This window comes from Gasterosteus aculeatus, chromosome 1 (assembly GCF_964276395.1).
Source record: "Gasterosteus aculeatus chromosome 1, fGasAcu3.hap1.1, whole genome shotgun sequence".
NCBI classification, from domain to species: Eukaryota; Metazoa; Chordata; class Actinopteri; order Perciformes; family Gasterosteidae; genus Gasterosteus; species Gasterosteus aculeatus.
Genome location: NC_135688.1, coordinates 20,098,717 through 20,170,805, shown reverse-complemented (window position 1 = coordinate 20,170,805; position 72,089 = coordinate 20,098,717). Strand labels below are relative to the sequence as shown.

At 42.0% G+C, this 72,089-nt stretch overlaps 1 protein-coding gene and 3 long non-coding RNA genes across 4 annotated transcripts; 1 reads left to right on the top strand and 3 right to left on the bottom strand.

Annotated features, from left to right (window-relative positions):
• Positions 1–13,757: 13,757 nt before the first annotated feature.
• On the bottom strand, positions 13,758–14,366 carry LOC144405448 (uncharacterized). Its single transcript, XR_013467041.1, has 2 exons — positions 14,226–14,366; positions 13,758–14,134 (listed from the first exon to the last, which is right to left on the bottom strand). It is a non-coding gene; the product is annotated as an uncharacterized LOC144405448 (long non-coding RNA).
• A 9,113-nt stretch (positions 14,367–23,479) lies between these two features.
• LOC144405447 (uncharacterized) lies at positions 23,480–25,090 on the bottom strand. The gene is made up of 2 exons (XR_013467040.1): positions 23,810–25,090; positions 23,480–23,666 (listed from the first exon to the last, which is right to left on the bottom strand). It is a non-coding gene; the product is annotated as an uncharacterized LOC144405447 (long non-coding RNA).
• Positions 25,091–43,258: 18,168 nt separating this feature from the next.
• Positions 43,259–46,111, bottom strand: LOC144405446 (uncharacterized). The gene is made up of 2 exons (XR_013467039.1): positions 45,931–46,111; positions 43,259–43,756 (listed from the first exon to the last, which is right to left on the bottom strand). It is a non-coding gene; the product is annotated as an uncharacterized LOC144405446 (long non-coding RNA).
• lhx1a (LIM homeobox 1a) lies at positions 45,924–53,793 on the top strand. The gene is made up of 5 exons (XM_040181741.2): positions 45,924–47,165; positions 48,550–48,773; positions 49,322–49,605; positions 51,294–51,459; positions 52,402–53,793. Exons 1-5 carry the CDS (start codon positions 46,996–46,998, stop codon positions 52,779–52,781), a joined length of 1,224 nt encoding a protein of 407 aa, XP_040037675.1. The 5' UTR covers positions 45,924–46,995; the 3' UTR covers positions 52,782–53,793.
• Positions 53,794–72,089: the final 18,296 nt, after the last annotated feature.

Genomic DNA, 72,089 nt, shown 5'->3' with positions numbered 1-72,089 from the left:
ATGTCTACCAAGGCAGTGTCAACGGAATACGAGCCAAATCTGAACTTGGAATGTCAGGTGATGTTGTGATGAAACTTGCTTCCAGAAAGTCAGAACTACAAAATCTATGCAGACAACTACTTCACCTATGTTCCATTATTAGTAAAGCTCCTTGAACGGGGAATTCATTATGTGGGAACAGCCAGGCAGGTGCTCTTACCCATCTTTAACCTTGAAGACGAGAAGAGTTTGAAGAAAAAAGGGAGAGGAAGCTATGATGTCAGAGTGGAGGGGAATCACAACATCTGTGCTGTCAAATGGTATGACAACAGGGCTGTCACACTTGTGTCATCGTTTGCAGGACCTGAACCTGTGCAGAAGATTCAACGCTGGGACAAAGTCAACCGAGCCTACATTGAAGTTGAGAGGCCTTACATTGGTGCCTACAACAAGTACATGGGAGGTGTGGATTTTGGACTCATTTACAGCCAAATATAATTTCCCCATCAAATCCCGTCGCTGGTACATGTACATCTTCTGGCACACCATCATCCTCGCTGTGGCCAATGCCTGGCTCCTCTACAAGCGGGACAAGCGGGACTGCAAAGCTCTCAAGATGTCTCAGGGATTTTTTTTGTAGATCCTTTGAAGCATCTCTTGTAACCCAAATCTCTCCTAAAATCCTAATTCCAAAGACAACATTTCTCCTGGTTCTGACTTCAGCTAAGAGAGTGAGGGGCCGATGCTTTCTCTCAGTCAAATTATGTTACCTTACCTTACCACTGAGAATGACCTTGCTGCCAAATCCATCATTAACATCTAAAATCTAAACCTACTTGTTATTGACAATCATTTGTGTGGGTTTGTGAGCTTTTCTTTGATTATTAGGGGTACTCTGTAGGTGTGGCTCTGGCAAAACAGTGGGACAGACGCAGGAGTGCATCTGAGTGCACACCTTGAGCGCTTAGCTGCTAGCTGTGATGTTCATGTTAAATACTGAACCAATTTTAATAACCGCTTTCATCCTTGGTGTCTTGTCAATGTCTTGGTTCATTTGTTCTTATTAGGATCCTCGCAACGACTAGTCGTAGAGGAACCTATTGTATTTCAAAGAATTATTATTATTATTATTAGGGTCCTCGCAACGACTAGTCGTAGAGGAACCCATTGTATTTCAAGGTATTATTCTATTTCTTTTCTACAAGGAATTTTCTCTTTTTGAGGCCCATATTCAAAAAGTTGTTAAATTTGGCACGCATATCAGAACTGGTGAAAAATTTGGGTACAAAGAAATGTGTCCATAGCGCCCCCTATAGGGCCACACTAGGCCAGTTTTTTCCCCCGATGTCCGATTGACTAGAAATTTGGCAACATCAAAGTCAAATGCGCCTAACTAGATTTTCCGCCACTTTGAATTTTATGAAAAACACGTTTTTGGCCATTTCTCCTAAATTCTATGTCCGATTGTCACGAAATTATCTGTGGATCATTATTGTATTAATTTACCCCTGCCCTATCAATATTGTGTTGATATCTTCTTGTTTTGAGAAGATATGGGCTAATGAACTTCGTAAGGGGTGTGGCTTAATCTTGAAAGTCACAATAATTTCCAAATAATTTGGCCTGCCCTCACCAAACACATGTGAACATTGAACCCCTGAACACACCCTGATTTTTTGAGAATATTTGAAGAATAGGGGGCGCTGCAATTAATCGTTGAAAATCTGCCTTTTTGGCCTATTTTCGTGATTTCCTAGAGTTGTAAAAGACCGAATTTCTCCCAGGGATTAAACCTGATTCTTTTCAAATTCGCGCAGTGTGATCTCGAAGACCTAGGCTCTAAGAATTGCAATTTGCCGGAAGAAATTCCAAACTATGTGTGCAGGGAGCATTTTTGAAAAACCACCATTTGGCATGAAAATTGAAGTTGTTTTAACTTGACCATACTTTATCTAATCCGCTCCATATTTCTCATATATCATGAACTTCTCACCCTGTACACATCCATATGATCATTTTTAACCTTAGTCATAGCGCCACCTGGGGAAAACAGGAAGTTGAATGTTTTTTTTTTACACCCTCACAGGTTATGCTCCTCAAAGGTTAATCTGATCCCTCTCAAAATGTCTTAGCAGAAAGTTAAGACCTTAATAAGCGTTCACTGTCAATATTATAAGTATCCGATAATCGGTGGTGAGATGGTGCATCTGCAAATTTGATCGTTCTCCAAGAACAACTAAACTGTTGTAACTCTACTGGACATCATCGAATTCTTTCCAAGTTACACAAGTTTGATGACATTGGGCCTGAAGAGATGTAAAGTTAAATCATGTCATAGTGCCACCTAATGGTAACAGAAAGTCAAATTTTCTAGTATCCAGTAAAATACAACGGTGGCATTTCGAGAGGCTTTAATTTCGAGAATGGTACATCAGAATGTCCTGGTTATCACACCTTGGGGATGTGTACTCTATGCCTGAAGTGGAAATACTGTGTAACTATTGATTTTTCCCTTTTAAATATAATCTGAAAATGACCACATGTAGTCTTGTGATTGCAGCCTGATCTCCAAAACCTGTTCATAAAAATGTATACGAAAATCTTGAACATAGAAATTCGTAGTGATACATACGAAATAAATACGGACTGCAACTGATGACGTCATCTTATTCAAAGTGAATGGGGACCTGCACCCTGTAAACACACTTCAGTCTAACAATGTAAAATAAACGTGTTATTATTGCATTTTTAACGAGAAATCAATGTTAACTTGTAAGAATAGAATACTAACCCTAACACCCTCAAAAAATCCAACATGGCGGACGTTCACTCAAGAATCCGCCATGGTCCGCCATGTTGTTCACTCAAGGGCCGTGGTTAACCCCCGCAGTTCGTATGTATTGTATGAATTTGTATGTAACTATTGATAGTTTCCTTTTAATTCTAACCTAAAATTGACTACAGACTTGACAACAGAGGTTGGCTGGGGAGTTTCCTAAGACCTTAATAATGTTTGATTAAAGATGAAATTTGCGAAGCAGGATTCTTAGCGTCGCTCCACGCGGTTAACGACGACTGACTCTTGGACGCTCTGTCCGACAGCCGCAGGGGTTCTTGGCTGCGTATCTAGCCGTCCGGCCGGTGCCCCGACGTGCGGAGTTGCGAGGACCCGTCCAACGCTGCTCGCAGCTTTAATTTTGCTGTTATTTTTCATGTACCAGGTATATGTGGCGGTCAGGGTGGGGTTGGTGGAGGGGGATTAATAATTACCAGTGGTATTGAAAAGTAATAACAGCATGGATTAATGTGGGTGGAGTGGAGCACATCGTCGAGTGAGACAAATCCAATGCTGGGAATTGGCAGACAAAGCAAGAGACAGTCAATAGCGATTATATGGGCTAAGCTGTCCCACTTTGGCTGTGGGTCTGGAGGGTGGGGGGGCAGGCATTTATGGCAAAGGTGGCAGCTTGTGGATGGCATCCATACAAACTCATGCAAGTCAGTTTGGCATTGCCACTGCCTCAGCAGACATTATACATGCTCTCTGGTAAAGAGTGATTGGTACAGGGATGGAGAAGGTGCAGAGGTGGTAGCGAGGGGGGCTGACCGGCATTGCTCCCTCTATTTAACTCTCATAACTCCTCCCGCCCCCCAACACACACAGCCGTAAGTGAGGCCTCAGATCCCCCTTCCCCCCATGGGAGGTGGTGCATTGGCAGGGTCAGAGTCTGTGCCAGCTGGGCAAACACTTGAGTCGTTGACAGAATAAACACCTTGCAGATAGAATCCGAGATGACACCGCCTCAGACACAGCAAGCAGGACGACTGCATTAGCTGGTCTGCTTTTTGCTACTTCACCATACGAGAGGCGCAACTAAGGGTTAGACCACATTGCCTGTTTTTTTAAATACCAGCCCGTCTCAGTCTTCTTCTTTAATACATGATCTGTCATGCAGACAGAGAGAATGGTCTGTATACTACAGTACCAGTTTAAAGCCTGGAAACACCTTCTGATTAATTTCAATGAGAAGGTTTTCAAACTTCAAACTTTTGATTCTGTGCGTGTATATCATATATTTACATGTGTATAATATATATAGTCCATTCATTTGTTCTTCTGCATAAAAACTAACCTGTTCTGATGACAAAAATCCCTAACTCATTGGTTATTTGTTAATTGTTCCAATACTGGGTGTCCCGAGTCCCAACACTACCAAATATATAAAAACAAAAATAATTCACAATGTGTAATAACTCAACAATAATTTGACTGTATCTACATGTAAAAAAAAATTAATATATGTACAGTGTATGGTAACTGACTCGTGTTGTTTTGTGGTTATATATACATTGGTGAGAACGAGACGATTTTGTCTGTAATTTTTTAACATTGGTACTCTTCACTCTTGAGTGACTAAATCTAAATCCGAATCTAAAACAAATCCAGAAAATCACATTGTATGATTTAAAAAAATATATTTTGCAGTTTATTGCATAACCCGTACATCAGAAAAGCCGAACTTAATATTTGGTACAGAAACCTTTGTTTGCAATTACAGATGCCATACGTTTCCTGTGGTTCTTGACCAGGTTTGCACACACTGCAGCAGGGATTTTGGCCCACTCCTCAATACAGACCTTCTCCAGATACATATGATAAAAATGCTCCTACACTCGTTGTAAGTGGGAAAACCTGAAAAATCTCCAGTACTTCCTCCTGCATGGCATGTGGTCAGAATGTACCTTGACCTCCGTAAGGGGTCAAATTTGGACCTGCAAAACAGATAAAAAACAAAATTGCAAATAGAGACAATGCAACATCTCAAGGTTTGCTGTATCACTTAACGCACTCCCTACCACCCTGTCCAATTACTTTTTTGTAGTCTAATTTGTAAGCATGAGTTTATTTGTAAGCATGTTTGTCAAACAAAAACAAAAATCTATAATATAGCAACAGCCCTTTTTTTTCTCAGCAAAACGAGAAGATGGTTTGGAGATTTCTTAATTTTTTATTTATTTATTCATTCGTTCATTCATTTGGTCCCCATTTTCTCTGCATACAATTCTTTGTAGAGTTTTTTTGCTTATTGGCGTGGTGGCCGGGTTTTGATGACATATCTCTAGTGGAGATTTTAGGATGGCTTTGCCTGCCCATCCACAAATAGCTGTGAAATTCAACAAAATAATAGAAGAGAGGTGGTAGCGGTAGAGGGGGGCAGGGGGGGTGGATTTGCAGCAGCTGAGGCTTTGCATTTGAATGGCACTGTCTGACTGGAGTGAGGGGACCCCCCGCCCCTGCCCCCATTCAATCACTACTACCACAACACCCGAGAGAGAGGGAGAGAGGTGTTATCGGGTCCTTGCAGCCAGAGCCTCGACTTGTTCTTGAATACAAAATGTGGCAGAGGACCAGAAAAGTGAGTTGTCTTTGTTTTGTCAAGTGTGCCATGACAAAATTCTGGGGAGAAGAAAAAAATGACCCCTCCTCCTTCCCGCCCCTAACCCCCTTGCACGTACGCAGGTGAACTAGCTCAACAGGGGGACCTGCTTGTTTGACCTGCTAATCATCTTTGCATGAATACAAAGGCATACATACACAGAATGGATAGGGGTTTGAGAGGTGAGGTTGGGGGGGTCCTCACAGGTACGCTAGATGTCTAGTACCTAAAGCACCACTGTTACCATGGAGATAGCTGTCGCCAAGACCAGCACATTCCCATGAATCCATAAAAGGGTTGATACATATGAAGACATGCATAGATAACAATTTGAGAAACATGTTTTAGCATGCACACACCTAAAAACACAAACTTGCACACAGAAAAGGCATATACACGAGCCACACATGCATGGGAAATGAGTTTGAACATATGCACACACACACACACACACACACAGAGCTAACCTCAATCATCACTCCAACAAGTCTTGCTAAATATTCATGAAGCCTAGCAACAACAGTGCCCTCTCTCTCCCTGCCTGCCTCACGCTGTCCCTCACTCTCTCTCTAGTGGTCTTTGTCTTATAGTCTCTCATGCATGCGGCTGCTGTGTGTCTGTGTGTGACATCAGACGGCCTTTGAAGGTTTTATTATTAAGGAACTGTCCTCATCCTCTGATAGTCACTCGGCCAGTGACTTGAAGCATCATTTATGCACTCTCTCACCAACACACACAGATGAAAAATATATTATATAATTTATATATATAATTTATATATATATATATATATATATATATATATATATATAATATTCTGTATGTGTACACATAGGGCAGAGAGAATGGTCCTATCCATATTCACAAAGTTTAGCAGATACTTCATCAATACACCTATAAATGCATTCTCCGTGTGGAGAGAGTAGTGTTTTGATCAAAGGTAACAGCACACTCAATTGTATTGTTGTGCATCTTAAAAGGCACGTCCCACAACTGGTTAAAGGTTTGCTTACCTTCAAGTTTCCCAACATGAAACTGACATTTTTTGTTATTTCTCAACTTATGAGAAACAGGTTATAGCTACATTAGTCATCGGCAAAGTCAGCATCATCTCTAGCAGTTCTACATTCAAGAACCAATGGGTTGACCTGATGTTTGCAGTAAACTCTCTGTTAGTCCACGGTTGAAGAGGTTAACCCAGCACACACACAGGAACACACACACACATGCAAGCACACAGTGTAAACAGGCTGCATGTGCTGTCTGCATGTGCTCATGGGCATAGTGGCCGAAGTGTGAATTTGTGTCAGATGGTTTGGTGGGCAGCCTGGCAGCAGACAACGTGGCGGTGCCCACACCTACAGGGAGTGGAACACACAAATGATTCCTCTACCCCCCATCTTCAGTTCCCTTAAGCCTCCAACCTTCAAACACATACACAGACACACACACAGCTTGCTCGACCTGCAAATTATCATTGCATGGTAAACACTCACATGGTGTATCACTCCTACCCTCGTACACATACAAGAGTTAAGACTGATACACATGTTTGCCTGATAAGGTGTTTCTGATCTGACTGATTATATTCTGTCATTTAAATGTGAGATGATGAAATTTATATTTTAGCTGACTGCAGGTTCATAGTAGACTTGTGGAAATCCATGGAAAGCATTCCACCGAAATTTAACTAGGGCACAGGATGTTAAGAATGTGGTCACCAGTAGTGCCCCTGCCAAGTGAGAAGCAGATCGGTAAAACTATGAACAGTGCTCGAGATATGTGAAGGAAACTGTGGATCAGTGATAGAGCGGAGTTGTCGGTTCAATCCCTGGCACCTTGTATGGTAGTTCTTATTAGTGTATGAATGAATGCGAGTGGATGGGTAAATGACATGTAGTGTTAATGCTCTTTGAGTGGTCGGAGGACAAGGAAAGCTCTAGAAGTTAGTCTATTAACCATTCCGTTAACGTATACGCATATAAGTACATAGAGTGATGCCTTGCATTCGGGAGGATGATACCTTTTTTTAAATTAAACTTATGGTCGCCATTCTTTGGCCAGAGCATGGTAGCTCATGCGCGAGAATTCCCAAGTTCATCAGGGGGACAGTTACTTTTCTTCAAATGAGACATGATGTTTCATCTGATTTTCTGCCAAGAAATCTTTTAGAGCTGGAAGTAAGGATTGTTTTCATTATCAGATAATTTGAATAACATTTACTTTGTTTTTGGTCTGAGACTATAGTAAAATACACTCAAGTAATTATTTGTAATTATGGGAGACTAGAGAAAATAGGAGCGAATATATCTTTTAAGCTAGACACAGTAAACCTTGCAGTTCGCGGCGCACCCTCTCTACCCCTGCGCCACGTTTCCTCCATGCAGACAGAACATTTAACATTTACATTTAACATCTACATTTATATTTAACATTTATATATAACATTTACCTGTATATTTAATATTTAACATTTAGATGAAATATTTATCTTATTTTGTGTTACTGCCAAACATTATCCTTGGAAAATTTATTGCATGAATTTACAGACCCATACTATTGTGACCTCTCGCACTGCCTTCACCTAATATATGTTCATGATGCTTCACTCCCTAATTGTCATTCCACCCTTGCCTTCTCCATAATTCTCGCCCTCTTTCCGTCTCACTCCATCTCTCTATCTCCCCCCTTTCCCTCCTCCCGGTCTCTCTGCTCCCTCTCTCAGCGGTAAGCCCTCTAATCTCTCTTGTTCAATCGCCTGGCAGATACATGCCCTCTGTCTGCAGAACCAGCAGGGATGTTTCCTGTGCAGGTGTACCAGAGAGCTCGCACAATAGTAACTGTGAGCAAGGTGAGCACAGCAGCTTTGGTATGGCAAGCAGGCCGGGTCAGATTTGGCACGATAAGTATGTTGAGTATGCTGAAGGGTAGGGCATGTCAGATTACTATAGCTGGTAGTGGATGCAGCAGGTATGGGGAACACGGGGTTCAGCGTGGGGGGTTTGGTCGTTATCGGTAAGCTGGGCAGGGTGTGCACGGACACCGTGGAGGGTACGGCAAGCGTGGTGGGAACAGTGGGACTAGCAGATGGTGAGCACAGTGAGTATGATCCATGGCAGACACTGTGTACAGTGAGCATGGCGGGAATTATAGCCATGTTAGTGGTCACAGCATGAGTCCATGCAGGGTGATGGGACCAGGGGCCAAGAATGCTAGTGGAGCCTGGACTCACACCTCTGCTCGCTGACATCCAATGTGACGTTTCCTCTCTCCCCTCTTGCTGAGTCATTAGTAAGGTTTGATAGTTGGTAGCCCCCCCCCCCCTTGTTGCTGGCATATCTTAATCAATGTTAATTGGCTTGCAATTAGCATATGTTAATTAGTGATATTTACTTCAAATTAAAGGTATGAGTGATCCCAGAGGGTTTCTTGTTCATCTAATTAGAACCAATTAGCTGCAATTAACACGTGTAAATGAGACGCCACTGAGTCCAAAACAAACAGTGTGCCTATGCAGGCAGCTGCCCAGCTTCCCTTTTGTTGCCGAACATGCACTGGGCGCTTTCTTTGGTAGGTTTGTGTATATGTGATGTGTGTGTACACATTGAATGGATAATAGTCAGGTGTGCTATAACAAGCCAGAAGAAACAAAGACTTATTCCAGCTCAAACAAATAATCATTCAGGACCGTTGTGCTCCAAGTTTTCCCACTCACATCAGCATCTCTCCTATTTTTAGAGCGTGCTGCCAAACTAATTTGTTTTACAGACCTTCCTATCAAGTGAAGAAAATCCCGGAGGTATATTAACTGAAATGCAGTCAACAGCACATCTTGTTTTGGTCTAAGAAACCACCAGCCGTGGTGAGTGTGGAGAGTAATCTCACGCAGGGAAAATTGCCAGGAAATGAGAAGATGTAAACAAGGGAGAAGGTAGAAAATAAACAGAAGTCATTCAGGCATCAATGGCATCTCACCATACTCTATTAAAAGGATGCCCGCCTATTTTTGTTTTTGATTTGAGCAGATACTATTATTTGTTAAGAAATTTGCATTTTTAAAGACTAGAATAATTAAAATAATCAATTTTACAGGGAAACACTTTTGTTATTTATTTTATTAAATTATTATTATTGAAAGGAAGGGAGAATTCAGTTATAGGCTTCAGAATGAGTGGGTAGTCCGTGTTTAATTAACAGCCGAGATGGCGGAATTACAAGAATATACCATGAACACAATTATTCTTTGAAGGAGCTACCAACATATGTTATATTATCTGTGGTACTAGGATAATGATGTTGGTCCTTGCATGTAAATTATGAATCAGAGTCAGTGTATGTCACGGTCTCCTTCAGCCAAATTATCAAACAGTTCCCGTTGAGAGCATATACAGTTTGTCCATTTAACAGTGACTTAACTGTCACAGGACTTCTTGTTGATGATACGAATTGTTGGAATGCTGCTTCTGCAATGCAACAATTATGGTTAGCAATTATTATCATTAGTTGATTGTGTCGTGATATTTTTCAGCGTTGAATTATCTGCTTGAGGCGTTAAACCGTCTAGCAATTTTTTGTTCAATTTGAATAGTTGCTTAAATGTTGTTTAGTGTCAACGTTAGTTCTATTAGCATTAGCTAACGTTACATTAGCTTAGCAGCTAACCTAGTAATGTCTTCCCTCCCTACCTCTCCTGCTCTTTCTTGTTTGGTGTGTCACATGTTTAGCTACTCCTCAGCTATGCCTTACGGATATTTGTACATGTAAGAAGTGTAGTATACTTGATAGGTTGGAGGCGAGGCTTAGTGAGTTAGAAGCACCGCTCTGCAGTCATTAGCTACCGTAGTTAGCCAGCCATCACTTGTAGCCGGTGCGGGCCACATAGACGTAGCGTTAGCTCCTGCTAGCGGTCCCCCGGCAACCCCCGAGCAGCCGAGAGGCTGGGTGACTGTCCGGAGCAAATCGAAGTCAAAGCACACGGTTTACCACCAACTACTTCACGTTTCAAACCGCTTCTCCCCACTCAGCAACACACCTGCTGAGAAACCAACACTGGTGACAGGTAGCTCCAGGGCTGTAGTGGAGGGTAAACGCACGTAAACGCCGTTTACCCACCTCTGGAATTTTGGAAATAGCGTTTACGCACTTCTAAATAGCGTTTACCCACCTCTAAGTGGCGTTTACGCACCTCAAAGTTCCCTGCGCCTTGTATTCTTCCGTTGGAATAATCCGACATAAATTTGGTGTAATTTTAAAACAGCTAAGACTATGTTTCCTATTGTTGAACATATAAACGCCATAGTCTGAATCATTTTCATCTGCGCTGTATTATGGTCTGTGACCATCCAATCAGTGCCTTGCGGCTGCAGCAGCGACACCAATCAGGATCCAGAAGGTATGTAAACACATAAACGTTGTGGATTTGCCTGCCTGCCTACCGCGGAATGGATTACCGCCGGTAATTAGCAATGGATATCAGGCGATATTTGAAGAGACCATCGAGTGCTCCCACTCCCACAGATGCCCGCAAAAGGCCTCAAGTACAAAATAAGACTGAAGAAGATCAATTCACGTTTTTAAACGTTTTGGTTCGCACAACATCGCATTAAGACAGGGACAAACGCTATTAATAACGTGCTTTCAAATACGATGATGCAGGTAACAAGCCAGCCTTCCCGGTCCCATCTAAATAGGCCTAATAAAAAGAGTAATTATCCTCACGCATATTGCTGCAGATTAGACTAATTCATTGAAAAATTGTCGACAGATTATGTGCAACCTAGTTAGACATAGCTAAGTGAAATGTTCTGGTTTAGCTATAGAATATTCCATTTTTGCGGTCAAGGTCAAATATATTAGTTTTTTACTTTCATGATGACAGGTGAGGCTCTGCCTCCACTGACCGCATGTCCTGCTCTCGCATAGCAAACGTGAGTGGGGAGCAAAGCTGTTGCTTCACTGAATAGGCCTATATGCTTAATCAATTATTTGAAGTCATGAAAGTTGTAGAGTAGCCTGTAAGCGAAATACACTGTAAACATAGATTTTTTTGAAAACAAGTCAGTTCTCAATGTGAAAAAAACATGCTGTATAGGCTATTTATGATGACATAGGTAGTACATGAGTGTTTCTTTAACTTATGTTGTTAGTGTAATTGACAGGCTGCTTAACTGGTGTTCTCAGCACCACAACTCTTAAATTCAACATATCTTTTCGGGCAGTGATAGGACAGGCAATGATGCAGAGAGCACAGGGAGAGGAGAAACACCAGGTCGAATAGAGATAGGAGAAGCACAGAGGAGCCATGAAGTGACGTGGAGGACAAGGAGGCCCTCTGGGCAGTACTGTAAAAAGGAGACTCCATATGTAGATAGTTCTTAATCTAGCAATTGTCTTGTGTTGACATACTTTTCTTTACTGATTTCCAAAATGTAATAAACTACAAACAACTAACACATTTATTAATTGTCATTGATTGTATATGACTTTTACTGATAACATAATGCAATATAGCCAGGACAGCCTTACAGAGTCGCGGCGCTTTGTGTTGCGTTGCTTCGCATCGCGTTGAGGTCTGTATGATCACAAAATTCAGAGTTTACCCACCTCTAATTTTACCACTACAGCACTGGGTAGCTCCATTCTGAGGAACGTGAAGTTAGCTTAACCAGGGACCATACTTACATGTGCACCCTGGGCCGGAGCCGGCGACATTGAGTCTTATCTTAAACTGCTGGCTAAGGATAAACGTATTTACAGTAAGATTGTAATTCACGTCGGCGGTAATGACTCCTGATTACGCCACTCGGAAGTCACTCACAAGTTAATGTGGAATCGGTGTGTACATACGATAAAACAATGTCAGACAACGTAGTTTTCTCTGACCCCCTCCCAAACTTGATCAGCGACGACATGTCGTCATTCCGCCGCTGGTTGTTGAGGTGGTGCCCAATAAATAATGTGGGCTTTGTTGAAGATGGAAGACGTTTTGGAGAGCTAAAGCTGTTTTAGTAAATTAACTAATATCAGATCACTGTGTTGATATATTATGTCCTCAAATGGCGAATATTTCAGTTTAAATGAAGCGTCTCCTCCAAGTCATGTTAATACTGTTAATATTCCTTAAGGCACAGGCCGAGGGGGTGGAGTGGCAGCTATTTATGACTCCTGCCTTTTAATAAACCGTAAACCTAAGCTGGATTATAAGTCATTTGAAAGCCTGATTCTCAGTCTTTCGCAACCAACATGGAAAATAATACAGCTGGTTATCTTTATAATAGTGTACAGGGCCCCAGGTCTTTATTCAGAATTTCTATCTGAATTTTCACAGTTCTCAACGAGTTTGGTCCATAAAACGGACAAGGTAAGTATAGTGGGTGATTTTAACATTCATGTGGATGTCGATACCGACAGCCATGGTACACATTTCTTTCATTGTTTCAATTGGTTTCTGTCAGACTCAACTCATTGTTTTAACCACACCCTCGACTTGGTTCTTGTGTATGGTACTGGGATAGAACATTTAAAATCTTTCCACAGAACCCTCTCTTGTCGGACCATTGTCTGATAACCTTTGAATTTCTACTACCGGAATCTCCTCCTCTTAAACCCTTCTAAACCTTGTTTTAAAAAGTAGGATGGGAGCCAGAGCCTTCAGTTATCAAGCTCCTTTTTTGTGGAACCAGCTTCCACTTTCAGTCCGGGGGGCAGATTCGGTCAGCTCATTTAAATAAGGCTTAAAACCTTCCTCTTTGATATCACTTATAGTTAGGGCTGGCTCAGGTTAGCCTGGACCAGCCCTTAGTTAAGCTGCTATAGGCCTAGACTGCTGGGGGGCTTCTTAGGACACATATATCCCTTTTCCACCAACAAGAACCACGTCCTGGTTCGGAGCCAGAGCTAGAGCCGGTTCGAAGTTGGTTCAACTGACGAGCCTCTAAAGAACCGGTTTGCTTTTCCACAGGCTAAAGAGCCAGCGCAGAGCCAAGTCCTATGTCACAGTTACGTCTCATCTTTCCCAGCAACGTTAGCGCGGCGGCGCCAAACACAAACACATCATCAACAATTGATGTTCATGGCTACATTGACATCCAAACACGGCGGATCAAACATGTTCGCGCGGCTTGCCTTTATTCGTACAGACGGACATTTATTTTTAACAATAAGATGCCGACTTTAGCCTGAGATTTATATGTGACCTAATGGACACTTAAAATACTTTGGGAATAGTATCCAGACGTGACAACGCCACTCTCTTTGGAGGGGAGAGACCCTGAATTCAATTATCTTATTGGCCGAAACCCCATACGAGGTAGATCATAGACAGACAGAGGCTTCTGCGTGTACAATGCAATATCACTTTTATTTAAACAATAACTTTATAAAACCACATCCAAATAATTTATACCAGTAGTGATTGACCGGGGGCACAATGACACTTCCAACAATAAAAACACTGCACACTGTTAAGAAAGGCTAAAATAAGCAACATTACAAACCAACACACTCAAATACGATTACTGATCCTGGTTAAAAGACACAACACAATAGAAGTGGGGAAGGGGGAAGCAACGGTCATCAAAAGGGCACAATATCAGTGTGTTATTTCTATAAATAGAGGGAGCAAGATGGAGGCACTCAAGCATAATCTAAACTAAAACTATGGTCTGAGAAAAAGAGCAGTGGCTGTCCTGCTGACCACTGCGTGTCACCAGTTCAGCCTGAAATGCACAAAACAGCCATTAATCACCAAGTACCCATCATCCTTCTCATTACAAAACGCATAATGTGCTTGCAAGCCCAACTTCCTACCTCCTTGGCCCAATGCACCTGTGCACCAGCAGGTAGGACCCTGGGCTCACCAGGTCTGGTTCAGGTCTGACCTTCTCCTTAGTACAGTTTGCTCACCCGCACGGTACTGGCGAGCAACAAACAAAGCAACCCAGACTTCAGCACATGCCGGACAACGAGAATAAACGTGAGTTCCTCAACTCTCACGGGATCTCCTTTATATGGAGAGGCTCTCCTTGAGTTTTAGCCTCCCGCTCTATGCTGAGGCTCCCAGGTCCTAAGGTCCCACCCCTCACATATATTTAGCCTTAGCATGTTGCTAACCTCCTAACATTGACTTTGCTGATAATACATTTTTTTTAACTGCAATGCGATCGATTAAGCATTGGTTGATCACAAAGTTTCTCTCGTCTTGTTGGTCACGGTAACATGCACTCGGGATCAGATTGATTTGTGAATCTAAATTGCCTGTAGGTGTTTGAGTGTGAATGGTGAATGTGAATGTCTCTGTGTTTGCCCTGGCGACCAGTCCAGGGCGTATGCCGTCTCTCGCCCGAAGTTGGCTGGGATAGACTCCAGCCACCCCACGACCCTCTGTGCAGGATAAGCGGTTTGACGATAGATATTTATGGGGCCGGTTAGAGTGAATACTGAAGAGCTAAAAAGGGGAGAGCACTGTCAGAATGTGGTTAAAAATATTAACCTAACCAACCGAAAAAATATTTCTAGTTTGTTCTCATTGCCGACAAGGGCGGCTGTGGAGCACTGTCGCCCTCCAATCAAATGCTTGGTGGTTCGATCCCAGGCCCAGCTAACCTGCATGTCAATGTGTCCTTGGGCAAGACACTTAACCCAATATTGCTCCTGTGTGAATGTTAGTTATCGATGGGCAGGTGGCACTGTGTATGGTTCTCCTGTTATCAGTGGGTGAATGGGTGAGTGATGTCATGTCATGTAGTGTTAAAGCACGTTGAGTGGTGGTCGGGAGACTAGAAAAGCGCTGTAGAGTTAATTTACCATTGCCACAATATTCACTCTTCATACATCATTTTTGGATAAAACAATGGATGCCTGTGCTAGTCGTAGTCATGTGGCTATGGAATCCCACAGATGTTTGCTTTGAGCCACAGAACAACAAGAAAAACAATGTCCAAATATTGGTCCGTAGAGACCAATGCAAATCTTCTGACATATTTCTCAAAGTAAGCAAAGGGTGTACATTTTTTAAACTCTTTTGAAATTTATTTGAACTTTTCTCATTTCCAAATCTTCAGCAGTTTTTAAAAATTAATTCCAGCTTTTTTATTTCTGTATTTTCAGCAATATATAAAAATAAATTTCAATTTTTCTAATTTATGCATTTTCCGCAATTTTTGATTATCTTTTTTATATCTGCATTTGACTGTTTAAATTAATCTCCCCACGGGGATTAATAAAGCATACATAGGTGAACTATAAATTAAATTGGGTTAATGCTCAAAATGGCAAACAGAAAATCAGAAAACAGAAAATTTGTTAAATAATTATTCAAAATGAGTAAAATACACTTAAGCGTCACCCGGTAACATTTATATTATTTATTATACAACAGGTTTAAATGTATTTCTACAAACGTTTTTTATTTGCTTTTTTCACATGGATATACGCATACAGTCCACTAATTTCCAAGACTTTTTCGGCTATGAATCACTCACCGTCTTTTGTCGATCTTTACCGGCTTACATTTATAACTATATTCCGAGATACATTCAAAATATTGAAGGTTTATGATCTGACAAGATGCTGGTACACACAGGAAAATACCATGTGAACTTGTGCAAGCGGCGTCTGATGGCCACAGAAATGCATGGCAGCGGGCTAGCGGGCCCGACAACTTCTGCTTAAAGCCTAGTTTATGCTTTACGGAAGAGCCCCTTGCGTGTCCCTTGCGTGCCTTTTCACACCTCTTTGCGTGCTTGCGTGCGTTGACCCATTTTTTTAGGCTTGCGTCGAAAGCGATGCAAGCCGCCCGCAGCGCACAAGGCTGCCATTGGTCTGCTAACTACATCCTTTACGGAGTCTCACATTTCCGTTTTCATAGCCCAATACCGCCATTATTAAAACGAAGAATGTTTACGAGAGAACGGATCAGATTGAAGAACTTTTGTCGGAAGAACAATGAAGGGAGATTTCCCTTCAAACGTCTGTTTGCCGGTCGAGGGGAACAAAGTTGTGGAGGAAAATACGGGACAAATGTGTCCGCGATGAAAAGCAGCAGTGGCGATGCACGGGGCAATAAAGTCTATGAACGACTTCCACACACTAAGACCTGACGCTCTAGGTCGTCTTCAACAAAAACAAGACTTTAGAACCATGAATTGAAACGAGTGCGTTGACGCAACAACGCAGAAGCATGCGCCAGCCTTTAAGCTTTAATTTTGTATTATTTATTTTTCCCCTGGGCTTTTTCACCAGCAACAATTATGTTTTCAATGTATTGCATTGTGGGGGAGTAGTATCCATCAAGAGCACACAATTTCTTTGTCTGCATGCTGACATCAAGTTTGTTGTCCTTATTTTCTGGTTTGAACACACTTGTTCTTAAACTCTGCTTACATTTACCATGTAAGTTCATGACATACCTGTTGACAAGTGGTGTCACTGCCTTCCTCTTTCTCGAGGACCAACTCACTATTTTGAGTACTTCTACCACTATATTGTTTTGACAGGGCGTTGAACACTATTGTCAGAAATACAGTTGAAAAAGACAAAGAACTTGTGTCCTTTGTAAACAGCTCAAGCTGAATCGGAGCAGAGCAAATGTCTATCCTCTCCCCAACACACAGCGTTGCATGCTTCACTCTTCTGGTTGAAGATGACATTCGTGCATGCCCACAAATCATGCATAGTGTGCACATTAGTCAGATCCTCTATGTCTGTGTACGGCTTCCTTTGAACCCCTTGTGCTTCTGTCGGTTCACTCACCAAGCAAACTACTAGCCCCTCTACAACTAATGTATAGCAGAATGACGGTCAGCCTTCAACAGTATCTGTAAATTGTGTGAACTTACTTATACTGTGAAAACGGTTCTTAGCCCAAGTTGACTGCACTGTTTGTTTCTGACATCAAATAGGTGCTTTCTCCTTTATCATATCTCTTGTATCTGCATTGCATGTCTGTCTGTATGAGTGAAGTCGGGAAAAAAACAGCAAAATACCATTGTCTAATGTGTGTGCTCAGCTCCTAAAGAGACCGTAAGCACAGTGTTTTGGCATACAGAACACATCCTTTCATTCCACCTGGGTATTATAACTTTCCCCTCTTCGCATCCCTTTTGAAAAACCCCAGACTTCAATTATCCATCCAGCATTGGCAAGGTGTCAATGATGTACCCAGCGGTGACATCCATTACTTTCCACGCACTTCTTTAAAAGATGAATACATGCATTATTACGCACTTTTCATTTTGCGCTTTCTTTCACGCTGCCACCCTCACCTAACCCCTCCAGCCCTTATTAAGCTAAAAGAAGGTGCATGTTGAAATCCTTAACAGCTCGGAGCGAGGCCTAATCTTGAGTCAGTGGTTGTGTTGATGCCGTCTCTCTTTCACTCTCTCAACTTATGTGTGCATAGCTTTTGGCAGTCTCCCCTCTTAGTCTCCAGGTTTGCAGCAGTAAACAGTTTGATGGTTCAGTATATATACCACTATAACAATCAGCAGTGGTGGGTGTGGGGGTAACATTGCAGGAGGTTTTGCCGCTGAAAATACAGCATTTGCTGCCTTTGTTGGGCAATAAAGGAAAGGTGGAGGGCGGTGGTGCAGTTGGGGTACATACACACAAGGAGCGATATTGGGAGCTAAAGAAATTTGAGAACGGCATTATGGGTTGGTAAACACGGGTGCCGTAAGAGGCTGTGGGATTTGCCGTTTTCCCATTTTCTTTTTTCCGGAGGGCTAGAGTGTGAGGGACAATGACGAGACGGAGGTTATGTGAATAGAGAGATGGAATGAGACAGACAAAATAAAAGGGTAGGAAAAGAAAGAAAGGCAGAAAGGAGATAAAGAAGTAACAAGGTAGAATAGGACAGGGGAAGTGAAGTGTGAAGAAAAATGCATGAGACAAGAATATACAAAGAAATAGCTGAGAGGTGCAAGTTCATAATGAAAGACGAATTTAGTACTCCTCATTACCCTTTTGTTCACCTCCAGACCCACATGTGAATCCTCAGTGGATTTGACTCATCTTGCTTAAAGGTTTGGCTTCTGGTTGCAGCGAATTGTCTGAAAGTTATTTTAATAATCCTGAACTAATTCCAAAAGGTAAATGCCTACATACCTGTTATTTTGATGAAATACACACATCAAGCTTTCATCAGCCAAAAAACATGGGTGTATGTGAATGATCAGCTATCGCCTGATCAACTGACAATCTAACAGCTGAATCATCTGAGTGGCAGGGAACTGTCTCTGGCTCATACACAGGTGGTGAATCACAGAACTGCTTGTTTTCAGTTTTTTTGGTTGTAGTTAATGAGATGTTGTTACATTTTGGGGGTGTTTGTTTTGGTTTGTGTCCTGTCTCTCCAGGATCTCTGCATGCAAGATGGCTGCCCTTCACCCAAGGTTCACTGCCGATTGGACAACGACCTACCTGGACTCCTCCCCCTTTTCATTATTGGATGCAGCTGGTGAGAGAGAGAGAGAGATCTCTCTCTCTTTGGTTTAGCATGTATGTTACATTTTTTGTTTACTGTTTATTATATTTACTTTTCTTCCTGTGTTGCAGGGGGGGGGGATTTGTTAGGGAAGAGACCCATGGGTATACACCACCCGTAGCTGACTCCCTGTCTAAATTCACTAGGCAAGAGCTGGGCGGACCACTCCCTGTACTTTTGGTTAGCGTGCCTCACCCGTGCCCGAGGTAGTATAGCAGGGGGGGGGATTAGCGCTCACACTACGACCCCATACCTTTGGTAGCTGCTCCACCAGGGCTTGCGGGGTTGCGCTCCCTTATGCCCAGACAAAAAGGGGGACGTAAAAGATGTAAATGTTAGTCTTTTAATAAAAGGCCTACTGTAAAAATAGTTCAATCTTCTCAGTGTAGATTAACAAATTACCTTGTTGACAAAGTTTGTCTTTGCTAGTTTGCAACTTTTGCCACATCCTCAGAAAGCCTAGGTAACAACAACTCAAGGCTAATGGTGCGTTCACACCAAGAGCGAAGGAATTTTCGCCCCTCTTTACTCAAGTTTACTTACGCAAGTTTACTCGCGGGTTATTTCACCTCATTTCGCGTCCCATTTTTTCCGCTTAATTCGCGCCTGGAAGGGGGCGTGGCTTATCTCATTTACGTGTCTCCATAAAGACAGTTATCGTTTCCACCATGGCAATAAATAACCACAATGTCTGCTCTTTATTAGTTGTGTGAATTACACAAACGTCGGCACTGCAAACGGTGTTGTGTTCGGGTTCATGACATCATCCGTCGCCGCACACAGCTTGAATGTCACCGACTCCTCTGGGAAGTACGTCTGGATGACTACGGCTTCCACCGCTGCTTCAGGCGAACCAGCAGCCGGTCTGATGACCCGTTGTGTCGGCTCGGTGCCGGCGTCTCTCGGTTACACACAAACTATCTTGAGCGGCCGTTTAATAACGTGTATTCACGCTGTGGCAGCAGGACGGCGGTGATGACGAGCGGAGCATCTCAACACTAATTGGATTTTGCTAGACTGTAGTGATGTGTCGTTCATGAACGATTCGTTCATTTTGAACGAATCCTTACAAGGACTCGAGAGTAACGAGTCCTCTCAAAAAAAGAGTTGTTTATTTTCTCGTGGCCACGCATCGGGATTTGCATAGGCTCAGCCAAGGAAACAGAAATGATTCGTTGAATGCAGGTCACGTGGAAAATGATCCTTCTGCCAACCAAGTGGTACCAGTGCTGAGCCTATGCAGGTCACGTGAAAAATGAACGAATCATTGACCCGAAGACTCGGTTGGCAGATGAACGAAACATTGACCCGAAGACACGGTCGGGAGGTGAACGATTCGTTCATCTGCCGGATACAGATCTTTAGATCATTTTTCACGTGACCTGCATAGGCTCAGCACTGGTAGAGAAAACAGAAATGATTCGTTCATTTTGACTGGGTCTTCGGATACGGATCTTAGGATCATTTTTCACGTGACCTGCGCTCAGAAGAGGAAACACAAAGGATTTGTTTACCTCGTTCACTTTCGCGTGGCTAGGTTTAGTAAGACGTGAATGATATTCCTTCACAAGTAATAATTGCAGGTTTCGATATTTTAACTTTTTTGTACTTTACTTAGAGTTCAGCGTAATAGTTATGCCGTGATAGTTGAATGCTAGGGTGAAAATAAATGATCACTTCAAATCATCCAGACTGTCATGATACATCATTTTAATGCAGGAATTTATCTTACCACCCCCCCAGAAATGAACGAATGACTCGAAAAAAGATTTGTTCATTTTACTGAAGAGATTCAAAGAACCAAGTCGGTAAAATGATCCGAACTTCCCATCACTACTAGACAGTGTCGGGCGAATATTTTGCCCTAAGTGACCAGACCAGACGCGTTGGTGCATCGACTTTACATGGAATCTACTCGCGCAAATAATTCACTTTGCTTTAGGTGTGAACGCACCATAATGGTTTAAAATCAAATAACATTTATTTCTTCAATCAATCAATTCAATTTATTCAAGCACTCAAAAAGAACATACAACTATTAGAGTGCTAGATATGTTTGAATCCCAGATTCTCCTACAAAGGAGAATGGTAACTAGAAGTTTGATCCTTGGTATAACCCTCAAACCTGCAACTTAAAGCAAATTGCAGAAACTTCAACCGTTAAGGTGTTTCACCAATTGAGAACCATCTAGTTTGGCAAGACAGCCTTAAATTATATAGGAAGGCTCTTTGTAATGCAAGAGCAGCTCATTACTCATCGTTAATAGAGAAAAAAAGTTTCTTCAACTCTGTACCCACTCTGTTTAGCCCGGTCTTCCTTTGGACGTCAGTTGCAGTTTACTTTATGAACTTCTTTAATGATAAGATTCTATTGGAGAAAAAATTGATGGTCTCCTGTCTTCAAGCTGTTCTCCAGTGTAGGAACCTTGGATACATCTGTGGGCTCTGATACATACTTGCTTCTCTCCCATCAACCATAATCAACTGAATTTGTAAGTCCAAACCTTCAACCTGTCTCTTGAATCCAATTCTGTCTAAGGGGGCAAACTGTGCCAGAACAAACTTCCAACAGGAATATTGTGTCACGCTTCTAAGAGTAGTGTCATGGTCACTGTTGTGCTCCTCCCATTAATTGACCACCCCAGCTGGAATGCATTCCTCAATCAAGGACCAGGCTTAATATTCTCCAGCCCTCCACTGATCTTTGGCAGATCGTTAGTTCGCAAAACAGGAACTAATACTAATGCTAATACTAAAGGCTAAAACCGCTCAGGAACTGCTGCCACCTTGTTAAAGCCTTATGTCTGCCTCAGCCTAAGGTTCTCTGGGCCTCTGGGTTTCCCGGATTGTGGACCCAGCCTACTCCAGTCTGTCGACCATTCCTCCAGCCTGCTCACCACATTCCAGCCCCTGGTTCTTTCTAATAGAGACTGTTAAACTTCTGTTGTGTTCTGCTCTTTGTTCTGGCACCACAACCAACATGACAGTTTTGGCTACAAGTATTACATTATTCTCTTTTGTTCGATGAATCCACCACCCACCAGAAAGAATTTCCTTTGCATTTTCATTTCATTGCAAAAAACACCGGATTAAATCCATGATTTCTGTAAAAAACAACAAACATAAGCCACATTTATGATTTTTTCGCTTCCATGGCTTGATGGGTTTTGTACTGGAGGTTCGGCATGGTTTGTCTGAGCGAAATGATACTTCATAAGTAAACCGCAAGTAAACAAACAAATGTTAACTTTAAATATTTTGTTGCATTAATCTAGGCCACATTAATTGCATAGATTAATGCGTTAATGTACACAGCCCTACTTATATCACCGTAATCAGCGCGTTCTGCTCATGTTATTTATGGTCTCCAATGGTAATTCAGCATAACTCATAAGAATATCGCACTTTTGGTCAGTCAAGTCCAAAGTTTTTGGAAAAATCTGCATGGATTATGTTTTTACTTATCTACTTACCCCACCCACTAAAGTTGTGTTTGGAGTATTTTTAAGTAGTTTAGGGCTTATTGTAGCCAGGGGTCTGATGTTGAAAAGAAGGCTAACCAATAGGGCTGGCGACATCAATGCATTAGTTTAATTTAAAACACAATTGTTTCTTTCACAATCAATGCATTTTTTTTTTGTATTTTACTTTAGTTGTAATACCAATTATCTATGTTTTTATAGATCTGTTGGTTGATGTCATAAAATGTCCTCTACAATCCGCTTGTTTGTGTAAATGTTTTGTTTTAAATCTTTACATCCCAGCAATTATGAGCTTATTCTTAATTAAAAGCCAAACTGAATGGAGAATGCGTATGCCCTTGTATTTAAGTGAAGTGCATAATCAAATTATAGCAGAGATAAATATTTGCACTCATTCATTTTATTTAACACTGTTCTTGAATTTGCTTGAGTTACTCCAAAAGAGAACTAACCTTTTGGGCTGCCTTGTTGGCCCCCACCGCACTCATACAGCAACCCCCCCACATCTGCCCACTGTTCAGTGACATGTCAGTTTCTCAAAACCCTTTGTTGTTCCAACAAAGATTTGTTTAGTCTTCTCTCGTCTTTGTATTAAAGAATGCCTGTGCATCTCTTATCTCTCTCTGTAGAAATATTTCAGTGCACGTCACCAATTCTTGTTCTCTTAAACAGATTGAGGAGTTACTTCATGAATTTTCTTTTTAGTCTTTGTATAACTAATTAATTACCTATTATAGTTAAACCAAAATTGTAGTAATATCTTGTTGCGTTAAACTCTTTCACATCAGTCACTCATGAATCAATCCAATAGCTTTTCATTTTGACGAAACAGGTTTACTAAACAATTCTTTGATAACATCAATTGTTGTCTCAGTTGTAACTGTTTTTAGATCTTTGATCCCTAATTGCACCGACAGATATTCTGTGCGCTGGTGTTAGTTTCTAGTCTCACCCTAAAGGTGGCATTTTAATCAATTAATAAACCCATTTATCAACTTATTTTCTTTATTCATTCATCATGAGGTTAAAATAACAGATTTGCTCAATTCTGGAATCACACAAAAATATTACCTTACATCCTCTATGATTGAAGTACATTTTCTTTTATCACTTATTTATTTTTATTTCTCTTCTGTTCCCCATCAGCCTTTTTTTATTTTTTATATGACCTGTCAGTCCTCTCCTCCATCCAACAACATCCCGTCTTTTGAAGGCCTCCTCTCTACTCCACTCATATTGTCCCTCCACAGTCCCAGGTCCACAGGCCTCCATGTCTCTATTTGTCTTAGGAATAGACATAAGAACAAGCAAGTTTCAGATACTTATCATCATCGTATTTAGTATTTTTCTTTTTCTATTCTCTGGTCCGCAGCACTCTTGCTGCTTGTATAAACCCATTAGTCTTGGGACTGGTATTTGTTGCTTACCAGTCGGGCAGCGGCTGCAGCAAGACTGCGCGGGTTCTGGAGGAGTTGGCGCAGACGGAGCGTGCCTCAATGTACTCCCGGACATCCGCCTCCATGGGCGGCCACCAGAACATCTGCGTGACGGCGAACATGGTCTGACGTACGCCCGGATGGCAGGTGAGCAAAGACGAGTGAGCCCAGGGATCACCTGTGGGCGCAGATTAACAGGGACAAAAAGACGATTGTCTGGCCACCCACGAGGTGGAGGGGTCTCACCGTTAGCCAGCTTCACCTCGGCTTCTATAGGCGATATAGATCAGGCTTTGTATTCATTGACCCCGGTCTGTAGGACAGGGAAAAATCAAAAAGGTTAAAAAAACAAAACAAAGACCAGCGGGCTTGACGGGAATTTAAACGTTTCTTAATGTACTGCAGGTTCTTGTGGTCTGTCCAAACCAGAAACGGATGCTGTGCCCCCTCAAGCCAGTGCCGCCACTCCTCTAGCGCCACCTTCACTGCCAGCAGCTCACAATCTCCCACATCGTAGTTCCATTCCGCTGCCGTCAGTCGTCGTGACCCCGAGCCCGTCACTAGAGGCGTCCACCTCCACCACGAACTGGCTAGCGTGATCGGGAAGCGTGAGGATGGGTGCTGTGGTGAACCGCCGCTTATGCTCTTGGAAGGCTGCGTCCGCGGACGAGTGAAACGGCTCCTGCTGGGAAGTGAGCATGGAGCGGAGCTGCTGTCTCGCTGTAGTCTCTGATAAACCGCCTGTAGAAGTTTGCAAAACCGAGGAATTATTGCACTTTTTTGCGGCTATCAGGTGTTGGCCACTCTGCTACAGCGCTCACTTTAGCTGGGTCCATCTGAATCCTTCCAGGAGCTACGATAAAGCCCAGGAAGGAGACAGTATCGGCATGAAATTCACTCTTTTCTGCCTTCAAGTATAACCCGTTGTCTAGGAGACGTTGCAGGACGAGTTCAACATGATTCTTATGTGTGTCTAGGTCGGGGGAATAAATCAGAATGTCATCAATATAAACATATACAAACTGATCAAAAAAGTCTCAACGTCATTTATCATAGTTTGAAACACTGCTGGGGCATTGGTGAGGCCAAAAGGCATGACTAGATATTCGTGATGTCCGGATGGCGTGTTGAATCCTGTTTTCCACTCATCCCCCTCCCTAACGCGAACCGGATAAGTCCAGTTTGGTGAAAATCTGTGCCTGTTGAAGCTGGTCAAATACCGTATTCATGAGGGGAAGGGGACATCTGTTCTTGACCGATCCGCTCGAACGGAACCTCCATCAACGGCAGAGGACGCAACGGTGCCCTCGGAATGGCCGGAGCGTTCACTAACTGACAATCCGGGCAGGACGTGCGCCACCGGTGTGTGTCCTGTCCGGATTGTCAGGCCAATAAAATCGGGTCATTATCCGGTCTAGCGTTTTCTCGTATCCCATGTGACCAGCCATCGAGTTATAGTGAGCTGCCTGGAAAATCATTTCCCGGCGGCTTTTCGGCACCAGCAACTGAGTGTTTTCCTGCCCCGTCAGACTCACTCTATACAGTCAGTCCCTAATCAATGAAAAGTGCGTAAATGACTGCGCTGCGTCAGGGCGCACCAGGTGACCATCAATTCGTATCACTTGGTCGTAGGCTGAGCGTAGGGTATCGTTACGAGACTGTTCGAGTGGAAAGTCTTCCATGGAGCGAAACTCGGGAGCCGGCGGAGTCTCTACGGGAGGCTCCGCGGGTCCCCCCTCCCCATCTGCAGTGTCGGACAACCCCGCGTCACCGCTGAGCACAGCACACATCTCCGCAGCCCCCCATTAACTTATCAAACCCCGGGCAATCTGTACTTAAAATGACGGGGTGCGTCAGGCGGGAGCTAACCGCAACCTTCATTCTATGCTTTTTCCCCGCAAATCTCGTGAACATCCCCATGCACACACCGTATTCTCACCCGGTCTGCCTCCACCAATGCTCCCGGCCGAACCAGGCTCTGGTGAATCGTAGACCGCGTGCAGCCCGAATCTACCATCGCCTGGCGTGTACCCCCCTGGATTCTTACCGGAACGCGGTACGTCGCTCCCGGACCGGGAGAGGGTCACCTGTCCCACCTGTCAGATCACCTGTCCCACCTCCATCAGCAGGCACTCTCTCTGGAGGTGACCGAGCCGCCCGCACCTCCAACACTTCTGCCCCGGCGCTTGAGAACCTCTCTGTCGGTTGGGAAGGGTGCCTGGGATCCCCGGGGCCGGTGGGTTGCGGGCTGGGGAAAACGGTGCCTGCCGCGGAGCCAGTACGGGTTGCTCCTCTGTCCGCGGCAGCCTCTCTCACCGTGGCGCAGCTCCTGGTCGGGCTGACGCCGGCGAACTCTTCCGGTCCCTCTGCGGGCCGCCAGGTTCCCGATCATCTGGCCGAGTACCACAACAGGCTGGGCCGCCATCCCCTGCTGGTGGTCGTCGTCGTCCGCCGCTTCCATCCCCCAGTCACGTTGGGTGCCACTGTAACGGGTGGGTCTGTGGGGGTCCCGGAATAATGAGGATGCGGCTGAGGGTTTTAGTGAACAGTCTTTATTTTATCGTTTTTTACAAGTGCGACTGGCTTCAGCTTCCTCGCCTCGCTCAGCTCTCTCGCTGTCGCCAGATCTCTCCTACTTAAAGGATGAACACAAACAATGATTTATCTCAGCTGAGGCTGATTATCCCTCCCCCGGCACCGTTCCCCAAACCACTCCCTTCTCCGTCCCCTCTGCAGCCGAGCCAAACCACGCCCGCCATCACAGCGGACTATAGTCGACGCAGGGGCGAAGGGTTCCATCATTTTTCCCCACAAAGAAGAAACCAGCCCCTGCTGGGGATGAAGAAGGTCGGATCAAACCTCCCCTTAGAGACGACTCTATATAGTCTTTCATGGCCTGCCTCTCAGGCCCAGAAACCGAATAAAGACGGCCCTTCGGGATGGTGGAGCCGGGCAGGAGATCAATGGCGCAGTCAAATGTGCGATGTGGTGGTAGGGCTGTGGCCTTGCTTTTACTAAAAACCTCTGCGAGATGATGGTAGCAGCTTGGCACCTTGGTCAGATCGGTGGTTTCTGAGTGTGCCAGAGTGAGTAAAAACACTTAACAGTAGGGTTCTGCTCTTGGGGCTGTGATTCCCGACATTGGTTCCTACAACCGTCCACCCACGCCATAATTTCCCCGGTGCGCCAGTCTATGTGTGGGTTGTGGCGAATTAGCCACGGAAGCCCGAGGATGAGATGGTGCAGAGGTGAGTGTATGAGGCACAGCCTTATGCGCTCCCAATGGTCGGCGGTGCAAAGTTCTACTTGTTCCGTAACATGGGTTATGGTGAACAATGCGCTTCCATTAAGTGCACTTGCTTTAACAGGCTTACTCATTGTCGGGCCCTTCCAATCTGCATGGGCTCCTCCACTCCTCCAGCGGGAGGTCGTGAACCTTGCTCAGGCCCACGTGATGCAGCGTGCCAGAGATCTGCTGAAGAACCAGGTGCAATTGCGGTCAACCTGGACCCGCGATGCCGCCTCCGATCCAGCAGCCGGTTGTCTGTGCGTGGGAGCTTAAGAGTCCTTAAACCCCTCTTGGCTTTGATGATAAACTAAATATGTATGGTAAAATAAATGTGCGCACGCACAATGATCTTATTGTATAAGGACAGGTTCTTTATCCTGAGTCATCTGATCATCATGAGACACGGAGTGGCCTTCTGGACACCGGACATACACGTCACATAGATTTCATACCCTGAGCGGAGGGGTCATCTTACCTCAGCTGACATGTCATACACCCAACTTATTGTACAAACGATACAGACATAGTCTTGTTTTGTCTAAACCCCCCTTCTTGACATGACATGATTTGCAATTTTCCCAACAATGATTGATTGTTGTTACGGGGCGTCGTGGCGCAGGGGGTAGAGCGGGAGTGCTGGGAAGCGCTGGGAAGTGCTGGAAAGCGCAAGGTTGGAGGTTTGAGTCCCGGCTGCCCCATGTCTCAAGTCGAAGTGTCCCTGGGCAAGACACCTAACCCCTAATTGCTCCCCGGGCCAAATGTAAAAAAAAATAAGTGCAATGTGAGTCGCTTTGGATAAAAGCGTCTGCTAAATGACCTGTAATGTAATGTAATTTAACCGGCTGTGCTTCGATTTCTATGTTCGCTTGGAGAATTTATTTTTGATGCGATGGTTTGGTGGTTATTTCGCAATAACTCCGGCAGGCGTTGTCTGAGAGACATAAAACATACACCACTAGAATGAGGGTGATCTGCTGTTGCTATTTGGTTGTCACCCAGTATAGCATTTATTTTCGACGGACTGAAAAAGTTGTACACCACTACGTACGCACAATATATTTTTTATCTTTGTATAGTATTTTTATTTTACTTATATTACCACAGTTAAAGTTGTGTTTAGAGTATTATTAAGTGGTCTGTTGCTAATTGTTGCCAGGACTCTAATGCTTCCAAAAAAATCCAGCGAAGAGCTCATTGTGCACATTATAACTGAGAAACCGGAGAATGTAGTCTGTATATTTATATATATATTTTTTAATCTGAATCTTTGCAATGTCATCCTCTGACCACCTTTTTATTATTAGCTTGATGTTTAAAGGCACATAAAAAGACTTACATTTCTTTGCACCCAGAAGTCTTTAATCTGCACTTGTGTCCCTTGTAATCTGCATTTGTTCCCTTTACCGACTTGATTTAGATCTCCTTAAAAGTTTGTTCCAGAATTCCCTTATATATTCTTCTCAACAGACATACGCTTACAATAACTGACTGTTTAAAGGATTATTTTGGACTAGTAAGAAGCACACAACAGCGGCATCCCTGGGGGTATGCTGTGTTTTGGCTGTTTTGGAGGGAAAGAAGAACCCTTACCCTGCTGTCGGCTGCACAGTGGAGATAAAAGATTTCAAGTGTTCTTACCTGTGTTTGTCTCTGCCGCTCTGTATCTGTGAATTACACTAAGGAGCTAGTCGATAACGCCACTACAATCAGGCTTGCCACCGTGAGTAGCATGTTCTCTTTTCAGGGCTGTCACAGAGGAAAGACAATGCAGCACACCTGTAGGTTCCTTAGAGAGATTATTGGGTTTTGTTGACAGCTCAGCATGCTAGGACTTACATTGTACAGACAAGACTGGAGACAGTCACTTTGTAAAACATGTGCTGCATGCTTGCTAGTGTGTTCGTTTAAAACGGAAATCTTACGGGTTCATAAAACTATGAAAAGGTAATTTTTCAGTGTTAGAGATCATTCCTCCTTTGCAGCTGGGTGAAGCAGATACATTTGTTGTCATCTCCTAAATGGAATAGAAAGGGAATCTGCTAAGGAAAAGTAGATTTGTTTTTATGAAGTGAATACATTATGTGCATACATATTTTCTAAAGGAAATGAATTTAACAATGACCATTGTTGTTAATGTTGTTAAGCAGACAACTATTAGCCATGTAAAATTTGGCAGTCGTTTTTTGATATGACCTGACCAGCCATGCATGCTTATATCGCATGCATGTGCATGTGAGCGTGCCCCACTGATCAGCTCACAGTCGCTACACACAGCCACTACTCTCATACTTTGCTTCACCTGATAACGGGCACAGATAGCATCGGCAGGAAAAAATGCAACACTATTAACTACTTTAGTTAAACCAGCAAGAAGTTGCTGCTGACAAAACATATAATGCGTTATATAAACTGTTCTACCTACTTTTGATTTCTGCCCCTGCTCCTTACCTTTTACTTTAAGTCATCTCTCAGTGGCAATAAAATTATGTTTGTATATCCTGTTATCACGAATTGGCCTCAGAGTGCAATATATACACCAATGTCCTCTGTCCTTGGACCCTTTCTTTTAAAAAAAAATCTCCCCTCCTGAAATAAAATTTTAAGAGACCTCAGGAAGAGAATTCAAATTTTAAAACAATCTAGCGTAGTATAATTTCACGAGACAAGTGGCTGTATGTTACAAGTTTTGAATGAGAACGGGTAGGTTTATCTGAATTTTTCTTGGAAAACAAGCTCTCAATTGTTGATCTCAACAATATCTTCAAGTCAATTAAACGGTTAGAAATAACAAATCTGTAAACTGCAGTCTGATATAAGAACTTATTATTGTGTGACAGTAATGACAATGTTGACAATGGTTTATGATCAATCCCCCATCTGCAGCACCTTTTACTATTTGATTTGCTGTTGTTTGATTTTCTGACTAAATTCTTTCTTCACTGTAATGAAAGAGGATTGATAAATACCTAGACCTCCCCATATGGGTTGCTTAAAGTTACTTAACAAATGACTTATAGACACCATTTAGAGAGAAAAAACATCACTACTTCAACCATAGGCCACCTGTAATTCACGTAAATATATATATTTGGTTATTGTGCGATCATTTGACTTTAGTAATATGTATTTTACAAGTTAAACTTTATATTTGCTCTGGGAAGAATCAATAAAGTTGTGTGGTGTTTCAGAGTATCGTCCAAGGGAATGTATTTTCTATCCACCCATCCATTTTCCTACTTTTATCAGGGGTTGGTTTTCGGTGGCAGTGGGCCTGACCGTTTGAACCAGACTTGAACCAGACCCTCTCAACCACACCAACATTTTCCAGCTCATTCTGGGGGATCCAGAGGCATTACCTGATAAGGCCATTTGGCCTGGTAATTTGGTCTCTTAACAGTTGGGCGGCCCAAAAAAACTTCCGGTTGGAGGCATGCTCAAACTGACTCCTTTCAACAGAACAAACAGGACAGTTGATGAAGAGTATGCCTGCCGGGAACATGGAACTTATTGCGGAGAATTTGAACACAACTCCTACTACTGTCATATAGAGACTGGATGGCCCTCCATACCTACCCCCTTCCAGCCCCCACCTCTTCAGGCGCTGCCTGTTGTTGATGTTGGCCAGGTTTAGAAGTTGGTAAAAGGGGTTCTTTCCACCACCCAAAGACGTCCCCCGTCCAAGTAAGCAGCTCTATTTTCAACATCACACTACACTGTGTACAATAACACTGCAAACAAAATAACAAAAAATCATTTTTTACTTGATTTATTTTTCCAAACTTGTTTATAAAAAGATAAAAGATCTCTACCTAAATAAGTTCCTTTATTTTGTCTCTCTGTGATGTCTTCAAATCCTTCATTTATCCTTCCTGCTCTGCCTTTTCATTCCACTTTAAATGGAATCCATTTTTTCTTTTCGCCTCTATAATCATCCCAAAAAAGCTTGCAACTTGTGAACTTGTGGAACACTAAACCCCTGCCCCCCCCATCCCTATCCTCCATATACACACCTTTGTACACCCACAAACAGTGGCTGGGATCTTAGGCATTCACAGTCTGATGATTCCGATAATCCCAGTTCAAATACAATTTCTGGATCACAGGATTTAAATGACATTATATAGAAATTAGATTTCACATCTGGAGCGATTGAACCTCCCCCAATCCCATCTCTTTCTAATTACACTAGTTTCCCCTGAATCTGCACCAGACCCTTTCTTCTGTTCCCTTTTTTGTTCATTCTGCATGAATACAGGCTGGGATATTCTTTACCGGCACAATGCATCTATTACAATACAAAGTAACCCAGGAGCTGCTATGTATTCCCCATGATGGCTCCCCTGTGAATAGGCTGTGTGTTTGATTCATGGTGGGCAGAAGTGTTACAGAGAGCAGTGTGTGGGTGGGTGGGGGGGCAATCCAGTCATCTACCTGTAACTGACAAACTAAATATTTACAGAAGGCCCAGTTCAACTGAATGCATTTGAGTCAGAAAGTGTTTGAAACTGGAGTCACATTAGAGTGTGGTGAATGCCGGCTTGTGTGTGTAAATTGATTGAGTGGTTGCCTGGACTGGAAAAGTACCATATCAATAACATAATCTAAATGATTCTTTATGTTATGGATTCCTTCCTGGATTGTTGTGAAAGTGAAAATGCTTTATTATCTGGAAGCTAAACATTTCTGTTACATCAAAAACAAACATATAATTCTAGAAGCAGAAATGTATATCTGCACTTCCCTCTTAATGTTTAGTTTGTGGTCGGTCATCACAGAAAGTTTAATTATTCTTGGTTGGAATGGAAGAGGTAGGGGTGTCAAACTCATTTTAGGTAAGGGGCCACTATTGCCCACTTTCACATCAAGTGGGCCCGACCAGTAAGATCATAGCCGATGATCAGGCCGCGGGGGGCGGTTTATGGACGTGCGAACGGTCCTGCCAACGGGGTGACGCCGCGACCAAAGAGGTGCCTACACTTTTTGGGCCCGATGTGATTTTTTTACTTTCAACCAAGTCATGGCGATCTACCCCCTCCCTAGTCGGCCGGTTCTGGTATGGTCTGCCCCCGACGCGCTCGGCCTGTTTGCCCACATTATTTTTTTACAATGGCAGGCGATTAAAGATTAATATAAACCTTAAAATACCAGCATTGGCCTTAAAATTGGCCCATCCAGTTTCAACCGTTTCATTGCTTGAAATAGGAGGACCGTAGAACTGTGTATTGGGTGTGCCCAGATAAAAGGATTCTGCAAAGTCCGGATAAGATCTGTTGCCAGTCTGTCTTCCAGTATCAGGAATACATGATTTATTAGAGTGTGTTAAGTGATGTTTTTGGAGGGTGCTAACTTTCCCACCTATGCCCGACAGGAGTACATTCCAGCATCCTCCATGCAAATTAAGTTCCGCTTTCCTCTTTGTGATGTGCCCCTGGAGCTTGTTCAACTCTCTCCTCCCCAGATTAAGCACCTCGGGGTGATAATTTTCTTCATTAATGAGCTCTATGATTGCAAATGAGCCACAAGAAACAGCAGATCGATGAACTTCCAAGCGTGAGATTGATTTGTTTAATATAGGCTAATTTACTATATACCGTGAGTTTTTATAGAAGGTGGAGAATACTGCACACTTTTCAACTTTTAACATGTTAACATATTTTTGTCCCTGATTATCAGTATTTACAGAATATGGAAACATTGGTATTGTTGATATACAAAATGATTTTGATACTCCTTCCAAGGGCTGACCCACAAAATGCAACTTCTGCTCATCAATGTATTGTCATTGTATGATGTTGGACAAAAAGTAATTTTGTAATTGTTCATACTTACATACACTAGACAAAGTGACAATTAGTGTGCCAGTGCAAGCCTCTTCAGTAATTAAGAAATAAAGCTATTGCATTAGGTTGTGGAAAATATTGTCTTTTGGAATAAAATAACTAGGAAGTAACGTGTCTTAGGTATCAAAGGTACATAACAGTAAATCAATGTTTGGGTTGAAATAATAGAGAAGAAATGGACATGACCCTAACAGCATTTCTGGTACTAATATGGGAAACAGTACAGGGGTATTTAAGTGGATAAACATCATCTTTCAGCATTGTTTTAACCCAAATCATTTAAAAAAGCCAACGGTTTGTAAAAAAACTCACTACTACATTAACTTAAATGAGCAGGCAGTGATCACAAAATGAATGATGAATGAAATGATAATGAAATGTTTACCACACAAAGATAATGGTGAGCCGTCGTGGCTTGATCTGAGGTTCGAGATTCGTCCCACGGGAATGATCCCGCGGGGGGTCAAGGTGGGTGCTGTTGCTGCTGACCATCATTCTGCCAAGCCAGCTAATTTACAGCCCCCTCCTCCACCCTTCAACAAACACCCCCAACCCCACAGCCATCACCGGCACTGTGCACACACACTCTCTCTCTCTCTTACTCTCTGTTTATCTCTGTCTTTCTCTTTCTCTCTCGACGGGTGCGAAGATGCCAGCAGCACGCTCCAGTGGAGACAAATCAGACCTTCTCGCCCGTGTCATCGTAAAACATCCCCAAGGAAGGTTGTGACCTCTTCACCCCTTCAACTCATCTGCAGGCATAGCAAGTCAGGAGAGAAGGTGGGTTGTCCATGCAACAGCATAACTACCTCATCCACATTATCACAAGAGAGGAAAGCTTAGGATTGGACAGAAATCAGCAAAATGCAAGAGCAGAGATTAAGCTTTTACTGAATACCCTTTCTTATTTAAGTCCATGCTGTCTTAATTGAAAATGAAATAAAAAAATAGGCACTGGGTAAAAATGAAAATGATGAAAATGTAAATGATTATAAGGAAATATGACTCTCTGAAATAACCTCTTTAAAAGTGTATGTGGCATATGTTTACCTCATTGACAGATTAATTCATTTTAATTTAATTCAACACCACTGATCTGTAACTGCCCATAAAATACCTCATATGGGGGTTAAGCAACATATTCAATTCCAGTAATGGGTAAACCGAATGATATGTGGTGTTTCCCAAAGCTCAATACTAGGGCCCCTTCTTTTCAACACCTAAATGCTTTCATTGACTGAAATTATGGAAAAAAACAGTGTGTTATCACTATATCACAATACCAATCTAGGTGTAATTATGGATTCAGACCTCAACCTATCAAGACAGTTAAAAAATCAATCTACTATCACCTAAAGAATATATCAGGGATTAGCGGATTTACGTCTCAACCAGATATGGAAAAAAACATGTCTTCAGTAGTCTTGACTACTGTAATGGTGTTTTTACATGTCTTTGTAAAAAGTTAATTAGTAAGCTACAGCAGATTCAGAACACTGCAGCTCGAGTCCTCACTAGGACCAAGAAAGTTGTCTTGGACGGGTCTACTGTCTGTTCCCAGAGTCAAAATTAAACCTAGAGAAGCAGTGTTCTGTTCGACATATCTTAAACAAGGTTCCAGAAAGCTGCAAGTCTGCTGAGCCTTTCTGTTTGCTGCTGCTTTTATTTGACCAGTTTGGAATTTTAAAACTTTTACTGCCAATCTTTTTCTATTTTTGTCTTTTTCATCTTTTAAATAAATGTTTTTTCTTTCATGTTTCATTTCAATGCTCTTAACCTTTTTTAATCTTGCTTTATGTTTAGATGTTTTAATGGTTTTATGTGAAGCACTTTGAATTACTTTATTTTTTAAATGCGCTATACATATAAAATTGCCTTGCCTTGATAAGGTGGATAAGACACTGCTTTTATTATATTGATTCAAGAAAGGTTGACCAGTTTAAATTCCTTTGTCTGTTCGCTTCCTCTTTTCTTGAACATATTATGATGTTTTGAGAAGTATTTAAGTAATGTTATAGAGAAGGGATACACTCATTCCCAGTTGACGCTATATTTACTACATCCAGTAAAATACTACAAAACCCATGTTCATCAGGGCAGAACAATGGTTGCTTCCCAGCTGAACCACATACGCTGATTGCTCTGGTCAGGAGCAAATAGAAAAGGCTAATAGTGTTTGCTAATCTCCCTTTGTGGCTGAGATCCCACAGCCTGGTCAACCCTACACTGTATATCAATATATCTATATATAAAAAAAATATATGCATGGGGCTAACCCCATATTTGACAGGTTTTTGTTTTCTGAGGGGCCTAGTGTCCTAAATTTTTAATTATGTATTCTCAGCTGATTCAAGCGCCTGCATTTTAATATTCACAAACTTTTTATGCTATTCAGACATATACATTACAAAGACAAAAGTTGTTAAACATTTTCATGATTGAAAGATTTTGAAAGGTAAGAGAGATACATAGGCGAGTGGCAATGATGGTTGGAGAAGCCAGAGGAGGAGAGCTATAGAATAAAATCTATTAGCAACAACTTGCCTGTTCAGAGACCAATAGCAAAAGATTTGTTTACCTACCCTATCTGATGAAATTCTGCAACAATGCCGTTTTTGTCAAGAAACGCTCTCTAAAACTATTAAATATATAAATTTACAGAAGTTTATAACGTCTTGGTGTGTTGTTGGACAGAGGCAGAGTGGCTATTCCTCACCTCTTTAATGTTAATGTTAAGACACCTGCAACACTTTTTGTTTCAACTTGGACGCTGACCTGAAGGGCAATTGGGATATATCAAGAAGGGTCAAATTACAATCTGTTGGCTTTTTGTTTATAAACACAATTTGTAATTTTTTTTCTGTGCTGTTTGGGACAAATACGGCGCAAATGGAAAGTCAATGAGAGTCCTGTTTCATGGTTTGAGGTAAACCCATCCGTGTGATGTAGTATCATTAATAATGAGACTTTTAAAAAGGCAATTATTTTTACCTTTTTCAAACTGTGTCGGTTTACAGAATAATATAACAAAACTCATCTTCGAGCATTTAACAGTTTGCATACTTTTTTGTTTTGCCAATTTTACTATTACTGTAACCTGTGGTTGAGATTATATTTCAACGTGATGAAATTCTAATTAACCTTTTGCGCTATACTTATTTTTACTCAATAGAGCTTGAAGACATTATAATGTCACTCAATGAACATTAGCTTTGCCAATTAGCTAAGCAGAACTGTGATGCTAACAGCTAATGCTACTAGCTCTTCTTCTGCCAAATTTAACATGCATTTGTTGTTCTCAATGTAGCGTATCAGCGAAAGGATTGGACTCTGTTAGTCTAAAGCCCTGATTAATTTTGTCTAGTAAAACTAGTTCGTCACACATTTTACCATTGACATGTAAGCAAAGTAATTTTACTTGTGACATTCTCTGTCAGTGTGGGATGCAAACCTAGCTTACTGTCAGGTACTGAAGCATTAAGAAAGACATGTGTGCATGTTCTCATGATACTAAGTTTTCTTTGATAGGTCGAACACCGAGTTCTCGTGTATGTAGCACTTTGTTTTTTTGTTTCCATCTTTGGTGCTCAAAATTCAGTGATATTTCTGTTTGCTGTCCAACAATCGCTTTTCAAGCGGCTTTCCTTGGTTAAACACAGCATCACTCTTGACTACTGGATGGATCAGTCCACCTCTCCTCAGACGCATAACAGTCACCCACACATACATTCAACCTCGTCCGGTGTCAGACTCCCTGCTGCTCTACCCTGATGGAGCCATCAGCCAGAAACCAGACAGGGAGCAGTTGTTCTCCTAGTCTCATCCCCGCAGCAGAGCTATGACAAGGACAACAATTTGGCCACCCTGCCACAGTCACAACTCAGGAAGACAGCAGGGGTTTGTGTGTGTGCGTTTGACTGAAAGAGACAGAAGGAAGGAGAGGTCCCTTTGTGTAGGTATATTTCTGTCAAACCAGTGAGTGTGTTCCAATATGGAAAGTGCCAAATACAGGCATACACAATCTATTTGCAACTAAATAGTTTGTTTCATGAATGTCAAAGGCTTTTGCTTTCAAAAGTTGGATATATTTCCTCTGTATTCTTTACATATAGACAGGCTCTCTTGTCCTTCCAAGGAATAGAGGTTGGGCACATGCAGGTTCTTTGGCCAGCTTTGAATTTTACCACAGGCACGGTAAAACGACGAGGCTTTTGACACGGGGGGGTAGGACAAAGGGAAATGGGGTTGTGTGGTGAAATGGTTAATATGAATTTTAATAGAGGCGGCAATGTCATTATCTCCAAATCCGTTGAGCCCTCTCGACCGGGGGTCGCGCCGTCGACGACCACTTTACATCCCGAGCGTGTCAGGCTGAGAGACGGGGGCATGACTGCCAATCCCATCCGGAGGATTTGTGTCCCCCTCCACCAAATTCAGTAAGCACATGCAGCTTCATAAAGGTGTTGAGAATTGAGGAATTTGTCTGGGAGGCATGGCCAAAGTCAATGAGCTAGTTTTGCTTTTCAGCCACAGAAAGAGGAAACGGGGTCAAGGCCTTTGTGAGGCACTTGAATCTTCTTCCTGACACTGAAACAGGCCCCAGCAAAGGAGGGGGGTCTGCCTATGAATGAGATAAACAGTGTCAGATTTACACACTGCCATGGTTTCAACCAACCCTTGCTAATCCCTTCCCAGAAATAAATTGTCCCATTAAAATGAGATGTTGCCCACATAGGCCTAATAAATTGAAAATTCTTGTTTGAATCATGGGTAATTTGGACGGAATCCCAAGCATGTAGCAGAGACTCCAGCAAAATAAGATTATTTGCTGTGTATTATAATGTATGCAGCAGTTTTTATGCCACCAAACAGTGTCAGTGAATCCCCCCCGATGCAATGTGTCCTTATTTATATGCAGTTATTCAGGTATGCAGTAAATTCCAATTACTTCTTAAGATTTCTATTTAGCATGAGGGGGCAATATGACAGGAAAGCTCTGTGTTTTGAGCGGCATTGTAAATCTCGTTAACTCTTTGCAGCGTGTGGTGAGGAATCTGCATTCATGGCAGGTAGCGAGCAGTGCATCCGATTTGAGTTCTTTATGTGTTAGAGGGGTCTGAAGTAGATTCAGCTCATTTGAAGATTTCAAGGTTGATCCCAACTAATTTGTTTGTATAATGATACGTAGATTTTGTAAGGTCATTCCGTGTCTTGAAATTTGACTATTTGCATTAGGACTGTCAAAATGAATGTGTTAACCGATGTGATTAATGTGGCAGAGATTACTGCAATAAAATATTTTAACGCAGTTAACGCAACTTTCTTTACTTAGTTACTTTACAAAGTTTACCCCAAAAACGAAACCGGCAATAGCTGCAGTCAGTTACCCAGGAGAGAGCAAGGTGGTAGCTGGACGATGGAGGAATGGAGTTTTGCGTCCAAGATGATCACATGTGTGTAGTTCGTGTTTAACAAAAATACAATTAAACAACAACAGCATCTAAAAAACATGCTTACTAAAGTCATTACTTTTAACTTTTAATCGCGATTAATGAATTGACTGCCATATTAATATAGTAAATGTTAATGTCGGCCTCAAGGACACAGAAACTTCCCGCTAATGCCTAGACTAAAGCCTAGACTTTGTACACTGTAACAAACTCATATGTATTTCTAAAAGAAAAGTATTCAATGTCATGTCAACACTTGAAAAAAAATGAAAAAAATGTAATAGTATATAATAGTAAAACTACTCAGCTACTTCATGAAATTTAGGCCACCATGAAAGAGTTAATAACAAATAAGTTCTATCTTTGTTTCTGTCACAATTCAGGTATTCATTTAAATTATTGTTATGTTTTCGAGATTTCTATATTTTCTCAAATTTGACCGGGCCTATGCAGAAGAGTGTGAAAACTTCTTCTTCTTCGTCTTCATATTATTTACCTCAGGATTGTCTGAAAACTGCCAGTTCCAGCAAACAGTGACACGTGTGTATTTTTTTGTGTTAATGTGATTGAAAAATGTCAAAATTTGATGTCAACAACATGAATTTGTTTCTGTTGTGAATTGAAAGCTAAGGAATAGAAATATGCACTAAATAGAAATGTTATATTTAACATACAAACATCAGTTACTGGATTGAATTTCCTTAGTGTGTGTCCACCTGTCTTGTCGTACTATACAAATCCCATCCTTATTCTCACAAGTCTGTGCCCTCCCAATGAACATGGGTCTGGGCCTGGATTATTAGCATGAAGAAAATACTTGCTAACTCGGGCATTGGTTTAACTGATATGTGCTGATGCGTTATAAGCTACAGTATGAGTGGAGTCTGCCCCAGTGTCCTCTCCTCCGTGTTGGACCCCCCCCAGGGGCCCTAAATCTCCGCTCCTCTTCCCTGCATCTCCTACTGTCCCCTCCCCCCCTCTGACGTTCATGCCCAGCCGAGCAGAGCTTTGCCTATGCATTAGCCATCCATTTCCCCCGGCTGACACCTCTCCAACATAAAACCGTAAGGCAGATGTAAAATATATCTCTCCTGGCGAAAATAATGCTTTGTCTACCTGCTGATCTATTGGATATAAAAATAAAGCCGTGGCTTTGATGCAGGCTTTACCTTATGCGTTCCTTTGCTTTTTGCACACAGAAAGCTCCAATGAAGATGGATGGAGCGGGATTGGGTGCTGTGCGTCCGGCACAGCAACATCACTCAGTGTACTTTCTCCTCCTCCTCCTCTTCCCCTCTCTAGGAGTCCTTTTTATTACATGTTGTTGAGCACTGCTTCGTTTTTTTATTGATCATTATTCAATTATTATGCAAGGATCTCCAGCCTGCCCCACTTTGGCCAAGTGGTATATACTTTTCCTGCACGTCCTCTCGTCCGCTTGTCTGCATGTAGCTAGGGCACGGTCCCAAAGTGGCGGGTCTAAGAAGCAGTTAGCCATTCACTGATGAAGTTAATGAGTGAATTTTAGCATCTTAGAATACATTGAGATTTGGGTCTCGCAACGCGCCGTTTAACAACAATAGCGACCACCGGCAGTGTCCTTCCAAGAAGACCCGACCCCAACTCGGTAGAGACAAGAAACTAGAGGTAAAACAGCTGGACCCAGATCAGCCTGACCTCACAAACAGAAAACAGACCGGCGTGAAAAGGAAGCCGCACACATGACGCTTCTGCAGAGACTTTTACACCTTGGATGTTTAGTTAGCTAGTTAGCTACAAGTCATATTTTCATGCACCGTGTGTATAACGTCGCCGTGTTAAAGTTAACATCGCTACCCAGCTAACTAACTGACTAAGTGCGGCGAGGACACACAACCAGGACATGGATGAAAACAGGCACATTTCATCCAAATAACTCATTGTGTGAAGTTTTGTGGGGCTTTTGAGAACACATAGGTTCATAGGTTTATCTCAATATATACATATATACACATATACATGTTCTAATAGATTTTATATACATATATTTATATTATGATATATTTATCCTTTAATATAATATATTTATTATAATATATTTATATTGGATAATTATAATATGATATAGTTTATATGTATATATTTATTGTATACTGAATTGTTTGAATAAGATGTCATTATTATGTTAAACTGTTGGAATAAATGTTAAATATTTAACTGCGAAGTAATATTGCGTGTTTGGTAGCTTTTTTCCATTGAATCATACTGGGATGTTTACTGAAACTGATTGGCTTGCCCTACCTAAAAGAAATCCACCAGCCGCCACTGCTGCTATAGCTCTTTGGATCAGGGTGAACCGGGACTGCCCCCTGGCTTTGCAGCTGCAGCCTGTTACTGTACAGGCCCAGCTGTATCGGTTTTAATTTGAATGATATTCGGAGATTAGACATGCCTTGGTTTTTTTCCACTTCCAGCTCCTTTCAAACAGTTTAGACCCAATAAATGCACAGGTATTAAAAAGCATCAGTAATTAGAAAAGGGTTGGGTAGTCATAAAGTGGTGAAATAGTGAACAAGCTGAATTTTAAAAAGGAAATTTTAACATACTATGGATTATGTTTCTCTTATTTCATAATACAATTAAAATGTTTTCATTATAATTTGGATTTTATATTCACCTGCTCCTCAAACCAAAAGCTTAGACAATTAAAGACCTGCTTAGATCAGATGAGCAGTGAGCATTTCCACAGGGCCTCTTTGGTGCTGTAAAAAACCGTCTGAAAGCATTAAATCATCCAGGTAGGCCTCATAATTAAACCACCTGGCAGTCTTTACTATTAAAACCATTGGGCTTTAGTCCTTCAAGGTGGAAATTAGGTGCAGGATTTTCGAACTAAACATGCACTAATAACTTAACCATAAAACCCCCACCATCTCAGTGTTAATACATTAAAAAGCAGATAAATGGTTAAACAACATTCACGGGCGGCTCTGCTCTTTTTAATGCAGGTATCAGCTGCAGCCAGCTCTCCCTCTCTCTCCGCGCTTGCGGGCTTTTTTATTTCATAGAGCAGAAATCCGCTGCGAAGGCAGCGGCAGCTTCAGCTATCTGCCGTTCTGCAGCCATGCAGCCCGTCCCCAGAGCATTGGGCATCGGGCGATAATATCTCAAAGGGAGTGGTTATCGCCACACATTATATTATAATCATTAGTGATCCTAGCCCTTTCACCCCGACTGCAGAATAAGCGCGGAGAACCATTAATCTGAACTAGGGGAACTGCTTTAGAGGCTGCTTCCCAGCACATCATGTGTGCTCATTTCTCAGTCGCTGTTCGGAGCGTGTTCAAAAGAGAGAAAAAAGACAGCTTCTCCCGATGAAGGTTTTTTCGTTGACAAAACCCTCCTGTCTCTGTCAGAAAGTCTACTCGAACTGATATGTGTTGGATACGATCGAAATATAATGCGTTTTGGGAATTTACTGGCACAAAACACATAATACACGTGCTATGTATATATAGTATATTTGTGTATTTATATATTAATAAATGGCAATGTTACTTCATTGTGTGTGTGTGTGTGGGGGGTGGGGAGTTGGGGGGGGGGGGGGGGTATTTATAATTTTTAAATTAAGTATCCAGTAATTAAAAATGTATCTAGACGTTTTAGATGTATTTCTAAATATGGCATGTGTGGAACATGTGCTGACCTAAATAATTAATCCAACATAACACAACACTGTAACTTGGATTTAAGGACAAGATAATAGAATTGTTATAATACTAGTTTCATAACAAGAGCCCTCACTTTACCCGGATTGAATTTCCCCCCTAAAGCAGTGAGCGTTGCTCTGGTGGTGGTGGTCTTGTTCCTGGGTGACCTCGGAGTTTCCGGCAGGGTTAATGTTGTGTACTCCAAAAGGACAAATTCACCGCCAAAACATGTGATCTGCTTGAGAAAACCTACAGACAGTGGAGAAAGTAGCAGCTGTAGTTGTGAATAGCCCTGGTGGCCAGATCATAAACGAAAGAAGTGTGTGTGTGTGTGTGTGTGTGTGTGTGTGTGTGTGTGTGTGTGTGTGTGTGTGTGTGTGTGTGTGTGTGTGTGTGTGTGTGTGTGTGTGAATGGAGTTGGGGGTTTACTGGCTGAGAAGAGACAGCTGTAGGGAGATGATCTATAAATCCCATTGGATTTCTCTCAGCACAGGCCGGGTCGGAGTTGGAAAGTCTGGAAAATGTTTGCGTAGAGTTGGTAGAGTTGGCTCAATAATCCACGATGAGTTCACATTGGCATATGCTTGGCTGCCGATCTACAGGAGGGAAGGGAGGGGAGGACACAGCTCAGTGGATCGTGGGACTCTGCGTGCTATGTGTTCGATGCCAGAGCCTCTCAGTGCCACACACTGGGGTGGGTGGACGAACTTAAGAAAGCAAGTCTAAATTTCGGCCTCGGAAGGGCCTGATAATGCTGGGAAGAACGGTTGACAGACTTTACAGGTATAAAGAGGTACATTCCACCCTACCACTCCTCCAAAATCTACAAACTCAAACACAATTTGTAAACATGATGGCGTTTTCTGTAGTTTGGCTGAGCCAAGATCAAATGTGACACGTGTGATCAATTTGAATGCAACGCACAGTTTACGTATGAAAAATCCATATGTTTATATTTTATTGTAATTGGTGTCACCTTGCATTACTTTGGCACAATGTTATCCAGGACCTCTTAACGCAATAACATGAAATAAAATGACGTCCTGTTTCATAGATTTTCATTTCCTTTCATTGTTTTTGGGGGGAAAATATGGACACTTTTACATCTCTGAATTATTTCCCATTTTCTACGTGTGATTTATAGGAATAGAGATAAAAACAACTACAGATTATATCATGAATTGAAATGTTTATTTCCTAAAATAAATGTATACATAAACTGTGATGATCATGTTTAATTTCATGAATAAAAAAAATCACTGCCTTTTTTTCAATTGATTTCTGAAAAGAGAAAAAAAAATCCTGTGAATTGACTGCAAAGAGCAGAGCGGAGCAGCAGGCCGGTACCCTCCTCTTCCTCCTCCTCCCCGGTACCCTCAGTTGAGTCTGGGGTGATATTTCTCTCTGTATTACCGGAGTCAAGCCTGCCCCCACGGCAGCCTGCCTGGCCTGACTGGCCCGGCTGTAATGTCACACAGTTCGACCTTCACAGCCTGGCCACCACCAGAAACTACAAGTAGAAAAAGCCTTTTAGTATCTCTCTCTCTCATATTCCAAACATCTCTTCCGAACCGATCTCTTCACTTGCAGTCTTTTTTCCAACGACTTCTCCTTCCTTTACCAGTGCCTCTCACACATTAATGTGGTGACATTGTGTCTCCTAACTGAGCCTAGAGGAGAGAGGGGAGACAAATAAATGTGTCATGATTAGAATTAATGATTGCATGCATCCTCGTAGCCTCATTCATTATCTCAGATTAATTATCTCGCAGTGTACCAGATCACTTGTCTGCACTTCATAAACCCCAAATCTCCTGGGCTGATTTCGTAAACTGGCCCTGATACAAGAATAGCCCTTCTCTGTGGTGGCATGTACAGTAACTCCACAACTTTGGAGGGAGGAAAAAAATATAAATATGAAAAGAATACAAGTCCTATTAGTGGAAAACAATAAGGTACTGTATACATGTTGGATTCATTTGGTTGTATTGTAATTTGTGAACAGTGTTATCATGTACTGGTATAGTGTGGCCAAAGGCCTCCTGCCGTTAAATCTACCTTCCAAAATTAAAGCAGGACGAAAATAAAAACAATACGTTTCTTTTTTTCATCTGAATACAGACAGTGGGCCACAAATTCCAATTTACAACTTCAGTCTGCATCAGAATGAAAAATGAGAATAAAATCTATTGCTAGTAAGGGATTACAGTGGTAAGGTTAAAAACGTTTCTTGCATTTAATAGTGTCTTTGCCCAGAGGGGAGTTGAGATATATTTAAGCCCATATTTTGATTTCCTTCTATTCGTGGATTAATGTGCCTCTGTGAGCTGCCTTTTCTCCTTCTCACTCTGGTTTATTCTAAATCAAGCCCAGATTATCCCCCCTGACAGTCTATCGAGCATCTTCTCCACATGGAAATAACAGCAACTTTTGTTGTTTACATGCTGAACTTACAAGTTTGTTTGTTAGTAGCGAGTGTGAGGCCTGCAGACCGCAGGCGTTCTTGGGGTTATTTTTAGATCTCCTCCAGGTGTAGAAAAAAAGGAAATTAGTTTTGTAGTCCACAATATGACCATTACTTATGCCCCCTGTATTTCGAACTATGACCCGCCCCTGTCATGGAGCTAAATAGCCTCTCCCTCTTCGTCTACCGGATGGAAACACCACCAGATGCTCAACAGAATTCGCTTGGAAGCACCGTTCCAAAACATTCAGACAAAAATAGCGGCAAGGGGGAGGAAGATGAGAAGAGGGAAACGGAAAAAGGGGAAGAGGAGAAGATCGGGCTGAAGAGGTGGTGGAGAGGAAAAGAAGAAAAGATATGGAGTTTGTGGGTTTTGAAGCCTTATAGCTCTCTTTCTTCACGTCACTAGCACATGTCCTGTTGAAGGGGCGCTCCCCAGACGCCGGGAGGCAGCTGGACGGGGACAGGCGGGCGTTTTGCATGAGAAGCAGCCCATATGCAAGAGGATGCTGGCGGGCTATTGATAGCGAATGAATGGGTTTCCTTTTTTTATGCTTGAAGGGCGCAGCTATTGAGCTTGATTCCACGTTAAGTCGAAAAAGTCATCATTCTGCTTATATTTATAATAAATACAAATATAACATTGTCTTAATGTAATAAGACCGCTAAAATATATCACTCAAACATCAAGTGTTTTAAATAAAAAATTCCAAATAATCCCGTAAATTGGTTAACACAAATAAAGATCTAAAAAGAGTTCCGCCGCCCTGTAAATTGCCATCACAACACGTATCTCCTTGATGATGAATGACTGATAATGCAGAATACTTTTAGCCGTATGGTGTTATTTACCTAATGTGGATTTGCATTAGATGGACTTCCCTAATGAATCGTCCGAGGTGTCTGGGCCGCGATCTACTGACGGGCTGAGCTGCACGAGCTGTCAACTTTAGAGCCTTTCTGTCTTTCACTTGCAGGATTTCTCTCGATCACACCACAGAGAAAACTGATTAGGCCTGCTACTTTGCGCAACGAAAAAAAAATGTTAATGAGCACAAGACGTTGTTTAATGTAGCACGACACTGGAAGAAGAGGACAACGATAACGTCATCTTGGCAGACATGTCCTGGAGCTGTTGTATAATTAAACATTTAGCTCTATGGTTGAGCTTGCAAGCAGGCAGTAACGGTTTTATATTTTGAATAACAGCTGGTTTTCTGATGATAAAGAAAAATATCAGTTATTCTTACATACAACATTAAGACAAACATGCCCGACTTGTGCGTATTTTTCAGCGCGATATAACTTCATGAGTAGAAAGGGAGCACAACATGCAATATTTGCCCCCAGTTTCTTTATCCTGAAGGTGCCTCAATCTACCTGTTCAGATTCCTCCTTCACGCCCCCTCCTGCCCAGAAGACAATTGGCTCAGCCGCTGAAAAGCGGCGCTCTCCCTCCGTGCTGCTCGCCCTCCGCCGCCGCGGCTGCTTCCTCCAAACACATTCAGTAACATATGACAGTTTGGAGGGAAATTCTTGACAATTGGTGTCTTGAGTGTGTGGCATAAATAGCAGGCAGAGCCCTTGCTGGGTTATGATGGGATGGCTTGATGGTTACTGGCATGGCGTGGCGCTGATTGGTCCGGCCGTAGCCTGACGTCAGGAGGCTGGCAATAAGGCTGGGTTGGAGCTTCAGGAGCAAGACAGTGTATTGGAGACCCATCACATCAGCAAACATACGGTACTGGAGACTGAGGGCTTCCCAGCCTACACGCAGACTACCATCAGAGCCGCCGGCACATCGCAGCATCCCCCACCGCCATAAATTGAACGACCGGGATCATCGGATTGAGCGAGAGGGAAAACACTCTTTTTTTAAAGAAATCCTTTGGGTGTGTGATTTGGTTTCTCGCCGGCTTCAGGACAGTGGATACGCTGTCATGTCCAAGTACACTAAATTATCTATTGGCGTGCGTGTCTTGTTGTGTGACAGCTCTGTCCTAAATGCATTTTGTTAGACGCCTCTTCCAGCACTGAGTGGCACACGACGCTCCCACAACCGATGCGTTACCTCCTAGAGCGCCGGGACAATCACACTGGCTCCGGTCTTCTCGCCGAACCAAACTACCGCTGCCTGTGTTAAAATCTACTTTGTGGTTTCATTTTTTTTGCCCCGGATCCAGTAAAGGACTGATTTTTCCCCTTTTTTTCTTTTCAACCTGGGAGAAAGGACGTGTGTTTGTTTGGACGTTGAGCTTTTTTACGAATGCAAGGAAAACTCTGTGGTGACACCTGATTGACCGGCTTCCCGGCGCACAGTGGCCCGAGAGGTCCAGGCAAATCAAGAAGGGAAACGGCTGATGTTCGGTCAATGCTTGACCTGTGCTGTTGATTTTGTTTGTGTGTGTGCGCGCTTTATTTGTGGGGTTGTAGCCCAACCGAACCATGGTCCACTGCGCCGGCTGCGAGAGGCCTATACTGGACCGCTTTCTGCTCAACGTGCTGGATAGAGCCTGGCACGTCAAGTGCGTGCAGTGCTGCGAGTGCAAATGTAATTTGACGGAGAAATGTTTTTCTCGAGAGGGGAGACTGTACTGCAAAAATGACTTCTTTAGGTAAGATCCGGGAGTGAAAAAGAATAACTCCTCAACTGTGTTTCTCTTCCTCAAATTTTCTAAAAATATGTCAGGACCTGGACTTAAATAGCAGAAGAAACATGGAGTAGGATCAAAATAATGGGCAACGTTTATCCTTTAAGGCCAAAATAATTTGAAATAGCATTACTATACTTTTAACTACATCACAATACTTGTTCGAAACAAAAACTGCCTCATGTTTTTGCAGACATATATTTCATGAAGGAAAAGAAAGCACATATGTTGTCTGCAGATACAGGATGAGTCCTTACAGTTATAAGTCTCTGCTTCAGTTAGTAATCTCTATATAAATGAATAATCCGACCTGTCCGTTCCTGTAGACGGGAGTGAGGACTTGGAGGCGATAAACTTTGATTAGGAGCGCGTAATTAAAAGCTTGTTAATTTGGATTCTTACGCTAAACAACAAAGAAGGGATAGTAACGTTAAACGCGTGTACTCTTGCTCTCAGCGGGGAAATGAGGGGTGGGGGTAGAAGAGGGTGTTGTTAGGGTATCGAGGAAATCACACTTGGAGTGTGTTTTTAACAGCATGCGGGCAATCGGGGGAGCGCACAGGATCAAACCCCGGCCAGAGAAGCCGCTGCCCGGTGTGTTTGCTCAGTCCGACTGAGGAGGACGTGATAAGTGGATTTGAATAATAAACTAGTTGAAAAGATCAAGTCTGCAGACAATGCAATCACAGACGTGCAGTAAACAAGCAGTGCACATCACTCAATACACATGGTTCTACTGCGAAGTCGGCGATCATTTATTTTTCCAAAGCAAACTGCTGCGTCAAACTATTAACTAGACCTCTATATTAACTGTATGTCATCCTCTTAAAAGTAATTTAAAAAGGTTGCAAATATAGAAACATAAAATTCATAAATAGAATAACTATCGCCAGCAACTATCGACACTTTTATTATGGCGTGTGTCGGGACAATATTCTAAACGTGGGATGCTGTATGTATATTAAATTTACATACAATACAACATCAGAATTTAAAATATTGTATTATTATTATTATTATTATAATTGTTGTCTACTCAGTCATAACTCTAAAAATAGCAAAAGTCAAAAATTCGTTTTTTGTTGTTTAATTAGAAAGTTTTATAGATTAAGCAAAAATAATGTAGATTTAATACATCTATACACCATATTCTAAATCTTGGAAAGATGTTCAGAGAAGTTATAACTTGTTAAAAGCCTGAGCCAATGAGAATTTGTAGTCTGTTTCAAACGGCTATTTGAGTCTATCCTCTGCAGTTCGCTCCCAAACCTGACTGGGCAGTGAAGTGATGATGTGTGTATAATACGTCTTTGATAACCAAATAACCATTTCCTTCTTCATCCTGCAGACGGTTCGGCACGAAGTGTGGCGGCTGTTCGCAGGGCATCTCTCCAAACGACCTGGTCCGGAGGGCGCGCAGCAAAGTGTTTCACCTCAACTGCTTCACCTGCATGATGTGCAATAAGCAGCTCTCCACCGGCGAGGAGCTCTACGTCATAGACGAGAACAAATTTGTTTGCAAAGACGATTACCAAAACAATGCCAGTGTAAAAGACACCAACCTCCTCTCAGGTACGTGCGTGTACTTGTAGTTTGCGTGTCTGTGTACGTGTGCGTGTGTTAGCGCAATGCACGGTTGGGTAAATTGTGATGGATGTGATGTGTTCAGTTCCGCAGTGGCTTCATCAATTCCATGACCAGGACTTACACGGCATTCATAGAATACAATTCGACACCACTCACAGTAAAATGTCGCATGCTCATTCAGTTCTCAAATATATGTTTTTCAGTTCAAGCATTTCAAATATGTCTTCCATGATATTTCATTTAGGTATTTTTACTACGCACAATTTCCTGATTATTCTGTCTTTAACAGAGAAGGAAACAAACATTAGCTGATATTTAACTAATTGAAAACGATCTTCCTGGTTTTACATTATATGGATTTATGAATTATGAATTTTGGTCGAATGGATACATTCTTTCGATTTGTATTAATATTGGTATTAGTTCGCATCACCAAAATATATGTCCATAGTGGAGCAAATTTAATGCAGTAGTTTAGCTCTTGAAAAAAAAATGCCTCTGGTTATTCTAATTCCCAATTGTCGTTTCTGTAGTAACAGCGTGCAGCGACCCCAGTTTATCACCGGACTCTCAAGACCAGCTACAGGACGATGTGGTCCTGAAGGACACGGAGATAGCTGCCCTGTCCGACAAAGAAACGGTTAATAACGAAAACGACGACCAGAACCTCGGAGGGAAGCGGCGTGGCCCTCGGACCACCATCAAAGCCAAACAGCTGGAGACGCTGAAGGCAGCTTTTGCTGCCACCCCCAAACCCACCAGACACATCAGGGAGCAGCTGGCCCAGGAGACAGGCCTCAACATGAGGGTCATCCAGGTAAAGGAACTCCGGGTGGATTCTCCCTCTAACTTCACTATATCGTAATTCATAAACCACCAAACAAATATGTAGTTCATATTTAGAACGGAGGTGTGTTTCTCCGCGGGGCCAGAAACACCAGCCAGTATTGTAATCATGGCTCTCACTATCCCCAGGCAGTTCTGCACGGTTTAATAGTAAATCATCAAAACGGGGATGTTCTGATTCTGTCTGAAATATTATAGAAATACCATTCAGGGGGGCTATTCTATGGATCGAAGAGATGGGTTTGCACTTTTTCTGATATATAGGTTGTTACGAATCTATAGAAAGGTGTGATATAACAGTTTATATTTTGTATGTTATTTTATGAAAAACCGTCCTTGCCTACCTGGCTAACTAGCGTGATCTCGACAGGCCTCAACTAATCAAGAGAGGCTCCACCCCCCAACCTCCCATATCCTTCCCACGTATTCAGAGGAGGCATCTTGCCTTCAAACTGTGTGGTCGCATTTAATTCATTAGGCCAAAGATTGGCTGACGCAAGAGGGATGATTTGGAAACGGGTAATTTATATGGGTATTTTTGATTCTTGGCGCTGGCTACGCGGCGAAGTCGCCAACTGGCGCCGGGCTGCTGGGAGCGCTGGGAGTCCTGGCACAGCGCTGTCATCGCGTTTTGCGACCACGTTTAGCCATGCTGTGAGCATTTTCAGCCAAGTGGAAAGACAGAAATCTGTTTCAAGGGTCTTCAGATTGTCTCATCGGAACTCCGAATTACAGTAGGGCCAAGTTAAACAAAGAGCAATACAGACAAAACGTAAATATTTATTTTCATTCTTTTTTTGAGCGATTAGGTGTGGGTGACTTTCATTTTCTTAATTCGTGTTCAGTGTGACGACGTGTTAGGGTGCTATTAGGAATTATACATTCATGATGAATAATAAGAGAACCACTGCCAGAAAAAGAACAAATTAGAAAGAAGATCTTATACTTTTCAAACTGTATGTTTTTCTACTCATAATGTGGATACGGCGGCGGTTTGGACCACAGGTAAAAAGCCTCACCCAGACGATAAAGTGAAAGTGAGTGAAAGTAAGTGTACCTAATGTGTATGAGAATGAGGGGGAAGGGGAAGATCGTAATTAAAGGAAGCCGGCCTATATTAGGAAATCATAACTTCCAAGAGCCCGGTAATATATTGGTAAGAACCCTCCTATTAAGTATTAATTGGAGATTTTAAGCCCCTGCTGCTGCAGCCTTCGGTCGGAGTAAATGGAGGGTTAAAATATCATTAGGGAGGTTACATGTAACTCCCGCTCCTGTAACAATAATTGGGCGCAGTTCTCTCCGCCGCGGAGCCGCGCGGATTTAACGCACCGGCTCATCACGCACGCCGCAGAAGAACACACACAGCCCAGTTATTTACTCTAGTAAGAAGTCAAATTGGAGCGGCTGCCAACGTAAACCTGACACATAATTACACTTTGCTTTGCATGGCAGATTATTTACACAGCGAGGTTCATTTTCAAATAAAAAAAAATCCACTAGGTGTATTCTTAACAAAAAAGGTCCACCTAAACCACACGCCATCATCTCCATTTCTCACCCTCCTCCCATCTCCCAGACAACAATATTGACGTGCAATCAAAATGGCGTCGGACGCCGCTTGCTTGTGACATGAGCTGTATGTGTGTTTGTGTTCAGGTCTGGTTCCAGAATCGACGTTCCAAAGAGAGGCGCATGAAGCAGCTCAGCGCGCTTGGTGCCCGAAGGCACGCATTTTTCCGGAGCCCACGGCGGATGAGGACGCTGGTGGACCGGCTGGAGCCCGGAGAGCTGATACCCAACGGGCCCTTCTCCTACTATGGGGGTAAGCGTACACTCTCATTTTGCCATGTGAGAAAAGTGTTTTTGTCCGCCTGCAAAGTATATTTCTTTCATACAACTTGTTTTCCATTGTGTTATAATAATATTTGTTGGGATTTTCTTTTCGGATTTTTTAATATTTTAATTTAAAAATAGTGACAAAACTGTAATTTGTGCGTTTCCTTATATTCTCCATAATTTATTTTATATTTATTTGCCATATCCTGATGTAATAAAACCATGGCCCATCCCATCTGTAAATCGTCATAGTTCATTGAGCCGCTGCCACCTAAAGGAAATTCACAACAGTGTTAGACCTGTACAGAATCAGCTTTCTGAGCATCTTTAAAAAAATTTTATTTGGTCTACAAAATAAAATCCTAAAAACAATAACCAATCACTATGCATGGACTTTTCTGCTCTTGCTTTATACAGTCAGCAGTGAGGATTTCATTTTCTTAAACAAACTAACTAGGAAAAATCCAATTTGGGGGACCTCGTCCATACGCTCGTAGAAATCATTGCACAGTGATTTAAGTTTATTTTACGTCTCAGTGATTTGATTACTTCAAATACTTTGAAATATCTCATCTTTTTTAGAGAATTTTCTTTGAGCTCGGGCTTTTGTCCATTCTGCTGAAGCTCAAAGTCTAATAATAATCTGCTGAAGTAGAAAAAAAAATCTGTCTCACTAGGTAAAATTGCTGATGAAATAGCCCTTGTTTTAATTAATTTTGTGGCCACTTGTTCTCCCCACCCAACTGTAGTTTTGATTTAAGTGTAACATGCTCTGTGACTAATATAGTACGGTGAGGGTCTCTTATGCACTCTAATACAAATCAAGCTATGTGTATTCAATGAATACCTCAATGTCTGGAATCATTTCTGCACACCCATTGTTCTTTTAACTAACGTTGACTCATGAAAAATGTTCTTCGATCTACAGATTATCAAAGTGAGTACTACGGCCCAGGAGGGAACTATGACTTCTTCCCTCAGGGGCCTCCGTCGTCGCAGGCTCAGACCCCAGTCGATCTCCCATTTGTGCCCTCCTCGGGCCCCACGGGCACCCCCCTCGGCGGTATGGACCACCCGCTGCCGGGCCACCACCCCTCCAGTGAGGTGCAGCGCTTCTCTGATATAATGTCCCACCATCCGGGGGACTCTCCCAGCCCAGAGCCCGGAATCCCAGGACCCATGCACAGCATCTCTTCGGAGGTGTTTGGCCCTAGTCCGCCCTTTACCTCACTGTCGCTGAATGGCAGCGGATACAACAACCACCTGTCCCATCCGCCCTCGGAAATGAACGAGGGGACAGTTTGGTAGCTTTTAGAGAGAGTGGACTCTACCGATAGGAGATTCTTTAATGGTGGGATGTGTTGGGGGGGATGGGTCGAGAAGGAAAATGGATATTGACAGGGTTAGGGAGACGCCATTGAAAGTTTTGTGTTTTCATATTTATTTATTTATTTCTCAGTTGATTTCTCGATCTTTTTTGCGGGGAAAACGTTTCTAGCATACTGCTAAACAGCATAGTCTTCAGTAGTGTGTTTGGATGTTCAATTTCCTCCTTCGAACCCCCCCTGAAAGTGACAGAAAAAATTGGCAAGACTGCCCCCCATTTCTCCCCCCTTTATTTTGTTCCTTGGGGCACCCTGTCACCCCTCTTAACTCCGTCAGTGGCCCGGCACAGTGACCAAACCCCCTGACACTTACCGGTGGGTAAAAAACCCTTTGGAAATCTCCTATAGTTGGTCCTAAACATGAAAATATCATTAGCTACTGTCAAAGACTTCAATAGCTTTACAGAGAGAATAAAGGGGCAGAGGGTTGATCGTGTGCTGACCTGGGACTGTAGGAAGGCTGAGTGGCGTTCAGACTGTGTTCGAGGCATTAGCCTTGTCCTTTGTATTTATTCAGAATCTCCTCAGACCTCTTTGCCTCTCAAGGCTCTGCCATATTGACACTTAACCTTTTTGACACCATCTTTCCGAAGGCCGAAGAAAATGACAATTTTCCCTTCGTCTGGACTACTTGTTTGTTTTCTCTTTTCTTTTTTTTGTGGTTTCAGAATTCCCACCAAATCTGAAGCAGGCCGCCTTGAAAAGGCAAACAGTATAAACTCTCTCTGGATTGCAAACCCTTTATTTAAAATGGAAGTGAACTTAAAATGATGAAATGAAGTCTACCTTCTAAAATTATTTTACCGGGGTTCTAAATCGGACTTAGAGCAGTCAACTGTTTACGTGATCTATTTAATTCAGGAGTCAAGAAGTCTCGAAAACCATGTTTTAGAACCTCTCGATCCATATAAAAATGTTCCAAGCAACCAACCAAACTTTTGTATTGATTTCATTTATATCGTATGGAGATAAAAACACATTGGCTGGGGTTGTGGTTCATTGTGCTAGTTTGTACAAGATGTTGTTTACAAAAAAGGTTTAAAAAACCCAATAAAAACATAAGTAAAGTAGCCAAATAAAAAAAATAGCACAAATACTGTGCTTTGCACCATCATCTGCAGATTGTGTTGAGACAAAATGTAAGTGTTAAAGGAGTAATTGACTTCTTAATTCTTTAGTCAGCTGAAGATACATTCATACAATTGTTAATATAACATACTTAGCCAGGTTTTATTTTTCTGTCTTCAAAGGAGAAAAATCCAAACTATAAAAAATTGATGGTCAAATATGCAGCTAGTAGCTGCTACATCTCTTTGAATATCAAGCCCCAATGGATGTCTTTTATTGTTCCAATAATCCTAAACTTATGTGACCTCCAGTGCATATTAGACCATTCACTGTATAAATACAACATGTTGACAAAAATGTGTTTTAAATAAAACTAGTAAAATATACATATGAATTTTTTTAACATTTTCTGTGGAGCAGCTATCTTAAAGTGTATCCTTACAGTTCAGTGTATTATGTTGCATACGGTTTCAGTGCAACCGTAAATCACAGGGTTCCTGTGAGGTACTTATCAGGACAGTGTCAGTTACTTCATACAAACACTTTTTGTCTTCATGTCAAAATATCTATTCACAGGGACTGTAAAATAATTTGCCTCTGAAGACATATTGACATGGTTTAACAATTCCGATTAATGCTATTCAAAAACATTAAGTGAAATTGAAAGGGCTGTTGGTGGAAAGTCATGAATCGAAACATAGAAAAAATAGGCCCGGGTGAGTACGTAGAAGCAAATCAAGCAAGTCATACTTATGTCTTGTGTAATGCTAATCCTAAAATGTCTACAAACTTTATTCTCTATCTTTGCACCCGATGGTGATGGATTCAAGAATGATTCATAGAAAAACAGTACCAGGGGATGAACAGAAAAAGAAAAACTTTTCTGCTGATTTTCCTTTTCTCCAGGCATTGGAGGCATTTGATGAACTGGCTTGCTGTAGCTGACACAAGGGGGAGCGCATTCACAATTTATGCCATTGCAACTTCTTTCTTCAACCACTTTGGCTGTGGTCTCAGAGTCTTCTGTTCAGTTACTCGAGGTCATCGACTAATCATAAGCAGTTAGCTGTGCAACTGTGAAGGACAATGGTGAAATTGCTGTGACCGGAGCTCTCCTGCTTGTTATGCTTTTATTAGCCTGGTCCTATATTATTATTCCCTGCAGCTTGCCTTTCTCGCCATGCAGTCTGACAGCTAGCAGAGACTTTTCGGAACTTATTTTGGTGAACATAGCCGTAATAATAATTAAGAAGCCCAAACTGAGGCGTTATATTTGGCAAGGAGGATGAAAAAATAGTCACATTTGTAGGGGAATGAGTTGGGCTATTGGATTGTGGCATGATTCTGAGGGAACCTTTATCTCACAAACCCAGCATGTGCACTTAGGATCATGTATACAATCCTAGTTTTCTCCCTTGCCTCCAGACTGTAATCCACCATGAATTAATCATGGTCTTGAGAGTTAACCAAGCTTGGGGATGTGGGGTGCAAGGTGGGGGTGGATGGTCTGTGGAAGGATATAGGTCTCTGTTGAGCCCCTGGGCTTAGCCCCCTCTGTGACAACACCATGCACCGGCGACTGACCGCCCCCGGGGCCACGGCTCTTTATATTCAAATTCCCATTGATCGCTCATCAGCTGTTGGTGCAAACTGACCTTGTAGTCCAACACTGGAGAAATAAAGCAAGCCTTAACAGCATTGAATGGGTTTTAAATGAGATTTTAAATCCCTGAGTCAGGATGTTCGAATAGCCCAAACACCCACCAAGATCCCAAGTGCTGTATGTGCATGTGTGTGATGAAATGGGGTGAATAGGTGCTTACAGGGGGGTACAAAACAAACAAAACAGTACTTTAGAGTACAACTGGGACCAAAACATTGAGCCAATAGGAAGATCATGCCCATAGGCATGCAGTGAGATACTTGCGTTCCAACTGAGAAGTTTTCTTTTCACGCCTCTCCATATGAGGAGCATTTGGCTGCCAGTTTTAAATGCAAGCGGCTAAGCTAGAAGTGTACCCTTACCTAGGCAAACAAACACATGGCACCGGTCCCCCTCCCTCCTCAAACAAACAACACATGTTGAGAGAAGCCAGTCTCTTGGCCAGGATTGAGAAAATGGTTTTAATCAATGGAGCAGGTTAGTTGATCGCTGAGCCACATTTTCCTGGCTCAATACTCGGCAAGTGGATGATACACAGTCATGTAGCTGCCTGATAAGCAGGCCTTTGCTGATGAGCTGTTTGTTTTGCCACCCCTTTTTCTTTACACTTTCTCCTTCGCTAAGAGTAAAAATAGAAGGAGATTAACTGATAGGACTATTTCTTTAAGATCATGTTCAGGGGGAGGTATTTGTATTATTTTACAAATAATACAAATTATGGCTGATTTTCTTTCATACTCTATTGACACTATGATTTAATTTCAATGTGCATATCTTTTTCTTAATTTACAGAGAGTCCACACTACAGAACTACCTGTCTGCTAAGAAAAATATAAATGTGATAAACTGAGCAGGCAAGGAAGCGTGTGACCTGGAGAAAGTCAAACATCATTTCAAGAAAATCCAGGGAAAAGACAAAAAAGGGAATGTATAGAAACAGGCGGAAAACAATATTAGAATGCAGATTAATACAATTCTTACAAATTTTTAGGCCTTTCTATGTACACAAAACTAACTGCAGGTTTTAAAAATAAATACGTGTTGTATACGAAAAATGTTTTGTACAGTGTGGGAAGACTTATCACCATTACCATTTTAAAAATACAGATTGTTGCCCACTATGACCAGATGCCTAAGAGAATGCTTTTCCGCATATTTCAACTTGTTTTGTGTTTAAGTAAAAATGCTGGCCTCTTTAAAATTCAGAGAATAAACTAATCACATAAAAGGCTTTAAAAGCAACGACACATTCACTCCAAAAATGTTAAAAGATTAATTCATAAAATACCCTCCGGAAATATGACTGGGGATATTAAATAATTGCTTTCAATGATACAGCCCTAACTAGATTTGCATCAACTAAGCACCTCGGGCCCCAGGCCTAAAGTTGTAGTTGCATTAAAGTAGGATGTATTTTGCGGGCCCAGTTTAGTTTGGGTAGGATTCTTTTCATTAGATTCATTGAGATGGTAAAATTAGGCAATGATTTCAGCTAAACCAAGCTGGTAATGCCAGCCACTATATGCTCCCTTCAGGATACTATTGTAATGGCTAAAATGGGTGCATTCTTGGTCTGGATTACATTCAACCTTGATGGTGGTTAAAATGTGCAGATTTTTATAGGGAAACACCTTTAGATATCTGATGATTGAAGATCATTATAGTTTGTGCTGCTACGGGATTGATTTATATTATGTTACACTGAACATTAGATCAGAAACATTAACCAACATTCCCTGGTGTTAGGTCGGTTATGTGTGCACTTTTATAGCGGAATGATACAGCGATCACGCACTGCTTTAGCTACATTATAGAGATGGCTTGAAGTTGAGCTTCAACTATTTATTGACTTAAATTTGATTTAAGGCTCTAGAGCCAGTTCTAATTAATATGTTTTAGATTTGAAACAGCATGAAGGGGAATATTAGAAGATGGCTACATGAACTCTAATTAAGTGTTTGAAAGTATACAATTACAGTGCAAAGGTCAGCTTTGAATTCCAATTGACAGACAACTCTGTACTGCTGAACAGGTATTAACACAACGAGGGCACGACAAAGAAACAACATAAAAATGTGAAATACTGTACTTGCCTGTGAATATTTCATTCCAAAACAATTCATAGCAACAGCGATGAAAATTTGCAGCAGTTTCCCACAAACGTGCAAAGAGCTTTAGTTGTCAATGTGTTTTTGTACCAGATGGTCTTAGTGTTTTGGGCTGCTAATGTCAACCCATTCATGCAGTGAAAACGTAAGAGGGTGTGGCATCAATACTGATTTTAATATTATATTTAATATTAACTAAGAAATGCTTTCTAGATTTAAAGAATAGTTACTTCTGTAGCTAGTTAGACAAAGTGACCTTCAAAGTACAAAGTAACGTTTATATATTAATTTAGTTAACACTATCTAGACTTATAGCATTCTTTGACACAAGCTTGCTGGGTAGAAAACGAAAGTTTTTGCTCTAACTGTAAAAATAATGGTGTTTATCAAGCTTATATTTCCCTATAGCGTAGCTGGCTCCAATGAAAATGTGCATACACGTGCCTCTAATTTGCTTTCCAAGATTTGTAAAAAACTGAATGTTTTACTTATAATTGGTATGTAACCTATTGCAGTATGATTTACATAAAAACATTGCCCATATAACAAACAATGAGCTCACCCTGGGAGTAAAGTGTAGTCGTTTAGCAAAGTTGAAAGTATTAATTTCCCCCTGGAGGATGTCCTGATGGTATGTGAGGTCTGTAGGTTGGCCTGATTAGCACAGAGCATTCAGTGTGTCTACACCATCTGACCCACTGAGTGATATTCATTTGTCATTCACATATCGGAGACCCACTGCTGTGTTTTTAGCTCAGGGCAAGGGTTTTCTCAACGAGTAGTTTTTGTATGATTGCACTGGCAATTTCCCATCGTGATGTTACATAGAATAGACACTTACGTGCAAAATCCATTTAGGCTTGGCTTTGTTGCCGTATTTCCTTTCGTGAAGAGGTTGTTTCAATGTTAATTGGAAAGTCCCTTTGTCTGAAGTAGCTCTTTAAAGGTTTCTATGCATTATGCAAATGATTAATACGGCATCGATTATTCACCATTCGTAACTGCTTATCCCTGTTAGGGTCGAGGATGGGCTGGAGCTGATTCCATCTCAAGGTGGGCGAAGGTAGGGTACACCCTGTACCGGTCACCAGGCTATCACAGGACTGACATATGGAGACAGACAATCATTCACATTCACATTCACACTGACAGCTATTAGGATCATCAATTGACAATACCCGCATTTCTTTGCAATGTAGCCGCTGGCGTTTGCACCGGATTTGTCACAGAATTGTAGTGTCCAAACTCTGGTTAACCAACAGGTAAATATTACCCCCTTTCACACAGAGATTCTGCCATTATGGCATAAAGAAGATCCTCCATGAGTGTGAAGGCAAATCAGTGTCAATATCTGAGAGCGCAAATCAGGTCCATGCGTGCGCAAATCAAACATTCGTCTCGAGCAAGCAAAAGCCCATTTCTAGCTATTTGCTTAATTTGAGTTCATTTGAGGATTCAATATATTTTGAAGCCAAAGCAAATAGTACTCAGAATATTTAACCTTTGTTTCATTCTCATCTATGCACTTGCAGGAATTAGGAATCAGGAAACATTTATTACCAAAATATGTCAGACATACAAGGAATTTTACTTGGCGATTGGTGCATAGCAGCGGACAGACAATGGACAACAAGACAGATAAGACGACATAGTGCAAGGAATAAAATAAAATATAATGCTATGGGTTCGTATATAGGGCTAAGAGTTAGTTTAAAAATAAAGTTTAAAAAATAAAGTCCACCAGCGAACAGAAAGGGACAAGTGTATGTGCATGTGAAGTGTGAAGGGAGACCGGTGGAATGTCAGAGTCAGTCAGTGGGGGACCGGGCTCTGTTGATGAGCCTGGTCCCGGGACGTCCGGGACGTCTTGGTCCTGATGGACCTCAGCCTGCTGCCAGATAGAAGGGGCACAAACAGTTTTTGTTCGGGGTGAGAGGCGTTGGCTACGATCTTTATAACTCGCTTCAGGGTCCTGGAAGCAAAGTCCTGGAGAGACGGCAGATTGCAGCCCACTCTGCAGAGCGGATTACAAGCCGCAGCCTGCCCTTGTCCTTGGTTGTGGCTGCAGCGTACCAGACGGTGATGGAGGAGCAGAGGATGCACGGTTTACTCAGCTGCACATGCCCGACTCCACCTGCAAGTGGATCACAGACTTCCTGTCTGACAGGAAGCAGCACGTGAAGCTGTCTCAGCCTCTTGCCCCATCGTACACTCCGTTAAGCTCCTGAAGTTTGCGGATGACACCACCCTCATTGGACTGATCTGTGGTGGGGATGATTCCGCCTACAGGTTGGAATCTGACCATCTTATGATGCTTTGAAGACAGTGGAGATGGTTGTGGATTTTAGGAAGAACGGAGTCCCACCTTCCCCCATCACACTGTGACTCCCCCATCACAGCTGTGGATTCCTTCTGTTTCCTGGGCTCCATCATCACCCAGAACCACAAGTGGGAGCTGAACATCAGCTCTATCACTAAGAAGGCTCAGCACAGGCTGAAGGAATTCAACCTGCCAAAGACAATGATGGTCCACTTCTACACGGCCATCATTGAGTCCATCCTCTGCTTCTCCATCATCATCCTGGAAAGAGTAAAGAGCTGGTCCGTCGTTCCACGACCAGGATGAAAACCGCATTGTTCCTCTTCAATCCTTGGTTTGATTATTGGCCGAACCCTCCTTTCCAGCACCTTGGAGTAGACTTTACCAGGGAGGCTGAGTAGTGTGATACCCCTGTAATTGGCACACATTCTCAGGTCCCCCCTTTTTGAAGAGGGGTACCACCACCACTCTTTTGGCACTGTCCCAGACTTCCACGCAATATTGAAGAGGCGTGTCATCCAAGACAGCCCCCCAACACCCATTGCTTTTAGCATCTCTGGACGGATCTCATCAATCCCCGGGGCTTTGCCACTGTGGAGTTGTTTGACTACCTCAGTGACCTCCACCAGGCAAATTGACGATGATCCGTCCTCCGCCTCCAGCTCCGCCTCTACCAAAGAGGGCGTAGTAGTTTGATTCAGTAGTTCCTCAAAGTGTTCCACCGCCCAATAACCTCCTCAGTCACGGTCAACAGGGTCCCATCCTTACTGTACACAGCTTGGATGGTTCCTCGTTTCTCCCTCCTGAGGTGCCGGATGGTCTTCCAGAAGCACTTTGGTGCCGACCGAAAGTCCTTCTCCATAGTTACCCCGAACTCCTCCCATACTTGTTGCTTTGCCTCCACCACGGCAGAGGCTGCTGCCTTTCGAGCCTGTCGGTACACTGCAACTGCCTCCGGAGTCCCACCGGATATCATACCCGGAAGCCCTCCTTCTTCAGTCGGACGGCTTCCCTGACCACCGGTGTCCACCACGGGGTTCAAGAGTTACTGCCCCTTGATGCACCTAAGACCTTGAGGCCACAAATCTTCAGCAAAGCAAGTTTTGAACATACACTACTCTGGTTCAATGTCCCCTACCTTCACAGGAATGTGAGAGAAGCTCCGCCGGAGGTGTGAGTTGAAAATCTTTTGAACCGGGGCCTTTCACGTTCCCAGTTCACCCTCACTACACGCTTGGGTTTACCGGGTCTGTCCCGAGTCTTCCTCCATCCTCTGATCCAGCTCACCACCAGATGGTGATCAGTTGGCTGCTCTGCCCCTCTCTTTATCCGAGTGTCCAGAACATGCAGCCTCAGATCAGACGATAACAAAATCAATCATTGACCTCCCCAACGTGTGATGATTCCTCCCAATCACGCCTCTCCAGTTATCTCCATCGTCACCCACGTGCGCATTGAAGTCTCCCAGTAGGACTATGGAGTCCCCTACTGGAGGCCCATGCAGGACTCCATTCAGGGTCTACAAAAAGGCTGAATACTCTGAGCTGCTGTTTGGTGCATATGCACAGACAACATTCAGAGTTTTCCCCCCCACCACCCGAAGGCGTAGGGAGGGGACCCTTTTGTCCACCGTGGTAAACTCCAAAGTAGCAGCACTCAGCCGGGGACTTATGAGTATCCCCACACCCGCCTGGCGCCTCACACCATGGGCCACCCCGGAGTAGAATAGAGTCCATCCCCTATCCAGGAGTGTGGTTCCAGAGCCAAAGCTGTGCGTAGAGGTAAGCCCCACCAGATCCAACTTTTAACGCTCCACCTCCCGTACAAGCTCCGGTTTCACATCTTACCATTCTCATTTTGAGAATTTTCAACTGTTCATAGGTTCTTCTGAAAAAATATTTTTTTGTTATTTTCTGTCGGTTTAGCATTTTATTATATGACATTATCTGAATGTTTGAGCAAGTGGCTATATGGACCGCTGTAGAAGGCCCTTTTCCCCTAAGCATAGGTGTAACTTCTGCTCTGGTATTTACTGTACCCAACGCACATGGCCATGTTGCTAATTAAAGCAATTCTATGCTCATCCTGGAAGGGAAATACCTGGATTAGAAGGAGATTTGCAACTAAAACCAGAGACATGCCTAATCAATTCAAAGCCATTAGACAATTAATTCACTTTGTTTGAGGGTGCATATTGCAGATCACTAATCTGGCCCCTAAATTGTCACTCTGTGTACTGATGAGTATTGAGTCCTATGTGTACATACAATGATGCACTTCCACAAGCAACTTGAGCACAGGAAGGAATAAACAAAAATTGTTCCTATTTTAGCACCACGTCAATAGCTTCAGTATATTATGTCAGTTATGAAACCTCCCCGGATTGTCTGTGATCGGACATATACTAAATTCTACTGACTTTATTATATTTAGACATGTATCTCCGGTCCTCCATTTACTCCCACCCTGTGACCCTGTGACACTCTTTTTGACAATTGATTTTGTTTCCGCTGTTAAATCAATCTCTTGTCTAGAGTCCTTGTTGTTTCACTAACGTAATGTAAATGCAAAAGACTTTGTCCAGATAATATACAGGTTTAGTTGCAAAAAGAAAGTTCCCTGGTACATGTATCATCGAACAAATATGCGAAGAAAACAGCTAGTTAGTTCAATTTAATGTCAATTAACTCAACATAACGTAATCAATCATGTGCACACAGCTACACGGATGTTCCTCCTGTCCCTCAAGCAGTCAATGTCCTCTACCTTTTATAGCATTGTCCATCAACCGGCTCTAGGATACAAGACACTCGCATCATGGATGGTCCCTGTATACTTGGTCTGACCCGATGATGTCACTTCTGACGTCATCCCCTGTATAAATACTAGGCCTCACTGCCTGCATTCCCCTTTAGCCTCTAGCATATCCACTGAGTATGATTTGTTGCAAGAAGTTTAGAAGTTCTTGTTCATTTCTTTTTAAATGTTCAGCACCAGGAGTGATCGGTGTGCCTGAAACACCTCTTATACTTTTAAGGCAGCACAATTACTTGGTTCCAGAGATCATCATCAAAAGTATTATACCGCTGGAGCCACACCTTGAACAACATGTCATGATCTGTTGTACTAATTATACTGTTTTTCTGAATTACCGTAATAACTAAACCTACCCCCCGGACTCTTTGTGGGCTGTGAGTGTCCATATTAAGAGACAGACAACAGACAATATTTGAGCATGACAATGATCTTTGCTAAATTTGCTAAATGTAAGAGGAGTCATTTAAAGATATCTTTAACCTATGAAAATATGCTTTGAGTAAATTTAGTGGAGATTAAAAACAAAAAATGAAATATAGAGCAAAAACGTGTTTTTTTCATTTATACTAGACAAAACTAGTTTATATGCAACATTAATTTGTTTTTAATATCTTGCAGATATCTAAAAGGTATCTAAAAACCTGAACAATGTAGGAATATTTGGCAAAACATTTGTCAAATATAGTTTACGTTTGCTCCTACAACAACCAAACCAGGACTTATTCATGTTTTAAAATCTTTTTCTCAACATTTTTAATTGTGAAAAAGAAGCAAAGAATCTGCATACCACCTTATCTAGTAGTGTGTTGAGAGAATAAGCGAGCAATAAAAAAGTAATAAAGAGATGTTTTAACTTTAATGGCTTTGTTAAGAGGATGTGATTCATCCGTCTGTAATACAAATATTCCACGTGGGAGTAAACGTGTAAAAATGACACTGCTGATAAAAAAACGAAGATAAAAAATATTATTATAGTTTATCATTTTTTCTATGAATGTAAAAACACGTTTTTAAGTTACTAAATCAAACCTACTTACTTGTTATTAAGAGAATCATTTATCGTTAATAGATTTTTATGAATTGAAGTGATTTCATCCTTTCATGTACAACAAATGAATACATTTGGGAAAACATTTCCATCCGAGTCAAAAAGCTAATCCTAATCAATCCAACCTGATCGAGAAAAATAAACAGAAATTGACTCCAGGTGATGTAGTCGGTCTAATCCAGAATGCATTGAACCGTTGTAACACATTTACCATAGGTGAAACAAAATGTTTCACTATACGATGCAAACAGTGTCAGCATATTTCTCTCGTGTATGTAATATTTTATGCTTTACATAGCTACAGAGGGGGAGAAAATGACTTTTCTTTTAGCCGTACATTGTCTTTAAGCTGAGAAAAACTGTCCTGCATATTTTTGCAAAAAAGAAAACATTCATTCCAATTAAAGCAGGACTGAGCAAGTGCAGTGAAGCAGCTCTGTTATTCAATTCCATTAGAACGAACGATGCAGCGGCATGCAACCATGCAGTTAACAGGAATTAAAACCATGGGCAAGATGACAGATTACACAAGAATAGAGGTCCACGTCTCTAAATGTGTATGTGTTTATGCATCCGTGCGCACATGTGCCTTTTTTTCTCACTTTCTATTTTGCCAAAATTGTACTTATTAAATAATTTCCAACGCATGTACTTGAATATTAAATCAAAAGAGCTTGAAAAGTGCTATTAGGTCTATACTGTTGCATGGCCTCTGTGTGTGTGTGTGTGTGTGTCAGGATTTGTGAGCTGTAGTTATTGCATGATATATGGCTTTGTTCTTGATGCATGCATGTCAGTTGGCAGTCATTAATCATAGTTAGAAGATATGTTGTAAGTCTCATGTAGGTTTACAGTGTTGTTCTCCCAATCTACGAAGCTGAAGGGACAGTGACATGCATATTCAACTGTACAAGGGAAAATTCATGGCTAGTAAACAGACATAACCGGCACACACCGGGCCTCCATTCCTCCATTTTGTTACACTACTACAGTGTGTATTGATATTATACAGCAGAAGAACTTTCCATGACTTTCCTTTCCAAACTTATCCTCTGGTTTCCTCTCCTGCATCATCTTTCCTGAAAGTTTGTGGGTGTGACTGTCAGAACCAGGCTCACAGAGTGTGTCCGCACTGGTAAAACAGTATTTTTGCGACACACCCACCTTGCCAGAGTAAACTAACCATGCGTTTAATGAGAAACAAAAGCTGGAAATAATTAATCCGACGGTAATTCCTCTTTTTCTTACGCTTGCCAAAGTTTATAATTGAGTAGGTAGGTGGCAATTTCACAGACATTTGAAAGTTGAAAATAAAAGTACCTGTCCCAGCTACCTGCTGTCTTGCTGGGAAATTATGTCCTGATGTTTTGTCATATACAGTATTGATAAGGTATGGTTCAATTGGTCCTTTGTTAAGTCCTGACAATCAGCGTGGTTACATGGATTCGAATAACTGGCTCAGTCGGACTGAAATCGAATTATCCGTTTAATGTAAACACCTTTGTCCGACAATGTGCGGTACGACTACAATCCGACTTACACCCCTGGATAACTCAATCCGATCCAGTTGATAGTTCGAGTATTGCGGCATGTAACGGTGAATTGGATAAGGAACTGGACTTTGCATCTTTGCGCATGCTTGAGATCCCGACGGCGTCTTCTCTCAGTTATCAAATCAGCCAATAGCGCCATTCGCATTCGCTGCGCTCCTATTAGCATCATGCAAAAATAGTAGAGGGATGTAGCTTCACCTTGCTCTCCGTTCGCCATCTTTCTCGTAATGTTGATGTTGGTGTTGATGGTTGTTGTTGGTAGTGGTGAAGAGGTCAAGCGGAAATGGCTGTATCACAACTAGTTGTAATGAAAACCGCGCCACCTATCGTATCGGATATGACATGCTTTCGGTCAATGATTCGATTTATTCACTGCCATGTATATTGGGATAATAGCACTTGCCCCGAAAGATAGTCCGACTAAGCAAAGATTCGAATTATACCATCATGGAAACACACTGACTCATAGAGTAGTTTAGGCCAGCCCTGGCCAGGGTCTGAGTGGTGGCTGCTGGATTTCTTTTTTTTTGGTAGAGCCAGCCAATCAGTTTCAGTAAACATCCCAGTATTATTCAATACAAAAAAGGTTATCAAACACGCATTATTACTGACATAGTTAAATATTTAACATTTATTCCAACAGTTTAACATAATAAGGACATCTTATTCAAACAATTCAGTATATTATTATATATATATATATATATATATATATATATATATATATAGTTCTGTAGTTGTCAGTTGTCTGATTGTGAGCTCAGGTTTATCTTGGTCCAGCTGTTTACCTCTAGCTTCTCCGGCAAAGTTCTTTTCTCGTACCGAGTTCATGTCGGGTCTTCTTGGAAGGACACTGCCTGTGGTCGCTCATGTTATGTTGATAAACGACGAGTCGCGAGACTCGCTCTGACGAGAGCGGGGCGTAGGGCGGCGAAGGGCTATGCCCAAAACTGAATGTATTTTAGAAAATTATATGTCACTAACTAACTAACTAACTAATATACTTTAATCAGTGATTGGCTAAACTGCTTCTTAGACCCGGCGCATTGGGACATTGCCCGAGCCTAGCTGAGACATGCTAACATGCGGAGAGTCAAGGCTCAAGGTCGTGCAAAGTTCTGATTGCCCTCTATGGACCAACCACCACAGGTCCGACTACAACTGCTCCATAGACTCTAACGCAAAGTTTTCAGATTTCCCTAATTTTCAGCCAGGTTTTGTGAATTTGGAAAAAATACGTTTTCTTTACCATCACAGCATTATTACCCCAAGCAATGTCTTTGTATATGCTTAACCAGGTACTGAAGCTATGCTGGATTTATGTTGCCATTGGATGGCGGTGGATTGCCTTTGAGGTACGGGATACCACAAATTATTCAATTTAAAATGTACTAACAGAACTGACCATACTATCATTTTAAAACGCACATCTACAACCAAACAACCCAATCTCATATTGTAACAGTGTAAATTAAGCGTTTAAGGTTGCCTTCTTATTTAGACTGGGACATGAAGGGTTGTTGTGGCTCAGGGGTTAGAGAAGGTGTGCTGGGAAGCACATGGTTGGTGCTTGGAGTCCAGGCTGCCCCATGTTCCATGTTGAAGTGTCTCTGAGCAAGACACCTAACCCCTAACTGCCCCCAGGGCAAAAATGTGAAGAAGCCATGGGTTTAAAGTGTAATATAAGTGGCTTTGGATAAAAGCATCTGCTAAATTACATGTAATGTTCTAATAATAACACCTTACCAGATTAAAGATTAAGGTTATGTTTTAAAGAAGGACACCCAATCTTGCAACATTGTGGTTGGTCAATGTGTAATTCAATAACAGCCATTATTCATAGACAAAGATCCCTGTCGTGTGATCACACTAAATCAGCGGCTGCAGCTCCATATCCCTTTCATTTAGTCGTTCCCAGTGGAGGAGTCAGTTGTAAGTAGGTGGAGGTGTTTGTGATTCACTCATTCGTCCTCTTTCATGACTTTTATTATCAAAAGTAACATATTGAAATGTGCATTTGGCACATATTCAGGTCAATGATAGGTAATCATGTAATTTGTATGTACATGTGCTATGTACTAATCATTTGCATGTTAAAGATGTTTGCACATTACAAAACCTTTCTACAAATTGATATTTGAATATATTTGAAAATATTTACCTGACAATGAAACCGACACCAGCATATCATACTTCTTATACCGTTTTTAATTTTCATATAATGATGTTTGTATTTTATATAGAGTAAGCACAACAAACTCCGGGAAAGAAGCTCAATTAGTGATGTGCATTAATAAAACATGAATTATTATAGAAGGAGAAAGTGAGAGTGAGAGAGGAGCTTGGAGTGTCCTAAGAAGTCCCCTGGCAGACTAGGTCTATAGCAGCTTAACTATAGGCCTAAACTATAGTTAGGGCTGGCTCAGTTTAGCCCGGACCAGCCCTGACTATGAGCGATATCAAAGAGCAACGTTTTCAGCTTTATCTTAAAAGAGCTGACAGAGTCTGCCCCCGGACTGAAAGTGGAAGCTGGTTCCACAAAAGAGGAGCTTAATAACTAAAGGCTCTGGCTCCCATCCTACTTTTTTAAAACTCTAGGAACAACAAGTAACCCAGCATCTTTGGAGCGCAGCTGCCTTGCAGGGCAGTACAGTGTTACAAGCTCTTTAAGATAAGACGGTGCCTCACCAGCAAGTGCCTTGTAGGTGAGGAGTACCTTAAATTCTATTCTTGATTAAACAGGGAGCTAGAGCAGATAAGTTAATACAGGAGTAATATGATCCTTTTTCTTAGGTCTTGTTAATACACTTCCTATTTTACCTTCTCTATCCAAGTAGGCGGCGGCATAATGTATAATGTATGTAGAGTTGAAGGACATATCCTGGTCGAAGAGAACTCCAAGATTCTTTATGGTGTTGCCGGATACCAGAGCCTCTTTCCATCCATAGAAACTGTATCACGTGACAGCTGACTTCGAAGGAGCTCTGGGCCTATCAGGATAACTTGAGTTAACTCAAGTCAATTTAACTTATTTTTCATGAGTTTACCATCAGGAAGTTGCAGGTCATCCAAGTTTTGATGCTTGCTGGACTTCAAGACATTCAAGTCCAACAAGCTGGTAGCTCTCTTCTGGCTTGATCTACAGATACAGTTGAGTATTGTCTGCATTACAATGGAAGTTTATGCAGTGTTTTCTGATAACGTAGCCCAAAGGAAGCATATACAGGGTAAATAAAATTGGTCGAAGCACAGAACCTTGTGGGACTCCGTGACCAACATTGGTGGTCATCGAGGATTCACTGTTTACAAGCACGAACTGGGATTGATTCAATAAATAGGAATGTTCTACTCTCTGCAACAGGATACAGTGATCAAATGATGTCAAATGCGGCACTGAGGTACAGTTTAAGACTCGTACTTGTATTTCGTACTTGCATTTCCTTCCAAGCCTGGCACGCGATGTAGAGAATTGTGCGCATTTCTGCAGCCGACTAAAGAATTTAGGTTGTTTTAACCGGTATTAATTCGTTATAGGAATCAGACGAAAAACGTGCAATTTGTTTTATTCCAGCGTTTGGTGGTTGGTAGATATCCCAGACAGCCACATTAATGTGTAGAAGTGTCACGGTGTGGTTCACTTCCTGTTGTATTTTGTAGTTTTCTGCCACTCGTGTCCCCGGGTAACTTCACTTCCTGCCTTGTCCTGTCATCCCCTGTGATCGTCTAATAGTTTCCACCTGTGTCCAATCACCTGCACCTCCCTTGTGTATTTAAGCCGTGTGTCTCTTGTGTCACTTGTCGCGTCATTGTCTATTGTCGTGGATGTCCGTAGTTTCCCGCCTGCTGTTTTTCCCCCTGGTTCGTGTGTTTTTGCCCCTTGGCCTTTTGATTTAGCCTTTTGACTATTAAAGTCTTTTGTTTTCCGAGAAGTCTGCGTCTGAGTCCTGCCTCCTCCACCCACGCATCCTTGACATAGAAGACCTTTCACAGTGGAAGTCATAATAGAGTTTGGATGACTTTTGAGTCATGTCACAATTCGTTGTTATTAGGACAAAATAATCACATATTGTTTATGGTTAGATGTACTTGATTGTACACTTTAAAATAAGAAATATGGATCATTTGACACAAGCTCCTTTCAGTAACAAGATAAGAACAAAAAAATCAGTTAGTTTCCAATTAGTGCTTTTAAAACGCTGGTGTATCAAATGTAGAAAACAAGCCTGTTGCCTCCTACATAATGAGTCTGTGAACCATGGCTTTCAATGGGCCTCCTTTGTCACTGTCACGTCCACTGAGTGCCTCAGTCACATTTAAATTGGCCCCGGGGCCGCGGACATTGATAAAGGGTCTGTGTGTGGTGGGAAGCCTGCAGACTAATTTCAGCAAGCTTGGTTGAGGCAGTCCAGTCACTGTCCATCACTTCTCCGTTATTTGCATTGGCCACATCAGTCCAGAGTGTTGATCAATGCAGCGTCGAAGTGAGCTTTCTTTCAGCATTAGGAGCTGCTTAGACAAAGCTCAACAAGGTTAAGTGATGTTGAGAGTACTGCCTGTATCCAAAATGCTTTGTAGAGATGGCAACCACAAGAAAGTAGACACTGCTCAACAAAAAAAAATATATATATATTTTTTAAATTATTATTGTTTATTATTGCATCATAGGGAAAGTACAGCAGCTGTCTCTGTGGATAATATCATTCATATCTTCCACTGATAACACTTGTTATCAGAAAAACTTGAGTAGACATGACAACAACCAACTGTAAAAAAACAGTCCTTCTCTTGTCCTACTGCAGCGCTGTTCTCCGTCTTATGATGCGTCCATCAATGGCAGCTTGATCTGGGATGACATGATGGAGCCAGGTCACTTAAAGATGTGGACACACTGGATTTGTTGAAACCTTATTTCACCTTCTCATTTTGCGACCGGGCATCAAACAGCCAGTGTTAGGCTGCGTACGAATAGCCTGTGTACGAGTAGCCACGAGTAGCCTGGTACAGGCTAGTTTAGCTGAGCTTCCATATTAGCTCTTCTTTCTCCCTCTCCTCCTTGCTGCAGATGATATTTTGTTTGGCAGGTCTGGTAGGTTGATTGACATTCCCCATGCTCCCTTATTGATTAAGGTATTCTGTCACATGCCAATTGTGCTCCAGTAACAAACATTAAAAGCAACAAAATAAGCATTTTTTGTCATAGGAGCTTCAATAATTTCATATAATTCATAGATGTCATGGTCAAGCCAAGTGTTTCAGGATCAAAGATTCATGAGGATGCCGCATTTTTTCATTCTGAAACCTCTAAAAGCATTCCACCACTAATGACTGAGGACTAAATGATTATTTATTTTATATGTCCTATGTATTGAATACACTTCATAGGAAGTTGTATTCAGAATTTGGATTTAAAATAATGCAATTGGATTCATAATGACGGTGTAAATATTGTATATCTGCATTTATTTCTTCTATTTTCGTTGATGGCCTCCCTCACCCCCCTCTTTTTCCATGTCTCTCACTCGTCACTCTGCTTACCACGTTGTCCTGTTCCCTAAAGTATCCACTTGTGGTTGATGATTTACAGTAAAATTGCTTGTAAATTGTAGTGGAAAATGTTTTGCAGACCTGGCAGCTTTCAAGTCCTATGCACATTCGTCACTTGACATTTCCTTTTCTGTACTAGCACTAGAATTAATTAGGCTGCGCAGCGGCAAAAGTTTATGGCTGTATTTTATGGGGAGAGGAGATTCCTTAGACACCATCTCAGACCTGTGTCGATTTATTATTTGTATTATTGTAGTGGTATTTGTGTGTATGCGTACAGTATATGTTCGACTTGCCAATGAAGTCGCCATGCGTTAATAGTATTAAAGCCAGATTCATTTGCACAACTTCGGTTTATGGCAGGACAAACATATTCACTGTGCAGTAGAGATATGCTAACAGGCAGGGACAAACACAAATCCTTAGTAATACATTCAAAAGAACATTATGCATGAATACATGTACACAGGCACATGCACAAACATTTTGGGGGGCAGGTGCTTAAACCAAAACAAAACGGCACTGAAATTAAAAATAATAATATTATTATTATATTTATTTGTGTTAACAAACTAACTCAAATTGAATACATAAATAATAGGCAAAAACGGACCAAACAAAGCCACATTGTACTTAAGAAATAAAGTACAAGAGGCTGTACTTTATCGTCAATAATGTTACACTCCGGGGGTGTTGTAAGCAGCAACCTTCGAACTTACTATAAATAGTAAAATAGTGTGTATCACATTTCTGTAGCATATAGAAAAAAGTCCTGTTAGATATCAAAACATGGGAATTGATGACAGAGACAATCATTTTTATTTTAAATATTGATGAATGAAGAAAAAGTGGGCTAGAGCAGAAGGGGCATTTTCTCATACAGGGCAAAAGGGCAAGTGCTTGAGCACCATTAGGGGTCTATCTGTGCACGTGTATGCATATTCTATTCTCATTATTTTTTCTTTCCTTTTTGTACCTGCCATAAACACAATGGAGCCAGATGTCTGACAGGCTGCAATATAATTTGTGTCTATGCAAGTGGGGCCATAACTCACCTCAATTTGTATTTTTAATGCTACTTCCATATTTATTTTCAACTTCTTTCAATTA

Coding starts and splice junctions, on each gene's coding strand:
- lhx1a (XM_040181741.2), top strand. CDS start 46,996: ATGGTCCACTGCGCCGGCTGCGAGAGGCCTATACTGGACCGCTTTCTG. Junction 49,606..51,293: donor TCAACATGAGGGTCATCCAG/GTAAAGGAACTC, acceptor GTTTGTGTTCAG/GTCTGGTTCCAGAATCGACG. Junction 51,460..52,401: donor GCCCTTCTCCTACTATGGGG/GTAAGCGTACAC, acceptor TTCGATCTACAG/ATTATCAAAGTGAGTACTAC.